Here is a 64,368-nt window from a genome sequence, read left to right as displayed (position 1 = left end):
CAACTGATAAAGGAAGATATCAACGTCTTGTAGGAAGGTTGATTTATCTTTCACATACAAGACCTGATATAGCTTATGCTGTGAGTGTTGTCAGTCAGTTTATGCATTGTCCTAGTGAAGAACATATGGATGCAGTTTTTCGGATTTTGAGGTATTTGAAGATGGCGCTAGGTAAAGGATTACTGTTTGAGAAAAAGGATGAACTGGAAGTTGGGGGATACACAGATGCAGATTGGGCTGGTGATAAAACTGACAGGCGTTCTACATCTGGGTACTTCACTTTTGTAGGAGGGAATCTTGTCACTTGGCGTAGCAAGAAACAGAAAGTTGTGGCCAGATCAAGTGCAGAAGCTGAATTTCGAGGTATGGCACATGGAGTCTGTGAAATGTTATGGATTCGTAATGTCCTGAAAGATCTAGGTTACAAGCTTAGACAACCTATGGATTTGCATTGTGATAATAAAGCTGCAATTGAGATTGCACATAATCCAGTTCAACATGATAGGACAAAGCATGTGGAGGTTGACCGTCATTTTATTAAAGAAAATCTTGACAGAAAGGTTATTCGTTTTCCATTTGTAAACTCAGAAGAACAGTTAGCTGATGTTCTTACTAAAGGAGTGTCCAGGAAGATATTTGACAGCTCAGTTGACAAGTTGGGCATGATAGATATCTATGCACCAACTTGAGGGGGAGTGTAGAATAGCTGTAAATCTTATGTAATTATGATTCTTATTTATTTAGGTTATCATGTAATTATAGGAATGCTTGTTTCCTATTAGGGTTAGACTACTCCTCTTGTCCTTGTATATATACCCCTTTGTGGGATGAATAGTATTATCATTGAAAACCCTAAAATCAAAGTATTCTTTTCTACTTGTTAAACAGCGACAGCGTGGCCCGTGGCCCACCATTGTACCGATACTGTCCCAACTTAACCACCCGATAGGTGTTGGGTTTTAATCACAAAAGGCCTCGGTACAATTGGGTGAGATCCACCCACTTATAAGTTATATTTTATTTGTCACTTTTCCAATGTGGGATCTTTCCTCTCCAACACGCCCCCTCACGTGCAACCTAACTCTAGGTTTGCACGTGAAATTAATTAATCCAATTTCCAGTGAAATTAATTAATCCAATTTCCACATTGGAAATTGGGACACAAGTCTCATATCGGAGACTTGGTAATTTCGATGGCAATACAGGGAACCCCAATTTGGGCTCATGATACGTGCCTACATGGAGACGCAATTGGAGAAGGACCCGCTCTGATACCATGTTAAACAGCGACAGGGTGGCCCGTGGCCCACCATTGTACCGATACTGTCCCAACTTAACCACCCGATAGATGTTGGGTTTTAATCACAAAAGGCCTCGGTACAATTGGGTGAGATCCACCCACTTATAAGTTATATTTTATTTGTCACTTTTCCAATGTGGGATCTTTCCTCTCCAACACAAAGTAGCAAACTAAGAACTATAAAAAACTTGCACACAATTGTGAAAACCAGGATGCTTTCATCTGGTTTCCGGTTTCCTTGATTTTGAGTTGATTTTCAATTTGTTGTTGTCTTTCCTATCCTTAGTTGACAGCATCACCTGTAGGTTTCTAATCTGGCTATAGGAAATTGATTACCATCATTATCCTGCTACCCCATGCACTCCCAACTTTGTAAACATTCCAAATGCATTCCCTCCCTGTTCTTAAATGGCACATGTTATTTCAAATGTTAAAATGTAATCCATCAATTGAAGGTGCCTTCGCATATCATCAAATTATCTTCAAGTCTTTTGCATTACCATATATTACTAATAGAGTAATAGGCAATCAACCACAAGTTCTGTAAACGAAACACAGAAAAAACACTATATTACATTCAGATAAGTGCCAGTGTCTTGCTTGCGCAATCTTCACCCATATCATTATGTTCTGTATCACAAGTTTCTAAAACGCATTTTTTCTTTTCAGAATCTTTACATCTCTAAATCAAATAAACGATTTATAAATAGTAGTTCAGCTAAAACACCCTTGGATATTTTGTTTTAGATCTTTTCATTGGTATGACCGTATGACAACTCCATAGTAACATGCGCAGGCGATTCAACCCTTCTAATCAAATTTGAAATGCAACGTACCATAAACAATTGATGGGAGATGGATTGTCAACTGGTAGCTCAGAAAATCACCGCACTTCAGATCTGATGTCTTCAAGCCAAGGACGACTTCCTAGACATCTCTAAACTATTGCACCTGCACGGCATGTGCCAGTAAAACAGATTTACTTCCCAACTGTATTGCACGTGCTGTTAATCCCCCAGTTGGATACCCACCTCAAGTGGTCAGCAGACATTCTGGAAGATGAAATCTAAATAAGCACAGAGAACGATATTAATGACAACATCCATAAAATCAGCAATATTACTCTATTTCAGCCAGGTCATTAAACAATATGAGATCAATATATGACAAGACATTATACCGGCAGTTTCATAATGCTGGACGGGCGAGGAGACATTGACCGAGGAGATGGATGCCTCAGACGATATTCTGCCAGCCTTCTTTCATTTCTTTCTTGACTTAGTTGGAAATGCAATGCAACCAACTCCTGTTCTAGTTCGGAAACTGTCACCTCCACTGCAGTAATAATGCTTAGGAGCTCTTGAGCCTGTACATATGTTTTATGTAACAGAAGATTAAAAAATAAATGATTTATATCAAACATTAAGTGGACAATGTCATATTGCTCGATCGCAAACTTCATATTAGTCCACTATGAATCCAAAGGTCCTAAAATTTACAAAATGTCGATTTTAGGACTTTTAGGACTTTCACTCGCTTGTTGAGCTGATGATTTAGGAAATGCTGAAATAGAGAGGATAAATTAAACAATGTTTAGAAAACATACATTGTAAGGAAGGCATGCTGGACTGGAGAATTTAGTAGCATTTTTCTCAATTGCATTTTCCAGAATAGCACGTAGCTCTATTTCTTCAAGCAGCTGCTGTTCCAATCTTTGTACCTATAGTAGAAGCACATCCATTGGTGACACTATGGCAAAGATGTCCTTAAATATATAACAGCTCTAATATACTGGAGGAGATTCGAACAATCAGACGCTCATTAGGTGGAATATGAGGAATTTCACGACAGTTCAAAGACAATACAGGATTGCTGAAAATGGGTCTAGCATACCAATAAGTACCGTATTGAATTTGAATCCTTCTAGTTGATGCAATTACACATCTGCCTCCTAACTAACACATCTTATTGAATTTAAAATAAATTCCTTTGTCATGTACTATTATTCCCAAACTTTCACATGAACCCCTTACAAATGCAAACAGAATAGTAGAAAAGAGACACATAATTTGCTTGTTGCTTCCAGGGAAAAAGCTCACATCTCACATCCTATTCAAGCTGGAACTCGTCGGGTATGAACTTTTATTGCAGGATCCAAGTCGTTCAATACCTTCATCAAGATTACTCACCCAAAAATCAAACAAAATACCAAATTTAGGAACTGTAGTTTGACCACTAAAGAAAAACCAAACAATGAATAAAGTTATATGTAGTTAGTATTTTGGACCAAGTTACGCATAATCCATAAGCAACAAAGATTTTGCTAGAACGTGCTACGACACACATGATTTCCTCAAATTCCAAAGATTTCAGCTCTACAAATTCTGAGCGGATTCGGAATGCAAATTCCTAGAAGAGAGAGTCCATGTCCTGAATTTACTAAACTAGCCTGGAAATATCTTTATTAAATAACAGTAGATTTCACTTGCAAATGAATAGAACAAATTCATTCATTTCCAGATCAATCGAATTCACGTGGTTCCCAACAGAACATTTTAGCAATTCGAAAGCATTTGCCTGGAAGATGTGCACCGGTACTTACCTTTGACAACGAGTCATCTTTCACAACCTCTGACTGAAATTCAAAATCACATGAGATGCTAGAATGAGAATATTTACAGAGAGAATCACTTCTGCAAAATGCAACCAAAGAACAAAGAAGAAATCATTACAAAGGAAAAGCTCAGAGATCCCCTGCATATATAACTAAAACAAGAAAGAGTAACTACAAAGAACAAGAATGCAGCCTTACTGGCTCAACTTAGTTTGCACAATCGTTGAGTCACACATCATCTTGCGATCATGGGGTTTGGCTTTAACCACATAAAGCAAATCCTCCAAATGCAGAAACAGCTTGGCTTCTGGTACTAGAAGACCAGAAGCTATACGCAGGTACAGACAAGCTTTCGCAAACCCTGCAAATCCACTTCAAAGGTAAAACATCTGGCTCTTTTGCATATAAAAATTTAGAAACTTCAAGATGCTTTGTGTCTGACTATCTTAGTATAAATTGGAGACACCCTTCATGGAATGCAGAACTAGAAAAAGGAATGTACACTTGTGAGGCCACATAAAGACAAGCAATCTCATGAATGCTTTATTAGAAAGTTTAGGCATTATGTCTAATTGATTGATACTGCATTGCAGAGGAGGGAAAAGAAGAGGCCAACGATACTGCTAATCAAATGTTAAGGTTAATCTTGTTATTTTAGGAACCAAGCACAAAATGTTTTCCAGCTTTACTGCTACTTCCATCAATAACAGTATGTTTTAGGCATCATCAAAATCATACTTCCTTAACAAATGACCCAAGACTGAAATAACTATCAGAAATACAATTGAGGACTAAGGATGAAGATTGAGTCCACATTTCTATCTATAGAAAGAATTCAAATGCTTCATGAACTTTTAGCACAACATATTTTACATTTGCTGGGAAGTTGCTCTCAGTTCAATAGTGCTAACAATTTCTTTGTTTGAAGCAATTTTATCTTAATAGTAGAGCAGCATTTCTCTTGAAAATGGTAAACAAGAAATGAAAAGTAAAGAGAAGATGGTACCAGAGCCATTTCCAAAAGCAACAGGATCATCGTTTCTTTCGATTTCGGCTTGACAGATAAATACAAAATAATGATCACAATGCACATAATGCAAACTAAACTTTACAAAAATTTGGTGATATTCTTACGTTGGTATTAACGGATCTGGATTTGCAGTCAGAAAATCAGCAATCCTGCAAAATATTCATATTCAATCTACTAGAAGATGACTAACATTATATAAAGAGAATCACCTCCATTTTTCTTACATGGCTAGAACAAACAAATTTGAAAGATATTCAATTCCAGTTCCTTTTACTCTAAAACTAGGTGCCTTCAAAAGGTAATTGAAAAACTAACATACTCTTTGCAGCATCGGGAAGCAGGTTGGAGGCATTCAACAGATTAATGAGCTTGTTGATTTTCCACAGAAGCTAAAAGGCGAAATCAAGAAAATTTCCAGTGAGATTATTATTGCATAATATTTCAAAATATCTTGTTTCCAATCTGAACATAGGTTTGTTTACTATTACTACTATTAATTTATGCAGCAGAAGAAAGCTACCACCTTAGCAATAGCAGGAATCTGGTTATAGATCTAAGAAGGAAGATTAAGAGGTATAAAAGTACACTTTTGGCAAGTAGCCTACATAGGCTTTTCCTCATTCATTTCAGTCCCTGATTGGGAACCTATAATTTGATAGTCCACTATGGAAAAAAAAAGGTGGCTTCCAGTAAATAATCATAGATCAAATTGAACACAAAGTCCATTCTGATGTATTGGTCAACAAAATATATCCATATTATTATTTGACCGGGTTAAACACAAAATATATCCATATTATTTATGGTGCAAAACAAAGTTAACTTCAGCTCTATAGCAGACCAAAATTTTCCAACAAGACAAACTGAAGAGAATCATTCACCGGATGAACCTCTAAGATTACTATGGAAGAGGGTCTGAAGCTTTCAAGTTTATTAGTCCATAAAAAGTAATTAGGACTAATCTCCTACGCTCTTTGGTTAAACTCTCAACTCCATCCTTAACTTTAAACTAACTGCTAAGCCAACATACGGTCTTAGCTATAAGAGCATCTCCAACAGAATACTTATTTCAAAAAAAATTTGAAATTTAACTAGTTTTAGGCTAAGTTTGATCTCCAGCAGACTAGCTAAACAAAAGCTAAATTTAGCTTTAGCTAAAAGACCTAGCTATATTTAGCTAGAGAGGAGACAGAATTTAACTAAAAGTTAAATTTAACTTGAGTTTTAGGTATTTGCTGGAGCATAACACAATATTCAACTAGCTATATTTCAATTTTAGCTACTTTTAGCTATCAGATAGCTATCACTATTGGAGATGCTCTAAGAACACTTGCTCAGTAATGGTCTTACAGTTCACAGAGATGGAAGTCCTACCTTTTCAGTTTGACATAATTAAGCTAATGAAATCAAATTCTACATAGTGTTGTTGCATACTAAATGTCGGTGAATTACTAGTATCATCTATATCTTGAAACGAGAAATCATAAGTAGGAGATCTGACAGTAACAAATCAAAACCATGAAGCAATTTAATTAGTTTCAATCCATAAACAAATTGGTTTTTACAATAGAACAATAAAAGTGAAGAATATTGGGGAAGAAGTCGGGTTGCTAAAAGTCCTTGTAACTTTGTCGAAAACATATAAACATTGCTTCCCTAATCAAGATCAGGGCCCATTAACACTAGCATAATGGAAAAGCAACTACTCTTTTCCTTCGCATGGGATCTCCAGATTCATAACTCCATCTCACACGGGTGAGGATTCCGATCCAACCAAAGGGTCAGCCGGTTACATAATTCAACGGTCATGATCACTTTATATCTCTATCTAACCCCTCTGATGCTATTTTAACGGATCTCGTGCGCGCCACGTGACCAACAGTGCTCTCGCCGCACGCTGCACGATAGAATTTTCGGAAAAAAAAAAAGGTACAACTATGTGTATGACTAATTTTGTACAATCATGTTCCACTTTGCTACTAGAGAATACTCCCAGAAACGACCTAGGAGGACAGCGCAGAAGGGAGACTCTTCAAAGTCTTTACTCATTGGATTTCTATCTAACCCACACTTGTAAATTGGGTTGATGTTGCATGACTTGGAATATTCTGGACAAATAAACCTAACCACGCAGTTCAACCTTAGAGTTGCTATAAATTCAACTTGTGCTCAGCATCCTATGCATCTGCAACGTACACGAAGTTAAAGGCCAGAAAATAATGGATATCTATGTTTACTTTAACCCGATCTCTCGCCTCATTCTTCACTTCTTGCTCTTGTTATTTTTGGCATCTTCGTGCCTAAACAATAGCAGTGTCGTGGTGGAATCATGCATGGAGGAAGAGAGGCGAGCACTTCTCAGCTTTAAACAAGACCTCAGTGATCCTTCTGGTAAGCTTTCTTCTTGGGCTGGTCACGAATGCTGCCAATGGACAGGGATTTCATGCAACAACCGCACTGGTCATGTTGCAACGGTTGACCTCCGTAATACATATCCATACACCACTGATGATGATCAGTGGAACATGGCGGAGTATGAAGAATCTTGTTTGGGGGGTAAGTTAATTAATCCTTCTTTGCTTGGCTTGAAACATTTGAGTTACTTAGACTTGAGCTCGAATGATTTTCAAGGGATTCACATTCCCAAGTTTATTGGGGAGCTTACAAGTCTGAGATATCTCAATATTTCAAGAATCCTGTTCCAGTTGAATTCAGTTGTGGGAGAGATTCCTTCTTCTCTTGGTAACCTCTCAAACTTGAACTATCTTGACCTCGGTTCTAGTTTTTCTTTTTCTTCCAAAAACTTGAATTGGCTTTCTCATCTCTCTTCCCTAAAATACCTCAATCTTGGAGGTGTGAACCTTAGCAGCACAGGAGTTAGTTGGCTACATGAGGTTAACATGCTTCCTTCACTCTTAGAGTTGCATTTGTCTAGTTGCGAAATTGGTGGAAACCAGCTTCCACTCTCCATGCCTACAATTAACTTCACATCACTTTTGGTCCTTGATATGTCAGGGAATAGTATTAATTTTTCATATCCTAATTGGATGTTTAATCTTACTAGCCTTACAAAAGTTGATCTGAGTGGGAATTCTTTCAGTGGCCCCTTTCTTGATGAATTTGTAAGACTCAAATCTCTAGAACACCTTGACTTACAGAATGTAGGACTCAAAGGTCAACTTGCCAAATTTAGTGGAAATTTGTGCAGGCTCAAGTCATTAAGTCTTGCATCGAATCAAATTGATGGGGGGATTGAAGAGTTTTTGAGTGGTTTCTCAAATTGTTCATTTAATAGAATGGAGTCACTAGATTTGGATGGCTGTGGGCTGGTAGGCAAATTGCCTAGTTCGTTGGGAATGCTGAGAAGCCTGCAGCATCTCTATCTCAGCTACAACTCTTTTTGGGGATCCATTCCAGAATTTATTATCAGCAATTTATCATCATCCCTGAATACACTTGATCTCAGGAATAATATTTTCAACTGTTCGATTCCTCAAAGTTTGGGAAAACTTTCTCAGCTAGTGAGCCTTTATCTATCTTATAATTCATGGGAAGGCAATTTAACCGAAGCCCATTTCATAAATCTCACAAAATTAGAGTCTTTTGCAGTTAGCACAGCCCAACCTGTGCCCATCATTTTCAATTTGATTGATTATGAATGGATTCCTCCTTTCAAGCTCCACCACATTGAAATGCACAACTGCCGAGTAGGCCCCGGCTTCCCTGTATGGCTTCAATCTCAAACTGAGCTCGTGTGGGTCTCACTTAAGAATGCTGGAATCTCGGGTCCAATACCAGAGGAATGGCTCTTTAAGATATCTCCCCAAATCTACTGGTTGGATTTATCTTCCAATCAAATAAGCGGAAAGCTTCCGTTCCGATTCAACTCTTTTCCGAATCTGGATTCCATAGTTTTGAGCCATAATCAATTTGATGGCACTATTCCATCATCTATTTGTAGCATTCAATCTCTACAGATCCTTGCTCTGAATAACAATCAGTTATCCGGAGAATTCCCTAAAGAATGGAGTTTGTGGAGCATACAATTTGTGGATGTCTCAAACAACAATATGTCTGGTAATATTTCAAGCTCAATGGGCATTCCAAGTTCTCTTAGAATACTAAAGACAGACAACAATCAATTTAGCGGAGAAATTCCTTCTGCCTTGCAAAATTGCTCACGTTTGCAGAGACTTTATCTTGGAGGCAACAGATTTACTGGAAGCATACCTTCTTCGATAGGATCAAAAGTATCCACATTCACAGTGCTGCAATTGCAATCAAACTCTTTAAGTGGACATATTCCTCATCATTTGTGCAGTCTTCCTTTCCTTCAGATCCTAGACCTTAGTCACAATAGATTTTCAGGGACTATTCCCAACTGTTTGAATAAATTGACTTCTTTAATCTCTAGTAGTTATGGGGGCTGGAATTACTTTGGTGATTTTGAGGTAATAACTGTGACTGTAAAAGGAAGAGCAAGTGAATACTTCTTACGCAACGAGGTGCTTCTAACCATTATTGATTTTTCGCATAATGATTTAGAAGGTGAAATTCCCGAAGAAATCAATTAAGTGGAAATATCCCCTCAAAAATTGGAAACTTGCACTTGCTTGAAACACTTGACCTCTCCCAGAACCAGCTTTCAGGACAGATTCCACAAAGTCTCGCTTCTCTGGCCTTCTTATCTCACTTGAACTTGTCTTGCAACAACTTGACCGAAAGAATTCCTTCGGGCAACCAACTTCAGACGCTCGATGATTCATCTATTTATGAGGGCAATCCTTCACTCTGTGGATTTCCTCTTTCAAATTGCACAGAAGATGGAGGCAACATGCATGAGCCTCATGAAGCTGATGATGAAAAGCTTGGTTTATATACCAGCGTGGTGCTTGGCTTTATCATAGGCTTTTGGAGTGTTTGTGGCACATTGATAATGAAGAAGTCATGGAGGTATGCTTATTTTCAATTTTTTGACCACATCAAAGAGAAAGTAGCACTAGCAATTGCATTGAAAGTAGCTCGTTTGAAAGCAAGGCAGTGATCGGAAACAAAACAAAAAGAAAGCAGTAGTTATATAATATGCTTTCTGATTTCTATCTATTCTATCTATGCAGTAATGTATGATGTACATTTCCTTATGAACCTTGTTTTTTGATTAGATGTTGCTGTTGTTATTTTGGTAATAGCAGCAATGATTTAGCTTCTATGCTTTTCTTTTTTCACTTGTATGGTCAGTCTGAGTGTCCGTATAATCAAGTTTGGCTTTTGTTTTTGGTAGAAAGTTGTGAAATTTCCTTGAAGAGGTAAGGTTCTATGTCCCCCTCTTGGTTTGTAAATTTTTATGTTTCATATGAATAAAATGGGGATTGGGGGGAGCGGGGGTCGCACTTCCAATGGCGGGGTCGCACTTCCAATGGCTAGACCTCCAGTACTAGTAAATAAAGAATAGAAAATGTCACATACAAGACCCATCATGATTATGTACAATTGTCACATACTAGATTATTGAGATTTCTCCTATATATACAGTAATGTCGAAAAAATGCTCCAATCTAGAGCTGATTCTCTATGAATGCCAGGATTGCCAAACCAGATGCCCAAACATCATATCATCCAGTACATGTTCTTCAGGGAAGTGACTTATGCCTCCTCGACAGCGGACAAAAAGCATACCCACCTGTTCATATTTTTGGAGACCAGAATTATACACCACAGGAAATAACAAAAACAGTAACATATGGTTTATGATTCATCTTGCAAATTAAAGATAACAAACCATAGTTAAATGAGACAGAGCCATTGTATCATGTCCTGCTCCACTCATTAATACAGGTACTTCATCCTGAACAGAACCTGTCATTCTCTTGAGCCCAAGATAAGCTGCTGACTTCAGCTTCGAAGTCAGCTCAGAATCGCAAATGACTGCATTTGCATCATGCTGAAAAGGTTCAAAGCATGTAAGGTTACTGTCTTACTTGTTAAGCTACCTGCAAATGATTGACTAGGACATGAAAAGTTCCACACCTTACGATCAATTGTGCACGAAGCTGAACGCCTATCACATATTTGATACAATCGGTTAGATAATTCACATACAACAGCTTCACGTCCCATGTCATCAATTGCACGTAAATCTACTGTGAATGTTACCTGAAAATCAAGAAGATCATTTTCATTACCCGATTTGGCATTTAATATCAAATTTAGCAATGTCAAGAGATAAACTTCTTGCCTGTCTTGGAATAACATTACTTGCACTTGGCCAAGTCGATATCTCACCAACGGTACAAACGAGTAAGTTGAAAGTGATTCTAATGAGTAACTTTTGCATTGACCATCAAAAGACAGAAAATCTTGAGGATGCTTACATAGGCTTTCTAACAATACAATGGCTTCCGCAGCAGCAGCCATAGGGTCATCACGCATGGACATTGGAACTGTTCCAGCATGCCCCTGGGAACCTCTCATTGTAACCTACAATGTTTATGTATATTGGACGGCTCAGCCGAAATAAAAGTATAATATAATGCCATTGTAGTTTACTATTTTATACATCAACATCTGTATGATGAAATACAATCTATAATAGGAGCTTTTGTATTCAACTTCTTGGTTCTCTCATGAAATTATACAGAAATTTTCCCTTATGAGACGTGTAGTTTCTCATAAAGATGTTGTTCCACTTTTTCCAGGACCTAAAAATCAATATTAGTCCCTTTTTGAATCCTCATGAGTTCCAGACATATATGTGTAGTTGCATAGTACAATTCTCAACTACGGAAATTTTTCTTGTTTGTATGATTAAATGAAACATAATTTAGACATGCACCTATGAAAAGCTGAAACACTTTTGATACCTTTAGTCTTGTCTGTCCAGCTATGCCTTTAACAACTCCTAGAGGAAAACCAACCCATTCCAGTACAGGCCCTTGTTCAATGTGAATCTACAACATGAAACAATCAGCAGAGTTTGCAGTCAGAGCACTAGAAGAACCTATAACATATATACTATCCCATTTAGCAGACAAGTACTATCCCAACTTCCCATTTACTACAATATATACTATAAGAAAATATTATTTGATAAGGGTGAAACTGAAACCAGTATCCATAAAATGATACAAGATTGTAAATGACCTAATACAGGAAAACCCAGAAATGACAATAGGATGAACTTTTGAAACGTGAATGTAAGAATCAAGAAAAGGAAGTATGTTTGAATTGAAAGAGAAAGAGGCTGTCATACCTTATTGTTTCAGATGTTACCTTTATTGCAAGCTTCTTCTGTTTCAACTTGTGTTTCAACATACTCTGTATTAATTGATTTGAATTGATTTGGGCCGGGCCTCTTCATTTGTGGGTCATATAAAGTCTCACCAGTTATTAACAACTCTCCAACATACTCTGTATCAATCAAACCAAAATAACCTTGTCATCTCATCTCTCTCAATTTTTGTTTCTTCAACAATGGCTGCCGCCTTCATCTCTCGCAGATTCAGCTCAAAGCTCGTAAGACCCTCTCACTCTTCTTCATCGTTCTCCACCATATCCTCCACCTACTTCATCACCCAAAAGCTCCTAAACCCTTCACTCACTCGTCCAATTCCACTTTTTCACAAACACCCTCAAACCCTTTCATATCTACTTCAAACCCCAACTCCATTTTCAAAGACTACAAAGGAACAGCACCAAATCTAAAACCCTTTGATGAAAAATCCACTAAAGGCTTGGCCTTTGATCCATCTTTGTCTTCTTCGATTCTTGATCCATTACCCAACAATTTCATTCTGGTTTTACCCAATTGAACACTCCCAGATTTAAATGGCCGTCGGGTAATAGACCCAGATTTCTTTCGACCTCCGGTTCATCTGAACCTGAGAAACCCCAAAACCCAAGTCAGTACCTAAGTCAAAACCCGAATTTCAAGCACCAAGAAATCGAAGGACCGACTGTGGAGCGAGACCTCTCTGATTTGGGCAATGAGACCCGAACAGTCCTTGAAGTGATGGCCAAGAACATGTATAGTCTGAGCAGGACTGTGGCTGTTCTGGGTTTGGTTCAGCTCGGCCTTGGAGCTTACATTTCATACATGACTCGGTCTTCGCCAATACCCGAAGTATCAATTCAGAGCTTTTTGGCATTCGGGTTTCCCTTCTCTTTGGCGTTCATGTTGAGGCAGTCTCTGAAGCCAATCTACTTCTTTAAGAAGATGGAGGAGCAAGGTAGGCTGCAGATTCTGACTCTTGCTCTTCAGGTTGCTAAGAATTTGAATGTTTTCTTCATTCGGGTTCGTGGGGTTTCTGTCTTGTGTATTGCTGGTTTGTCAGCTGGAGTTTTGTTCCAACTTGCTTACAAGTTGACTTGATTTTTGTATGAGATTGTTTTCATCACTTGTGATAGGATTATTATGAATCTATAAATCATGTGGAGATTGACATTGCATATTGTCTAGATGCTTTTGGCTACTTGGCATTTCAATTTTGATGTTTCTTCACTTTGCTAACAAATTTGGGACTCTGATGCCTTTGGAACTGGCAAAGCTATGGTGATTACTTTAGTAGGAGAAGCCTCACATATTTGGACTGTCTTATTAAGAACTGTTTAGGCAGAGTACCGCAAAACATAGTCCAAAAGGAATGCACAAAACACAGTTGAGAAGTGGATTGAATATATTTGAGAACATTGCAGAGCTGTTCCAGAACATATTTGAGATCAAGTTCTGTCCTTCACAAAAGCAGGCAATACATGAGCAAGAACAAAACGAAATGCAAGTAACTAACGATTATAACCCAAGAACTCAAGAAGTACGTCCGTCTTTATATAATAAATTATGGAATATTTTGATTCTCCAGTTAAAAGCATCACTTTGGATATGTCCAGAAAGGTACAATAAAAAAGACAGTAAAAAACATATGGTGTTTCTTATTTAAGTAATGAAAAACATATAACATTATGTTTATCATCCATATATACATCGGTCTCTCCTCCCCCTGGTTTTGTGAAACCGCAGAAGACTATCCAATATATCTTAGTTGCAATCATTGATCCACTATTTCCTTCAGCACTACCAAGCCAAGATAACAATAAGAAATTCAAGAGTTCACAAAAACAAATTGTATTTGATGAACTAGCAGCTTATGACCGATAACAGTTGGACCAGCATTTTTGGTACTTCCCCAAAAATTCCATCATAGCTCTATAAGCATGTGAAGGTAGAAACCATGTCAAACGCTAGTATGCAGGCTGCTTTCTAAAGACTCAACATTGCCCACTTCTCAAGTAAATAGCTTTCAAGTTGTACACAGAAATTCCTGCACAATCAAGGAGATGCCAGCATTTTCTGAATTGACATCTTGCAGAGCAACTCAATATATTCCACGGCAGTTTCGCCATCAGAAGGCTCCATTAGAAAGACAATTTCTCTTACATATATGCTGCTTTACTCCTTCAAGGGTCTACAATGAAAAGCTAAATACATCAAAACATTTTCAAACTAGCTTCAACGATATCAAGCCATATGCTGTTGAAACACTCTACTCTGGATCTAAGCAGATGATGCAGGAGAAAGTTCTAATTTTGTAGCAAAAATGCAAACAGCAATGAGAGATAGGAAAGAATTTATCCTCACTTGCCCTACATATCTTCTGTTTTTTGTCTTTTGGGAGTCTGAATCCTGATCGACTGCTGAGTCTCCTGAATCCTGACCCTTTATAACCCACAATCAGGTAGAAACAAATCAAATATTGACCTCCAAGCTGTTGTCTTTGTAAAATACTGCCCTAGTTTGCAGAACTCACGAAGGTAAAAAGGTTTTACTGCATTCATCAAAAATAAATTAATATAAAGTTTTACTAATGTAAATGCATTTGCCCTGATGGAACAGCTGTCACAATTCACAACATACAAAGAAGTTCAGCAAATGTAACTGATTAATATTGATTTCTGCAGCTACAATGGTAATGAAGTGCACCAAGCTCTGAAAACATGTCTGAAAATGGAGAAGATATAGTATCTATCAGGTAATATATAATAGCAAGGAACTTTCTTGTGTTGAATAATCTTGATTTCTCTAGAATTGGAATTACCTGCTGGAAGGGAATTTTACAATTTCAGATTCCAACTGTGTTTTCTCTTGTATCAGTTGTAATCACGGAGCTTGAATTCTCTTGTCTCCCAACCATATGTAAGGGATGTGGGCTATGGAGCGCCAATACTGACCTTTACCTGGTTTGCATCTCACTTCTAGCAGTGGACAGTGACGGATACTAAGTTGTGTCAGTGAAAGAAGCCTGCCTTCATCTGGAATGGACAGTAGTTTGGGGCAACTCCAGATAAAGAGTCTTTTAAGAGATGTGAGGGACTGAAACCCTTTGCTGGGTAGATACTTGAGATCCGGAAAGTCTTCGATTAAGCTTAATGAGAGATTTGGGAAGCACCATCTCTTTCTTGGGTGGAAAGGAAACCAGTTCCGGATCTTCACCACTGATCCACAACTCTCTAAGAGATGTGAGTCTGTGCAAGCCGCATTCGAAGAGTGGTTTACAACTCTTGAGATTCAGAACTTTAAGAGACTGAAGGTTAGGAGGCAACCCTTCTTCTAGGAAGGAAGTGAAACCTTCACAATAGGGGATCCTTAATATCTCAAGAGAGTTGAGGTTGTGCATGCCTTTGGGTAAGGCCTGCAATTTCTCACAACTGGTGATCTCAAACTCTCTCAAATTGGAAGGACTTCTTGGGAACCCTCCTGTCGGGAAGGAAACAAGACTTCTACAACTGTAAATACTCAACTTCTGAAGATTGGAGAAGTGGTAAAGACCATCTGGTAAGTATTAGAGATTTGAGCAATACCAGATGTGAATGTATTCGAGTGAAATGTTGTCATGTAATGCATCAGCTATTGACTCCAGTTGTCTGCAAGTATGTATCTGAAGGTGTTTAAGCGCCCTGGGTAGCTTGACTCTGGATGATAGAGATATCAAAGATGGACAGTTCCATATGCTCAAATACTCGAGACAGGACTCCTCATCCTGAATCAAACAAGGAGAAGAAGATGAAGAGCCCCCTATCGCCTCCTCATCCTCCACCAATGATTTCAAATTTTGGCATCTATTTATCTCTATTCTCCTTAGACTTGGCGGTATCTGATATCTTGCAAAATAAGTAATCGCAACCTCGAATCTTTATATCTTTAAGAGAAGGTGGCAAACTAGCCAATGGAAAAGAAACTAGGCTTGGCCACTTATCAATGTGAAGCTCTTGTAGTAAGCTGAGGTGATGCAATTGAACAAGATGTGAGTTACCTTCAATACTCAAATGACGAAGTGACATAAGGTTTTGCAGAAATCCATCCTCATTCGGCAATGAACATGTCAGCTCCTCACAGCTAGTTATCTCCAAATCAAATAACTGAAAGTCAACCACACTTCTGTATACAACCCCTTTGCAATAGAGGATGCAAAATACAGAAAGTTCTTTATAGTTGGCAATTGAAACTACCAGTTGGTCACATTCACGAACCACAAGCTCTACCACACCCTCCAGTTTGGGGCATGCATAAATGGAAAGCTTTTTCAGGCAAGGAAAATCTATAGTTATCGTTCAAGAGGAAAATCTATTTTGTAAAGTATGAATCATAGATATTTCATTATTATCGTTACGTATAAGGTACCTGCAAGCAATAAATAAATCGAGTGTAGGATGCCAACATTTAACCCTTATTGTTCTCTTTTCTCTCTGTTTCAGAAAGAGTGAGCTCATTTCTATATGATCCCCTCAATTCTTTTCCTAAATTACTAAGATGTTCTATCTAGTCATCTAGAGCTGAATCTCCATGAATGCTAGGATTTCCAAACCGCCGCCTCGACTCTGTTCAAATTTTTGGAGACCCTGAATTATACAAAAAAGACGAACAATAAGATGGATTTCAATATTCAGCTTGCAAAGTAAGCATAACAAATCTTAAAGATGAACCGAGCGTGAAATGCTGAATCAAATTGGTCGTGCGTTCGACTCTTGGAAGCCGCGGTTTGGTTTTAGTTTAAATTGGAAGTTTCTAATTGACAAAAATGCTTACTGGATGAATTTCAAAATCCGACAAATGTGAGGCCACTCTTTCGCCAATTATCTAAACTAGCCCAGACACTCAACTATGTTTTCCCACAATTTGCTCTATTAAAAAAAAACACAATTTGCTCTCCAATGTCCAATGTATAAAAAGAAAAAAAATACACAGTTTCAACCATATAATGAAAATATTTCTTTCACACAAACGTACCAATTGAAAAAGGTTAATAATAAGTATTCACTAGTGTGAGATTTTGTGTTTTCTTTTTCTTTTTCTTTTGAAAGAAAAAAAGAAACATATGAAATTTTATCTTTGTCATGGATATTGTCTTGGACATTATCTAGAATGTCTTGGTGAAGCTTTTAACACCAAATCTAAAACCTCTATTTATAGTAGTGGAGGTATATGCAGATTTTCAGTGTACATGAACAATGGTGTTAACGTTAGAGATTGAGCGGGATCTCTAGTTAGCTTTAGAGAGAGAGAGAGAGAGAGAGAGAACGACACAAGCGAAGTATAGTGGTTCGTTTCCCGCCTTAGCGGGAAACTACGTCCACTTGAAAGTTGTACTAGTACGTTGAGCCTTGCGGCCCAAGGGGATTACATGAGATGTAATGGGATTGGATTGAATGGTGTTTAAGTGGGAGGAGGCATTCCTTTTATAGGTGAAGGAATGCTTCTCCTTTACATTGTTTTCGATGTGGGACAAGCAACCACCATTTCTAGTCTAGAAAGCCTATTTGTGAGGGCAACTTGGCAAGGCCGGAAAGGTGGCTTCCCAGCGACGGATTTGCGACTTCCGGATACCGTAGCGTAGCTTGAACATAGGGCTACAAGATGCAAGTAGCGGTTGGATCCCATGAGGGTGTTGTTTATGCTTGGTGAGGTAGCAAACTAGCCTTGCTAGTAGAGATATCTACAAGTCCCCGAAGTCCCCGAGTAAGAGGAGCTTCTTGGTTGGGGAGTTATAATCATGAAGTCATCAAGCATAAACAATGTCCGAGAGGCGCCTAGCCCCTACAAGTCCCCGAGCTCCGTAAGCAAGAAGGGACTCTTTTAACCTACACAATGAAAAAAATGCGCATATGTAGAATGCTTGTTGTATTGGTTACCGCTCGTATTAATGGAATGCGAAAAGAATTCGTTTTGTTGCGAACAACAAATGGTAGAAGAACTCAATATTCCATTAATGTGTATGAACATGTAAAATATTGGTAGTTGTATATGTGGATCTTATGGCCATATAACATGCACAATAGATAGTGGCAAGTGTAATGGGTGTCCATATAAATTTGTGGGAGTAGTCCCGGTGACATCGTATGAAGCGTTTGTGAACTTGGGGCTTAAGTAAAGCATGTTGGACATGATCGAGCAAGTTGGGTTGTTCGAGCAAGTTGGGTGTAGTTGAGTGTGTAGGCGTTGTGCGAGCATGCGAGGCATGGCCCAAGCGCAAGTCGTGGCCATACTCGATACCCAAGCGAGTCGTAACCCGAACAAGTCGTTTATCCGAGCATGTTTAATTAGGTCATAAGTGTCACAAGCTTCTAGATGCATGTCACAAGTAATTGAATTTAAGCATGTATGTGTGTAGCATGTACTTGTAGTAAAGTTGCTAATAACATTTTATAGGCATGCTTAAGGGTCATGGAGACATGTATAGTCATGGCATCGGCGGTAGCTCAAATTGTAAGAGCGAAAAGATAAGAGGAAGGCACTTATCTTATGCCGATTTGAGGTTCATTGCTTGTGGCGGATAAAGTACTCCGATAATGTCCGTCAACTCGTAGTTGAGGTTGAATGCTTAATAGAAATAGTTGAATTTCCTTGAAACAAAATAGATGATTAATATGTAGATTTGTAAAGTCAACATAAATAATTTGCATATGTACTTTGATAAAATTGTAAGCAAAGTGTATAAGCAAATGTGGTGGTTGATGACAAATAACATGTATGTATATACATATATATATATATATATATCTATTTTGAATGTCGAATTCGCGGGCAACAAAACTCACTATGTGCAATGATAATTGGAACATAGCCGTGACGGCATCATTTACATGTAAATGCGTTAGTCAGATGGCACAAGTGAGATGATCCTTTTGATATACGTATGCTGCAACATGTGTATATGCCAAATGTCCAGATGGCATGAATTCAATTAATTGCATGCTTCTGATATGAATTTCAATTTGGTGATGTGCATGTTTGTTGTAATATGGATATGTACCCATACTTCTACATGCCTGGTAATAAGCGTGAGACTTACCTGGGCGGTGGGAGCTCATACACGTATCATGGATAGCTACGCACGTTTGTGTGTCAATGAGCCAATTACTTTGCGTGGCAAAGTAGTTGCCGACATTCAATTGGATGGACTAAGATGATTATGCACTGGGGCATCCATTTGAATATAATATATCTTTGTTCAATAAAGCAACATATATATATATATGTATACCATTTACCATGAATCACTTTAAACTCTCTGGCCTATCATATCAATGTATATATAAAGGGCCTGCTGTAGTGTAGTGAATAACCATACTTGTGTTGTATGTGTGCATGGCAGACAAGGATACATATGACACCCATCCGTGCAAGTAGTAGGCACGTGTGTACCAAAATAAAGAGAGAGAGAGAGAGAGAGAGAGAGAGAGAGAGAGAGAGAGAGCTTATCTTCGCTTGAGGCCTTGACAACCACAAAGACTCGGGGAGTTTGAAGCCATAATTGAAGGCCGGTGTTCGACGGAACAAAGAAGCAGCTGCTGGGCACAACGTCAGCGAAGGAGATTGCAGATTAATGATCTGATGAGACCGTCAGATGTAAGTGAGGGGTAGGTTTTCCGCTGATGGATGGCCTCACTGAACAGAGGTTGATGGATAACGATGGGGGCCAACGATGCAGCTGACGGATATCCTCGATGAGAGGATGGCCAGCGGGCGGTGCCGCTGAAATATGGTTAGCGGGTGCTGAAGGATGGTCAGCGGTGCGGTGCCGTCGAAGTATGGTTAGCGGGTGCTGAAGGATGGTCAGCGGTGCGGTGCCGTCGAAGTATGGTTAGCGGGTGCTGAAGGATGGTCAGCGGTGTGGTGCCGCCGAAGTATGGTCAGCGGTGCGGTGCCGCCGAAGTATGGTCAGCGGAGACGTGGAGCGTATTGGAGGTGGGCGGCGGAACTGAATGGAGCAGAGGTGCTCGACGCTAACAGTTTTGGCAGTTGGTTTTGCGGCTAGCGGAGGTTTTGCCGCCGACGTTTCCTAGCGGTGAATTTGTCCGGCGGTGAAGCTCAGTGATAATGCTCAGCGAGTCAGCGGAGAAGCTAGGCGGAGCTTGCCCGGCGGAGGCTGCCTAGCGGTAGAGCTCAGTGGTGAAGCTCAAGGGTGCAGCTCGGCGGAGCCTTGGCCAGTGGGTGGTGATATTTAGCGGAGTTTTGGGCATGGGTGGAGAAAGGTGAGCTAGAGTGGCTAGCGGTGGCTCAGCTAAGCTTTTGCCGACAGTTGTGGTTGGCGGATCTTTTGCCGGCAGGTGTGGCTGGCGGAGATTTGGCCGCTGATTATGCTTAGCGAAGGAAGCAGTTGCCGCTAACGGTGATGATGGTCAACGGTGGTGGACTCGGAGTTTGGCGGAGGAGTGCCTAGCGGCAGAAACTTCCCGCCGATGGTGCTTCGTTGAAGAATACATGGCGGTGTTGGCCGCTGATGAAGTTGATCGGAAGGGAGCCGGCGGTGAACAGTGCAGCGGTGGCTCCTGGCGAGGCAGCGGAGGCTCGTGTCGGCACTTTGCTGGCGAGGGTTGGCTAGCGGTTGCCGGTTGCCAGCGGTAACGGAGCTCTTGGCCAAAGGAGTTTCGGCCAGCGGAGTTGTCCAGCGGATAAGCAGAGCTGCTGCAATGCTTGATGTCCAGTGGAGTTTTGTTCCAGGTTTGTTGAATGGTGGTCGGCGGTGAGGCTTGGCTTGCAGTGGCAGCGAAGCTTGCTGGCAGAAGGTGCCAGTTTGGTGTTGCCGCTGAACCAGTGTGGCGGTGCCGCTGATGATGATTGAAGAGTGTTGGTGTCCACAGTAAATCTCTGGGTGTCCAGAGTGAGTTAGCGACAGATTTTTTTTTTTTTTTTTTGAGTAGTGCAGCGTTGATCACAGTTGCTGGGCGTTGACCACCCTGATCGGCGTTGACTTGGAAAATGGCACAAGTTGCCGTTAAGAATTATTCTGAGCCCAAAGAAAAATAATGATTTAAGATGACTTAACTCAATGGTAAGTGACGAAGCCTTTGTGCTGGCTTCCCACAGACGGCGCCAATGTTAACGTTAGAGATTGAGCGGGATCTCTAGTTAGCTTTAGAGAGAGAGAGAGAGAGAGAGAGAGAGAGAGAGAGAGAGAGAGAGAGAGAGAGAGAGAGAGAGAACGACACAAGCGAAGTATAGTGGTTCGTTTCCTGCCTTAGCGGGAAACTACGTCCACTTGAAAGTTGTACTAGTACGTTGAGCCTTGCGGCCCAAGGGGATTACATGAGATGTAATGGGATTGGATTGAATGGTGTTTAAGTGGGAGGAGACATTCCTTTTATAGGTGAAGGAATGCTTCTCCTTTACATTGTTTTCGATGTGGGACAAGCAACCACCATTTCTAGTCTAGAAAGCCTATTTGTGAGGGCAACTTGGCAAGGCCGGAAAGGTGGCTTCCCGGTGACTGATTTACGACTTCCGGATACCGTAGCGTAGCTTGAACATAGGGCTACAAGATGCAAGTAGCGGTTGGATCCCATGAGGGTGTTGTTTATGCTTGGTGAGGTAGCAAACTAGCCTTGCTAGTAGAGGTATCTACAAATGGTAACTCTGTTTGATTTACTTCAAATCCAGTAAAAAAATGAAATTAAATCTCCTTGAGCTCTATTTTTTTTTTTTTTGAATAGGATTTGATGTTATTAGATATCAAAGCCATGAAAACAGACCAGAGTCTAATAGAACTTACATAAGAAAATCGGGACAAAACCGGATAACCTATCTAAGCCACTCTAAACTCATTAAAATCTAAAGGGACGCTCGCTGAACAGCAAGCCTAAATTAAGCAAGAGTAGTCTCGCTCTCTAAGGAAGAAATATTCATCTAGTCTAATCTGTCAATCACGCAATTGTGGTACAAATATCAACTAGAAACGTCTTAGAATAGCCTATAGAAATTACCCCTACTTCAAAAGGCTTGAGTCCAGAATGTTTAAGAGCCGAGATAGCTTAAGAGAGCGCTAGTCCCTTCCCCTTAGGGTTGGAACCGACACCATCCTCAGCCTCCTCAGTAGCCAACAACCTCAAAAACAGGTTGCTCCTTGGGCTATTCTTGAAGGTCTATAGCCCTTCTCCAAAGTTGAGCCCCCACAAAGAGGCCTAGTCATCAGTAATGGCCCATTGAAAGCAGCCCCAAGAAACTTCGGCCCAGAAGCCCAAATCAGCTCGGTCAAAGTCAACCCAAGTTCAAAACTAGGGTTTGCCGCCGGTTTTTTCAGATCTTCCCCGCAGCTTGCCGCCGCAGTCACCAGCGCTGCCAGACCAGTCCCAGCCAACCTGCTCCCAGATCCGGCCACCGCCAACGCCATCATGGCCTTTCTACCACCGTAGCAGAGCGCTGGAAATCTGCAGCACCACAACCTGACTCGGGTGCATCCCCGCTCGACTCCAACACCAGCGTCTCCATTCACCTCGACCTGACCCTTAAGTGGTCAATCGAAGCCGGCCCAAGAGACAGAGCTTGAGAGCAGCAAAAGCTGCAACAGCTGATGACATGATTCAACAGCCCACGTCAAGAAACATCACCCTCAACCGAGAATCTCCTCAGCCGGAGTCTTTGAGAAACTTGATCGCGACCCCAGCGCCGGTGCAGAAGTGACCACGGTCTCTCCACACCCGGGCTGCCGCCATTTTGCTCCTGCATGGTCTGGAGAGCACGAGACTCCCCGCCGTCATCACGAAATCGGAATTTCGCCCTACCGGGTCTCTCCACAAGTTTCGGAGGCCCTCTCTCCATCTAGAGATCTTATTCTCCTTGAGCTCTATGCTTTGAAGTGTAAGGTTATTACTTGGGGGCTTGTTTTCGGTCTGTTGTTGGCTTCTTGTAATATTTACTTCAATGATCAATGAAAAGGTGTTTCACGTTTCTCTCTTCTTTTTTTTTAAAGGTATATATATATATATATATATATATATATATGTGTATATATATAGCAAGGATTTGAAGAGGACGTCCGCGAAGAAGGAAAAATGCGGACAAACACATGTCAGCCAGTCAATCAACTTCATTTCCATGTGGGTCTCTAACTCTAATCTAGTTTTCTAAGACTGAATCTTGCTCCTAATCTCGATCCTTCACTGTCTCTCCAATCTCCAAATCCAGAAACAAAAACATATTGAATAGAAAGTGTAAATCTTGAAATGGGCAGGGCCTCAATAATATACATCACCATAGCACTTTTTAGTGTTGCTACTCATCTCCCATTCCCCAAAGAAACCCGCCACCTCCACCGCCACAAGCTCCGCTCTAACTTCACTCTTTCCTTCCCTCCACCATTCTCACAATCCCATCCCCTTTGACCTTCTCATCCTCTCTAATCATCATCGTTGCCAGCGAAAACACCATGCCCAACAAAATTTTCTGCGTATCTTTTCAAAAATTGTGTTGCTGCATACCCCAATCCTCAACGCTATTCCATTCAAAATTTACACCATACAACATTCAACTAACAAAATCCGTAATCAAAGCCAGAATATTAACCTACTTATAATCCCATTAGCCATTATAACAAAGTGGTCAGGTACCCAGGTTAATTCTCCGACCCGTTTCGACAAGGTGACGGAATCAACGCGCGCCAGTGTTGGGTGTAGGTGAGGTGGCGGGGATGTGGCTTCGGTGCGCTTGAGAAGAGTCAGATGTGCCATTGATCATGATTGGTGGCTTCTGAGAATCAAAATGGCGTGATTTGTTTTTCCTCTTTCAAATGGTCAGAGTGATGAAAAAGATATACCAGAATCTCAAATGGTCTGAAACTTCTAGGTTTCCTTGATTGTGAATTTGTGATTCAATCCAAAAGAAAAAAGAAATCATGATAAAAGTTTTACATCAATATTAATAGACAATTGTTCAATTTCTGTGGATGGAAGAAGTCTAATGTCTAATGGCTGAGTTTCTTGGAAGATGATTAATTAGTGGGTGGGGGGACCCCATATCAGTTTTGCAAGTAAAACAACGAATGGTTGACACGTTGTTCCGTCCGCATTTTCCCCTCTTCACGGACGTCCTTCTGAAGTATTCAAACCCTGTACGTAAAGTATTCAACATGGCCTAGTAGACTTTGCTTCCATATAGAAGAACACTAAAAAGAGGACCCTGGATAGACAAAGACGGAGTGATTCCTTTGTATATATACATGCCAATCTTATTCAGGTAATAAGTACACACTTGGACTCAACTGTAAACATGTAAAATGGGTTGATTCCACAATGATTTTAGTTTTATGGCTGTAAGAGCATCTTTAGCAATGCTAGCTATTTTCGAGCTAAATTTTAACCAAAATAGATAAAATGACTTTTTAGCTAGCCACTTTAGAAATACGCATGTATCAGTGCTCTCTATTTTAGCTAATTTTGAATTTTAAATGAAGATTAAATAGTTTAAATGTATTAATAAATTACATAAAATAACTCAAACTGAATGTTTTAAATTATAGAGAGCCTCATGTCGGTCTCTATATTAAGGAGGGAGATAGCTAGAAGTTATGTTGGAGAGCCACTTAGGAGTCTGGTGTAGTTACTAAAATAGATAGAAAACTAAACATGCTCTTAAAAATAGCTAAAGAGTCAAAGAAAAGAGTGAGCTAGAGATGCTCTAAAAGACGAGCTTGAATTAACAATGAGAAGATAATTATGGAAGTCTACAATGATAAGTAGTGGACAAAAAAAATGGTACAAATTTACTATGTAAGTACAAAAGTTTGTATGTTTTATGTGTTGGCATTCCCATACAAAAGCAAGTGAAGCACCTTATCCCATTTCATCCTTAGAAGCTGGAAAAAGAAGCCTACAAAGTTCATCAAAACTGGTCTCGGAGAATTTCAGGTAATTGCATCTCATGCATAAGCACGGGATTGCAACATGTCACGAGTCAATACGAATCAGTCCTAGTCAACCCTATGTTTTTGGGAACCCGATTTTGGAAAGTATCTTTTGGTTTTTAGATGTTATATTATAAAGATATTTTCTGACTGTAAAAATCATGCAATCGTTTTAGGATTTGGGTATTTTAATTGGATATCTTTTTATTGATTATTGAAAGACATTTCCTATTAGGAGTCCAATTAGGGTAAATCTTGACAATTGAGGATTTGTTTTCTCCTCAATATATTCAGAAGAAAAAAGCGTTCATGTTTGGGGACTTAGACGCAAGAATTCATGTTCTGCTTGTTTGCTTAGAAAAAGCCGCATAGGTACTTTAAAACACTTGTTCCATGTAAAAGTGTCTCATTCATTATTCATATACACGCATTGATTCTCTCGAGATCAGTAGAGAAGATTGGTGTTGTAAGAGGAGCGATATTTGCAGATCGTTCAAGTGAAGAAGAATGTCAAGATTCAAGGCAAGCACCTCTTTAGTGAGTCTAGAGATTGTAGCTGCGTAGAGAGTTATATGTGTTTGTAAAGAATCATATCCTTCACTATTATTGGATTGATTTTATTTGGGTTCTCAAGAGTAAGAGGCTCGCAGTGTTTTTAATCTCAAAGTTGTGCTTTTTGAATGAATTTTTGATTTTTGCCCAGTAAGGATTGCAACGTGTCTATCAATCTCCGATTTCCAGAAAACACGTTCTGTTATTGTATTTTCATACTAGTTGCTATTTGTCCAAGAACTGTTCATCGGCTCGGCTTAGTAACAGTGCCGGCTCGGGGCATGGATGAAAAGTCAATTTTGCCCCTGCCTTCTGTTTCCTGCTCAGTCCGATCGTGTCTTCGCCCCACGCCTCCACAGAGAGGTGGAGAAAAGAGAGAGAGATAGCGAAGGAGGTGGTACGATTCGGATTCGATCTTCCCTGCGTAGATTGGCTGAACGCAGAAAGCCTTGGAGATTTCAGGTTGGGAAAGCTTTCGCAGTGTTCGTTTTGGGAGGCAGAAGGCCTCAACTAAGGCTATTCAGGGATTCGAGAGAAGGAGGAAGACCATAACAAAGACGTACTTCGTTGGCTGAGAATTTGCGGGTAATCAAAAATGGTGTAATTGCTGAGTTTAGCACTTATTTGTGAAAGATTGTTGGGTGTGTGTCTGATTTGGTGTTTTATGTGTTTTATCAATTCGAGTCTTTTATGTGTTTCAGTTGGATATAACTTTGTTTAGTATTGATTTCAAAACTGTCCGAGCTCATCTAGAAGACGGAGTTCAGGCTAGAGCAAGATGTTCACAGGTATGCTGGCACTTCGTTTTCCACTCACTTTTGATTATCCAAATCAATCAATGTAAAAGAGAAGCCTCAATATAATAAGCACTGATAGAATAGAATTAGCCCAATATAATAAGCACTGATAGAATTTTTTCTGGGTTGTATATTTGATTGGTCAATGATCGGATGCTTCAAAATTGAATACTTGGATTTCGATATTTTATGATTAGTTCGTTATAGTTTGAAAAAGAGTGAGAGGGTTTCTGAGTATTTGACTTCTCTGAATGAATTTTGGTTTATGGTGTTTAATTGAATCGATATGCAGAAAGTGCTGGATTATTCAGTTTTGTTTTCTGGTCAGGAAGCTGGATTTAGGTAAGCAGTTTTAAGATTTATTAATTAGAATTTAATTGATTATTGTTTTGGAGATAATAAGTTTTATACCAACACCAAGCATCAAATCCGCCTCCATGTACAAGAACAAAGTGGTTGGTCTCAAGATCATCAATCTTTACATCCTACCAAAACAAAAACAAAAATCCTTGGGAAACAGAATAGTACATATGAAAAAGACTCGAAGTTAGTTATAATCCATTGGGAAAAATAAGACGGTACTAGGAGTTGGTGAAAAAGTTAAAACCAAAAACAAGTATATTTATTTATGTAAAAGTGTAAAACCATGTTATCTGTCCTGCCGTTTATGTAAAATATATTTGTGTTCATATTGATTAGAGCCCTTCGCTTTCATAGATTGAGTTTTACAGATTAAAAATGAAAATTCCTGTGTTCGGATAATTTGGTTTATATTATGTGGTTGATGCCATTGGGGAAACATTGGTATATGGGAAGATCATTATCTGTTTTTTTTTCTTCATCATTGGTATTTTTTTTTTCTATTGTTTTGTCATCGATCTGTGGTCTACATAACCATATTGCCACTGATGATGTTTAAATCCTGGCACTGTTGGTAGTTTGTCTGGTTCTAAATATACGAAAGTTTGGTTTACTATTCATAGTGTTCATAAGCCATTTGTTGTATCGGCTATTGCCGACCTTTGAGTTTTTTGTGTGGTTATTCAACTGCGAATTGTTTATCTATTGCAGAAATGGATAGAAAGAAGGAATGAAAGAAAGAGAGAGGTCCGTTCGATCTTTTGTTGTTGGTTGCTGATCAAAGGATTGTTGATAGGGAGAGAATTTTCATCTGTTCCGTGTTTGTCGGGTTAAAAGGTAAATGCTCTGTGTGAATTTCATGGATTTGCTTTGTGATTTTGATTTCATGCTTCTGATTTTCAAGATTGTTATTATAGTGGCCTATTTGGGTATTTGGTGTCAGAATTTCCCTCTGATATTTTGATTGTTAATCTCTGTAAATATGGAACCATATATATTTACGTACTTGAGGGAATGATTACTGATCCCCTGAATATATTGTTCGACATGCATACAGATTATTCCCAACCACTATCTTGCTTCAAGTCATTTTCTTCAGTGAGTACCAGACCCAGCAAGGGTAACCAAAGCACCACAGCAAGTAAGTTTTCAAATGTTGCAGATATATATTCATCAGGGTAATTGATTCTGTCTTTGCTCAATTTCTGGTTTTCAAGTAAAGTCAGTTGCTTCTTCACAGCTAAAATGGGTTCCATTTATGCAATTTGGTGAATTTGAGGGATAGATTTTTTTTTTGTGGTTGCGTGTAATTTTGTAACATTTGTTCTTAGTTTTTGAGGGTGTACTTTGTTTAGTGATATACTGTTATACAGCTGCAATCAGGGATGTAGTGAAAGACATCAATTGAGATTGGTATAAGACGGTAGTGTATCTGTTTCATTTGATCGAGTGTGGTTTCTGCTTATTTTTAGTTGTTTGCTACTTTATTTTCTGCTATACCTGTTTCATTTGATCAACTGTGGTTTCTGCTTACTTTTAGTTGTTTACCATGTTTTTATTTGAACTGTCCATATTTGAAATTCATGGAGCACATGGGTACCTTAGAAACATGAACTGTACTACAGAAGATCATAGTAAATGAGAAGGAGAGGGAATTCATGATTATATGTAATGAAATCAAAATTGATCGCGAGATTATTGCTGGAACTGAGATAGAACATAATGAGTCTGGTATAACACCAAAATTGGTCATGTACTGTTAAAGGTGGAAGTAGTACATAGTAGCTTCCTTTAGCATGGTATATATTTGGTTAATGTGAGAGTTCACAGTTACTTGCATATACTCTTGCAAAGGAAAGGGTTGGTCTCCTACTTTGATATTCAACAGATGAAGTTTCTCATTCAGAGGAAATGAATTGCTATTAATTATTTCAGATTTCAGTTTAGCCTCTGTTCCACCTTCTCTTTTAAGTTTTGCATATAAATTCTATAGATTTTTCAGCACCACCAGTTCAGAAAAAACAGGAAATTAAATAGAATAGAAAACTATATAATGTTCCACAGTCAATACTCCAATTCTCAAAAGCAGCTCACTATAATTTGGCTTTGTTTGCCATGGACTGGGAACCACATAGTTTGAAGAGACAATTAATTGACATAAGGTCATTTGTTAGTCATTTGTGCTCTGCTTGGTGTCTAGGTTTGGATATCTGTTAGTCATTTGTTCTTTATGGCCCTGTTTGGTGTCTAGCTTTGGATTGTGGATCCAAGCTCACGTTTAGATTGAATGATTAATAATGGAAGAAACAGAGACTAACTTCCAACTTTGATCCAATTTAAGTAAAGAGTTTACATCCCACCATTTTGTGTTCATCAGGAGGAGTTTCCTCCCTGGAAACAATCCAACTTTCTTTGACTTGAAAATTTCCAATTGAAAATTTAAGTTCAATTCTGGCAGCTAGGTTATTCTTCCCCACTGTGTTCATATTGGTTGTTTATCACTCTCCCTTTTGAACATGAAATTGATGATCTCTGAAGTTGGTTTAGATTACAAGTAAACCATATTGTTCACAGTGAGATGAGTTTTGATAAAAGATGACATATAGGCATTTGATTGCTCATAGTGACATCAACTTGGCTTCACTTTATGATTCTATCTTGATATGATGTATACCAAGTTTCCTTTTGATTCAAGTCAACTTGAAAGTCAATGAATCCATAATTGTTATATAATTAGTTAATGAATGCATTGCTGGATCAACAACTTTTTAAGCTTAGTACATCTAAGTCTGACCAACTTTATCTCTTATCTGTTCATCTATATATCATAGTTGCATTTTTTCCCCCAGCTTCATCATGTACTCATCAAGTGTGCTTAATAGCTGGATGAAGATTCATAGTTGAAGGCTACAGACTTTGGCCTGTCAGATTTTGTGAAACCAGGTTGGTCAATTCTTCTTTTTATAATGCGCACAGCTACTTGATCTTTTAGTAGAGTTATTTGGTCAGTGTTTTGTTATGAGTGAATAATCTTCGCAGATGAAAAGTTTATCAAAATTGTTAGTGGTACATACTGTGTAGCCCCCAAAGTGTTACATATGGCTTATGGTACAGAGGCTGTTGTCTGGAGCGTAGGTGTGATTGCACACATTCTATTGTGTGGCAGCTGTCCATTTTGGCCTTGAACGAAGTTTGGCATTTTTCGGGCAGTTCTAAAAGTTGATCCAAGTTTCAATGAACCACCTTGGCCACATTCTCTACAGAGGCAAAAGTAATTTTGTCAAGCGCCTATTGAATCAAGACCCACGGAAAAGAATTACCACTGCACAAGCATGAAGTGAGTGCCTTATCCACTCTCAAAATGCTTAGTCATGAACTCATGATTAACTTCTGAAACTGTCACTCACTGCTTTCTCTTGCAGGTCATCCCTGCCTTGAACATCATAACACTGTTAAACTTCCTCTGGACATAATAATATTGAAGCTCATGAAGGTTTATATGCGCTTATCACCTCTCCGCAAAACTGCTTTAATGGTGGGTATATGATGCCACTTTCAACTGAAAATATATATTAGTATTGCTATTGTATCTATCGATGGTTATTATCCCTTCAAGTTTCTTATTGCAAACCCTTTTTTTGTATTAAATACCAATTTTTCACTATTTCCTCAAGTTTTTGGTAGACTTTAAGACCAAAATAGAGCACAGGGAAAAAGTAATGTTGTTTCTCATTCTTTTTCAGTTTTGTGCTGATGGTTAGGCGCTTAAATCCTAAACTAAAGGTTGTTAGCTGTTCTGTACTAAGTGAATAAACAATCTAATTTAACCATGATATGTTGCTTACTTTGAAACTTACTAACTTACAATGATACTATTTCAGGGAGTTTTTTGCTCAGCTTTCCAGGTTGGTGTATCAACATGGTGTCTTAACATGACAGGGCCGATTTTTGTATCTCTGTTCAAGCCTTTGGGGATCGTAGTTGCAGTTGCCACTGGTTTTGGAGTGTAGCATACTCTTTACTCTCTGGGTTCAGAAAATCTAGAAAGAAAGCACGGGCTAGCTAGCTTAATTTTGAGTTTAACTACCAAAAGACTAATTGACTGAAAACACGTATCAATAACAAAGAAACCCGCCGCAAAGCGCGGGCTATCTATCTAGTTAATATAGAAGCAGTCACGTGGAGTGATACAACCATGTCTATGACTAATTTTGTACAATCAGGTTCCACGTTGCTACTAGAGAATACTCCCAGAAACGACCTAGGCGGACAGCGGAGATGGGAGACTCTTCAAAGTCTTTACTGATTGGATTTCTAATCTAAAACGCACCTCCATCACTCACTCATCCATCATCACTTAAAAGTTTCCTAAACTTGTAAATTGGGTTGATGTTGCATGACGACTTGGAATATTCTGGACAAATAAACCTAACCACGCGGTTCAACCTTAGAGTTGCTATAAATTCAACTTGTGCTCAGCATCCCATGCATCTGCAACTTACACGAAGTTAAAGGCCTGAAAATAATGGATATCTATGTTTACTTTAACCCTATCTCTCGCCCCATTCTTGACTTCTTGATCTTGTTATTTTTGGCATCTTCGTGCCTAAACAATAGCAGTGTCGTGGTGGAATCATGCATGGAGGAAGAGAGGCGAGCACTTCTCAGCTTTAAACAAGATCTCAGTGATCCTTCTGGTAAGCTTTCTTCTTGGGCTGGTCACGAATGCTGCCAATGGACAGGGATTTCATGCAACAACCGCACTGGTCATGTTGCAATGGTTGACCTCCGTAATACATATCCATACACCACTGGTGATTATCAGTGGAACACCACGGAGTATCTTCAATCTTTTTTGGGGGGTAAGTTAATTAATCCTTCTTTGCTTGGCTTGAAACATTTGAGTTACTTAGACTTGAGCTCGAATGATTTTCAAGGGATTCACATTCCCAAGTTTATTGGGGAGCTTACAAGTCTGAGATATCTCAATTTTTCAAGTACCCAGTCTTTGAATTCAGTTGTGGGAGAGATTCCTTCTTCTCTTGGTAACCTCTCAAACTTGAACTATCTTGACCTCAGTCTTTATAATTATTCTCTTTCTTCCAAAAACTTGAATTGGCTTTCTCATCTCTCTTCCCTAAAATACCTCAATCTTAGAGGTGTGAACCTTAGCAGCACAGGAGTTAGTTGGCTACATGAGGTTAACATGCTTCCTTCACTCTTAGAGTTGCATTTGTCTAGTTGCAAAATTGGTGGAAACCAGCTTCCACTCTCCATGCCTACAATTAACTTCACATCACTTTTGGTCCTTGATATGTCAGGGAATAGTATTAATTTTTCATATCCTAAATGGATGTTTAATCTTACTAGCCTTACAAAAGTTGATCTGAGTGGGAATTCTTTCAGTGGCCCCTTTCTTGATGAATTTGTAAGACTCAAATCTCTAGAACACCTTGACTTACAGAGTGTAGGACTCAAAGGTCAATTTCCCAAATTTAGTGGAAATTTGTGCAGGCTCAAGTCATTAAGTCTTGCGTCGAATCAAATTGATGGGGGGATTGAAGAGTTTTTGAGTGGTTTCTCAAATTGTTCATTTAATAGAATGGAGTCACTAGATTTGGATGGCTGTGGGCTGGTAGGCAAATTGCCTAGTTCCTTGGGAATGCTGAGAAGCCTACAGCATCTCCAACTCAGCAACAACTCTTTTTGGGGATCCATTCCAGAATTTATTATCAGCAATTTATCATCATCCCTGAAGACACTTGATCTCTATGATAATATTTTCAACGGTTCCATTCCTCAAAGTTTGGGAAAACTTTCTCAACTACTGAGACTTGATCTATCTTATAATTCATGGGAAGGCAATTTAACCGAAGCCCATTTCATAAATCTCACAAAATTAGAGTCTTTTGCAGTTAGCACAACCCAACATGTGCCCATCATTTTCAATTTGATTGATTATGAATGGATTCCTCCTTTCAAGCTCCACCGCATTGTAATGCACAACTGCCGAGTAGGCCCCGGCTTCCCTATATGGCTTCAATCTCAAACTAAGCTCGTGTTGGTCTCACTTGAGAATACTGGACTCTCGGGTGCAATACCAGAGGAATGGCTCTTTAAGATATCTTCCCATATCCTATGGTTGGATTTATCTTCCAATCAAATAAGCGGAAAGCTTCCGTTCCGATTCAACTCTTTTCAGAATCTAAGGTCCATAATTCTGAGCCATAATCAATTTGATGGCACTATTCCATCATCTATTTGTAGCATTCAATCTCTATATGAACTTATTCTGAATAACAATCAGTTATCCGGAGAATTCCCTAAAGAATGGAGTTTGTGGAGCCGCATAGCCATTGTGGATGTCTCAAACAACAATATGTCTGGTAATATTCCAAGCTCAATGGGCATTCCAAGTTCTCTTTATATGCTAAAGACAGACAACAATCATTTTAGCGGAGAAATTCCTTCTGCCTTGCAAAATTGCTCATTTTTGGAGAGACTTTATCTTGGAGGCAACAAATTTACTGGAAGCATACCTTCTTGGATAGGATCAAAAGTATCCACAATCACAGTGCTGCAATTGCAATCAAACTCTTTAAGTGGACATATTCCTCATCATTTGTGCAGTCTTCCTTTCCTTCACATCCTAGACCTTAGTCACAATAGATTTTCAGGGACCATTCCCAACTGTTTGAATAAATTGACTTCTTTAATCCATAGTAGTTATTGGCACTTGATCGGCTTCATTGATATTGAGGTAACAACTGTGACTGTAAAAGGAAGAGTAAGTGAATACTTAGAGAAAAATGTGTGGTTTCTAACCATTATTGATTTTTCGCATAATGATTTAGAAGGTGAAATTCCTGAAGAAATCAGCAGTCTCGTTGGATTAGCTACATTAAACTTGTCCATTAATCAATTAAGTGGAAATATCCCCTCAAGAATTGGAAACTTGCGCTTGCTTGAAACATTTGACCTCTCCCAAAACCAGCTTTCAGGACAGATTCCACAAAGTCTCGCTTCTCTGACCTTCTTATCTCACTTGAACTTGTCTTGCAACAAGTTGACCGGAAGAATTCCTTCGGGCAACCAACTTCAGACGCTCGATGATTCATCTATTTATGAGGGCAATCCTTCACTCTGTGGATTTCCTCTCTCAAAATGCCCAGAGGATGGAGACCACATGCATGAACCTCATGAAGATGAAGCTGATGATGAAAAGCTTGGTTTATATACCAGCGCAGTGCTTGGCTTTATCATAGGCTTTTGGAGTGTTTGTGGCACATTGATATTGAAGAAGTCATGGAGGTATGCTTATTTTCAATTTTTTTACCACATCAAAGAGAAAGTAGCACTAGCAATTGCATTGAAAGTAGCTCGTTTGGAAGCAAGGCAGTGATCGGAAACAAAACAAAAAGAAAGCAATAGTTATATAATATACTTTCTGATTTTTTTCTATTCTATCTAGGCAGTAATGTACGATGTACATTTCCTTATGAACCTTGTTGTTTGATTAGATGTTGCTGTTGTTATTTTGGTAATAGCAGCAATGATTTAGCTGCTATGCTTTTCTTTTTTCACTTGTATGGTCAGAGTATTATCAAGTTTGGCTTTTGTTTTTGGTAGAAAGTTGTGAAATTTCCTTGAAGAGGTAAGGTTCTATGTCCCCCTCTTGGTTTGTAAATTTTTCTGTTTCATATGAATAAAATGGGGGGATTGGGGGGAGCGGGGGTCGCACTTCCAATGGCTAGACCTCCAGTACTAGTAAATAAAGAATAGAAAATGTCACAGTACAAGTAAAATGAGAAACATTATGCAGGGGCTTCACAAACCAGATGCCCAAACATCATCATCCAATACATGTTCTTCAGGGAAGTGACTTATGCCTCCTCGACAGCGGACAAAAAGCATACCCACTTGTTCATATTTTTGGAGACCAGAATTATACACCACAGGAAATAACACAAACAGTAACATATGGTTCATGATTCATCTTGCAAATTAAAGATAACAAACCTTAGTTAAATGAGATAGAGCCATTGCATCATGTCCTGCTCCACTCATTAATACAGGTACTTCATCCTGAACAGAACCTGTCATTCTCTTGAGCCCAAGATAAGCTGCTGACTTCAGCTTCGAAGTCAGCTCAGAATCGCAAATGACTGCATTTGCATCATGTTGAAAAGGTTCAAAGCAAGTAAGGTTACTCTCTTACTTGTTAAGCTACCTGCAAATGATTGACTAGGACATGAAAGTTCCACACCTTACGATCAATTGTGCACGAAACTGAACGCCTATCACATATTTGATACAATCGGTTAGATAATTCACATACAACAGCTTCACGTCCCATGTCATCAATTCCACGTAAATCTACTGTGAATGTTACCTGAAATCAAGAAGATCATTTTCATTACCCGATTTAGCATTTAATATCAAATTTAGCAATGTCAAGAGATAAACTTCTTGCCTGTCCTGGAATAACATTACTTGCACTTGGCCAAGTCAATATCTCACCAACAGTACAAACGAGTGAAGTTGAAAGTGATTCTAATGAGTAACTTTTGCATTGACCATCAAAAGACAGAAAATCTTGAGGATGCTTACATAGGCTTTCTAACAATACAATGGCTTCCGCAGCAGCAGTCATAGGGTCATGACGCATGGACATTGGAACTGTTCCAGCATGCCCCTGGGAACCTCTCATTGTAACCTACAATGTTTATGTATATTGGACGGCTCAGCCGAAATAAAGTATAATATAATGTCATTGTAGTTTACTACTTTATACATCAACATCTGTATGATGAAATACAATCTATAATAGGAGCTTTTGAATTCAACTTCTTGGTTCTCTCATGAAATTATACAGAAATTTTCCCTTATGAGACGTGTAGTTTCTCATAAAGATATTGTTCTACTTTTTCCAGGACCTAAAAATCAATATTAGTCCCTTTTTTAATCCTCATGAGTTTCAGACATATATATGTAGTTGCATAGTACAATTCTCAACTACGGAAATTTTTCTTGTTTGTATGATTAAATGAAACATAATTTAGACATGCACCTATGAAAAGCTGAAACACTTTTGATACCTTTAGTCTTGTCTGTCCAGCTATGCCTTTAACAACTCCTAGAGGAAAACCAACCCATTCCAGTACAGGCCCTTGTTCAATGTGAATCTGCAACATGAAACAATCAGCAGAGTTTGCAGTCAGAGCACTAGAAGAACCTATAACATGCATCCATTTTATTGCTGTTTCCACAGAGAATATTCTAATACAGGTTATCAACATAACCAGCGTAGGGCATTATATACCTCAACATAACCCCAAACTAACTTTAGGTCATATCTGAGCTGCTGCAAGTGCTCCTCTGTAACTTCAATGGAGTTTTTCTTAAGAGCATCTTGAATTGTCACACCACTGAACAAGGATTATAATCATAAATTAATTGATAAAGAATAGTGTTACAAGTAGATATAAATTAGGATTTATTCGAGGAAACCTTTTATCAGTTATTTGCAGTGCTGAAACTGGTAAAATTCCAGCTATAGCAGCACTTCCTATGAATGTAGACTGAAACCTTACTCGTTCTTCATCACTAAATGCTATTACCTACAGATGTTGAGCAAAAGCAACATGATATTAGTAGTTAGAATTCTAGCAGAGCCACCAAACAGTAATTTCTGCATACAGTAGAAGAGATTTAGTGAAATGTTTCTTGTGAAGTAGTCAATGATATTTTTCAATGAGCCAATAATATGTTTCTGCAAAACCTCAATTTTACACTGACCTCAACCGGCCGCTTTAGTTCTCCCAATTTTCCATCGATACTCAAAACCTTCAATGCAGATACCACATAAATGATGCCTAAAGACCCATCAAATATCCCGGCATCAACAACAGTATCCTGTTATAACAAATAGATTAAGGGGATGGAACTGTTCATTACTCCTGCTATTTGTAGTACCCAGAGTACAAATTCAGTTAGGAAATTTAGGGGAAAAGAACAGTACCAATTGAGAAAAGGCAATATGAGAAAAAAATTATTTTATTTATTAAATTATTATTGGGGATTTGGGGCGGGTTTGGAGGTTTAGTCCCCAATGGGGATGGGGACGGGGAATCCCCAATATATTTTTATTGGTGATTAGGGTGGGGATGGGGGTAGAAAATGACCCCGGGGATGGGGATGGTATTGTGATCCCCATCCCCAACCCGCCCCATTGCCATCCCTACCTATGATTCAGGAGTCAGTGCTGTCTGTCATACGTGAGATAAAAGAAGAAGCATTCAATTGGGAAAGATGGAGCAAAGATAGAATGGTCTATTTGCCTCTTCGAATTTTATTTTGATTTTCTAATTTCTCTAAAACTCTTTTGCTTCTACTTTTGATTTTTCAAAATTAAATTAGAAATATAAATACTTTAATCATCAATATACATTCAACTGGCACATGATTTCAGATAACATTTCATATATATATATATATATATATATATATATTTACATCAAATTTTTTATGTTATCGGGACACTCCTAGACCTACAAAATATTCCTCCATTTTAGTTTATATGCACAGATTCATCATATAATAAGTGAATCCATGGATAATAAAGTAATAAACAATACAACATAAGATGGCTGGGTATAGAAAAAGTTCCATGCAATTGCTACATCGTAAAATACTATACATGTTGAACTATAAACATGCTTCCTTGGTTCCTTTAACAACTGCATGAGAACCGTAGGCTCGAAGCGCGCAGAAGATGTAAGAAATGAATGGAATTCAAATCATGTATTATAATTTTGTGTTTTGCTTTTTGTATACTCATCGTGTGATAATCATCGGAGACAGAGATAGAAAACAATATTTTTGGGTGAGCTAAAATTCTAACTTAAATTTTGTAAAACAAATCTTTATTGTATATTACCTCTATGTGTACAAAAATAGGGTTATTAAGCATTAATTTGTTGACCGAGTGGATCGAAATCACAACTATGATGGAATTGTCCGAATTTTGATACCGAAGCCTAAAATAATGTACTTGTCACATCTAAAGGTCGGTCTCTCAAGGGTACGCTCCAATGATGCCATTATCCTTTGAAGCGTGTGATGAACAAAAATAGGGGTTATTAAGCATTAATCGGTTGACTGAGTTGATCAAAGTCATAACTACGACTGAGTTTTTCAAAATTTGAATCTGAAGCCTAAAATAATGTCCTTGGCATATCTAATGATCGGTGTCTCAGGTTTACGATCCGATGAAGCTCTTCCCCTTTGAAGCTTGTAGTGAACAAAAATAGGGTTATTAAACCCTAATCATTTGACCGACCAATCGACATCATAAAGATGATGGATTATTCCGAATTTTGGACGCGCAAACTAAAATAATGTACTTGGCACATCTAACGGAAAGTTTCTGAAGTGTACCATTTGATTATGATGTTGCCCTTTGAAGCTTGTAGTGAACAAAAATAGGGTTAATGAGCCTTAATTATTTGACCGAGCTGATCGACATCATAATGATGACTGATTTTTCCTAATTTTGGATCCGAAACCTAAAATAATGTAGTCGGCACATCTAACAAAAAGTTTCTCAAGTGTATGATCCGATGATGCTCTTGCTCTTTGAAGCTTGTAGTGCACAAAAATAGGGTTATTAAGCTTGAATCAATTGACCAAGCCGATCGATATCATAATGATGACGGATTTTTCAAAATTTTGGATCTGAAGCCTAAAATAATGTAGTTGGCATATCTAACGGAAGGTATCTTGAGTGTAAGTTCCGATGATGCCCATGCAAAAATCTGTTAACCCCTGAGACAGTAAAGGATTGATGCCCATGCAAATTGACAAAGAGACATGAAAAGAAGTGCTTCAGTCCCTTTTGTGATCGAGGTGTGGGTTTATACTTGGAGGTGTTACCTAATATTGAAATCCCAAATTTAATTTATCTGGGATTTCAGCTAAGTGCAACCCGAGTACATTTAGAAGTGTCATCTAACTCTGCAATTTCTCAGCTGAATATTACAGACGAGATACCTTGTTTTTTTTTATCCTTCTCAAGCAGGCTATAATATTGTGTTGCCTGGACTCAAACCTTTTCGTGGCCTCAAATGCATATGGCCTTGGAGGTTTTTTTGTATCCTTGTTGTTTCCCTATTGTCTTGATGGGTCAAGCAAGTAGAAATGGGAAGATCTTTGATTGATTTTAATTTGCCGTCCACCATTGAAATTTGTTTTTCGCTATGCTCAAGGTGGATTGCTTCTACACTATTGCTTAGGCTCTCTAGTCATTTATAGTTAAAAGATGGCAAATTCTTAATGGACCAACTTACAAACTACCCAAAGAAGAGAAAAAGAATAACCCAGAACAAAGTCCTCTTTGACCAAAAAAAAGAACAAAGTCCTCTTTGACAAAAAAAAAAGAACAAAGTCCTCAACATACATAATTTCCATACAGGGCACTGGGGCAGTTGCCTACAAAAGAGTTCCACCTGAAAATAAATGCAATCTATGACTTTAAGAAATCTATAAATACCGGCTCAATAAAGTCAGCAAGAATGCAAATATGTCACCATGAATCACAAAGGTGTACACCGAGTCTATGTATCCACCAATGCATGCAAGCTGGACAAATATTTTTAGGCTCAAATTGTGCACTCTACAGATCAGGTACCCATCTCTGTGCAGTCCAAAATGCTGAATGGCTTTTTCAGTACATATGTTAAACGCTGTCTTTCTTAGGCTACAGTTTAAGTGAAGTTCTCCCTTGGATCGTCGTCTGCTAAGAAGCGGGCGAAACTCGCTTTGATACCAACTGACGCGGGCGTAAGTAACCCTAGGTTTACAAGCAATAAACCTAAAACAAAGATTCTGGAGTCCACCAGAGATAAAAGAGAAAACTCTCAATTTTGATTGATAATATGATAAAAGATAGTTCTGCAGCCATTTAAGGTTGCTTATATATGAGAAAGAAACCCTAGGGCGACTAACAATGAAACCCTAAAGCCCACGGATTAAAACAAAACAAATCCAAAATAAACTAGAAAACCTAAAATAAAAAGAATGTAAAACTAGCCTAAAAATATGAAATCACGAATCGGATAATTAAGACGATACATTTTGGCCTAAATCTGATAGGGCTCACTAAAGTGAGTCTTGAAGATCTCGTCGTTCCCATTCTGGAAAGCTATCATGCGTCTCAAACGGACATTCTGGCCAAAAGTTAGTCAAATCTGATTCAAAATCAAAATCCGACTTTTTGTACGAGTAACTCGAAAGGTCCAAAACCAAATCTTCTTGAATATTCCAGCGGCTAATAATCTCATTACGCGTGAGTTACCTATTTTCCAATCACTCTTCTTGATTCTACGCCGCTTCTTTGCTTTTATGGTTTTCTGGCTAAACTGGGCACATTCTCGTCCTACATCACAGTTGCATGGGGATAAGCAAATGTGCACAGAAAACATCACCAGCTTTCATATCTCACTAACTAAACAGATAAAATGTCTATGAGACAAAGTAGCAAACTAGGAACTATAAAAAAACTCAGACACAATTGTGAAAACCGGGATGCTTTATGCTTTCATCTGGTTTCCGGTTTCCTTGATTTTGAGTTGATTTTCAATTTGTTGTTGTCTTTCCTATCCTTAGTTGACAGCATCACCTGTAGGTTTCTAATCAGGCTATAGGAAATTGGTTATCATCATTATCCTGCTACCCCACCCCGCATACTTATTCAACATGCACTCCCAACTTTGTAAACATTCCAAATGCATTCCCTCCCTGTTCTTAAATGGCACATGTTATTTCAAATGTTAAAATGTAATCCATCAATTGAAAGTGCCTTCGCATATCATCAAATTATCTTCAAGTCTTTTGCATTACCATATATTACTAATAGAGTAATAGGCAATCAACCACAAGTTCTGTAAACGAAACACAGAAAAAACACTATATTACATTCAGATAAGTGCCAGTGTCTTGCTTGCGCAATCTTCACCCATATCATTATGTTCTGTATCACAAGTTTCTAAAACGCATTTTTTCTTTTCAGAATCTTTACATCTCTAAATCAAATAAACGATTTATAAATAGTAGTTCAGCCAAAACACCCTTGGATATTTTTGTTTTAGATCTTTTCATTGGTATGAAAACTCCATAGTATCATGCGCGGGAGATTCAACCCTTCTAATCAAATTTGAAATGCTCAGAAAATCACCACACTTCAGATCTGATGTCTTCAAGCCAAGGACGACTTCCCAGATATCTAAACGATTGCATGTGCCAGTAAAACAGATTTACTTCCCAAGTGTATTGCACGTGCTGTTAATCCCCCAGTTGGATACCCACCTCGGGTGGTCAGCAGACACTCTGGAAGATGAAATCTAAATAAGCACAGAGAACGATATCAATGACAACATCCATCAAATGAGCAATATTACTCTATTTCAGCCAGGTCATTAAACAATATGAGATCAATATATGACAAGACATTATACCGGCAGTTTCATAATGCTGGACGGGCGAGGAGACATAGACGATTAATTAAGCCAACAAGGCTTACGGTTATCAGTATTAATTAAGCCAACAAGGCTTACGGTTAAATTTTCAAAAAACTCTGTAATTTACCCTTCTTTAATTAAGCCAACAAGGCTTACGGTTAAATTTTCAAAAAACCCTGCAATTTACCCTTCTTTAATTATAGTCTAAAAATCTATAATTTAACACATGAAGGCTAAAATAGTAAATATAACAGTAAACTGAATTGAAGAAATTACAAAAAAAAAAAAAAGGATCTTAGACGTTTTGTTAACTACAATGGTGTTGTAGAGAAACTGAATTGGAGAGAAATTTGCTGTGTATTCTCATTGATAATAGGGGCCTCTTTATATAGAGGATTACAATGCATAGAATCTCAATCATACAAGGAAAGTAATTCTACATTGATTAGGATTCTAGATCCTTCTAATTAAATCCTATTACCACTAGGTCAAGTAACCTAGAATTTGGGCTAAACACAAATTAGGTTTTCCTTGAACACTCCCCCTTGTGTTGCCCAAACGCGGTGCTTCTCTCGTTGCCTCGTTAAAAACCTTGCCGAGTAACAAAAACCCAGTGGGACAAAAATAACCTCGGTCGAAGGGGAAAAAGAGCACAACACACCCTTCACGATTCGAGACGAACATGTAGACATCTCCCCCTGATGTCTGCGCCTCCCCCTGATAACTACGATCATGGGAGTTCAGATAATTTCCGCAAGTCAATTCTTGCCACATGTTTCTCGAACGTGGATTTGAGCAATGACTTAGTAAACAAGTCTGCCACATTGTCCTCAGATCGAACCTAATTCACTTTGATCTCGAGGAGAGCCTGTTGTTGCTGATCAAGCTTGGTTTTGTCGCTTTTGATGTAGCCTTGCCTCATTTGTTCAAAACAAGTAGCATTATCCTAAATGCTCCTAGGCTCATCTGTGGTAGACTTCAAACCACAATTGTTCGAACATGCGTAATTATGGATCCAATCCATATATATTCACGAACCATTTCGTGAAGAGCAATGATCTCTGCATTGTTCGAAGATATAGCGACTAGGGTCAATTCTGTAGACCTCCAAGATGTCATGGTCTTTTCCCATGGTGAACACTTAACCGGATTGGGAATGACCATTGTGTGGGTCAAAGAGATACCCAACATCAGCAAAACCTTCCAAAACACATGTCGTTTTGGGATGGGGATAATGGACGCAAGCCAGGGTTGGCGGCGTACCTGTTGTGTGATGGGTCCGAATCCATCATCTCTCTATAGGGATAGAACAAGCCCATATCATTCATACATCTCAATTATCGAAAGATATCTTTTACACCAATCCAATGGCGTCGCGTTGGCGCAGAGCTATATCTAGCTAACAAGTTTACAACATATGAGATGTCCGGCCTTGTGCATTGAACTAAGTACAATAATGCGCTTATTGTACTCTAGTAAGACACTTCTGCCTCTAGCACATCTTCGCCATCATCCTTCAGACGAAGAGGATCCTTTTCAGGATCAAGACTACGGATGATCATGGGGGTGCTTGAAGGCTTGACCTTGTCAAAATGCCTAAACATCTATCGACACGATGCTCAAGTTCCAAACCGAGACATAATCGTGTTCTCCCAAAATCCTTCATCTCAAACTCAGATTTCAAGTGTTCAGCGGTTTCCCTTAACTCTTTAAGGGCTTCTAATGAAGATCATGTCCAACATGAACCGCGATAGAATCTGAAACTTGTCATAGAAACGCGTGGGCATATCCCTTCCCAATCAAGTAGTCACTTTAGTGAGCATTTCAACCTTATTGTAAATGCGCTCCATGGTCTAGAGCCACTTGACTTGGGTAAATGAAGTTCACCATGAACCTTCATGTATATTCCGTATCTAGATCCCTATAGAGATACACAGTGACCACATTTGTAGGCTGCATGTTCAGTTATTCGGAAACTACCAAACTGACAAGGTAGTGGAGTGCAATGACATCCATTACGAGAGAATATGCCTCATCGTAGTCGATTCCAGGGCGTTTGGTGAGAAGCCTTGCGCCATAAGGCGAGATTACCATCTCTTTTTCTCATTACGCTTTCTAACGAAGACCCATTAGTCAACAGGTTTTATGTTAGGAGGTGTTGGCATCTCTAGCTCGAAAACCTTCCTCTTCGTTAGAGAATCCCTCTTAACCTGGATCGCATCTTTCCATTTAGGCCAAAAACTCTCTACGTTGGCATTCATTCATCAACGGAGCGTGGTTCGATATCATTTAACTCAAAAACTCATGCGTAACAAAATACGCAACTACATCATCAATTATGATGGAGTTTCTATCCCACGTCTCATGTACACTAGTGTAAGTTTCATAGAGCTCTATATTCTCAGGAATAGGGTTTGACGTTGAGGCGTCCCCCAACTATAACCATAACCCGGAAGATACTCATGAGACGGATTTTGAGTCTTGATGATTAAAGGATTGGAATGTGCCAAATTATCCTTCGAACCCACGGGCCTCCCACGCATCCTAGCTGGGGCCAGGGCCTGTAACGCCAGAGTGCCACTCTCTTTGGCGTTGGCGCCATGCCTACCTCCGTGTAGGGTGGCGCTACGTCCTCTCGTAGGGACGTCCTTCCTTGCAGGCCTGTTTGCAGCATATTTGTGTGATCTCGTCACTTTAATAGGGATCAAGATGAGACATAGTGGGGACAGACTACGACAATTCCTGTCGTTCCTGTTGAACATCCTTGTTCTTATCTCCCCCTAACGACGGGAAGACTGTCTCATCAAAGTGACATCCGCAAATCTAGCGGTAAGGAGATCGCCTAGCAAGGGCATTTAAGTGGCGGACGATTGTTGGAAGTACAAATCCAACGTAGTTGCCCATTCGTCTGTAAGGACCCATCATAGAGCGCTGTGGCGGCGCAATTGGCACATAAATGGCTCACTCAAATGTGCGGAAGTACAAAAGATGTGTACCCAGTCACTAGCTGTAACGCAGAGGTACATTGAGTGGCGGTAGGTCGTAGACGAATTAGCATGGCTGCATGCGATATTGCATCACCCCAAGCGGATGTAAGAAGATTGGTGCGCATTACCAATGTTCGGACTACCATCGTAGTCGTTTCCGCGAGACCAATTGGGTGTGTACATGGGAATGTGATGTCCAACATCAAGCCCATTGCAATATCCATCGAAAGTCTTCGATGTAAACTCACTAGCATAGTCAAATCCAATTGACTGAATAGGATGATTCGGGGAGTGAGCCCGTTGTTGTATGATATGTGCTAGGAGTGTAGCATAAGCAGCATTACAAGTGGACAATGGCACAACACGTGACCAGTGTGTTTGCGTGTCAACCAACATCATGAGATATTTAAACGTCCGCAAGTTGGTTGAATCAATCCACAAAATCCCTACGGATTCTTTGTAAGAACAGAATGAGTAATGTCATATCCTTTGCATAGGACGGTCTCAATCCTAATTTCCCTAAGGAACAGGCTTAGTAAACGATGTCCGTGTGAAGTCTTTTTGTAGACGGATCATCATATCATGACCAGGATGACCTATCCTGTCGTGACAAAGCCAATATGTGTCTAAGTCCAAGAGATCTTCTCTCATAACTTTATTGGATTTAATAGCTCGAATAGTGACATAAAGTCCACTAGAGCGACACATAAACTTCTCTAAGATGCGTCTTTGTTCGCAATCATTAGAGGTAATGCAAAGGAACTCATTTCCGTTCTCTACACGCATTTTCGCATGGAATTCGTTGGCTATTCATAGGGTAATATTTGCCCTAAGAGCGTAGAGAGTTTCTGTGACAACTGTAATCAAGGTGCCATTTGGCAAGTGGAACTTGGGCTATTCCATGTCCTTGAATTAATATTGATGGCCTAGCCATCGTAGTCACAAAGTAATATGCTCAGAATCAAAATTGAGTCATAATGAAAAGAACTCGAAATTTTATTCATAAGCCAACGGAATACATCATTGTTTCTATGATTAAAGAAAAGCTAATCCAAAAAAAAGTAATATGGCAATTGCCTACATCTCTTGGAAAATAAAAAGACTTAATCAAAATCGCCAATTTCTTGGTCTTGATCCTTGTAGTCTTCCACCCTTAGATCTAGATCGCCATCTTGATCTTCTTGTGCCATGTAATTCGCTTCCCTTGCTTCACGATACGTCTTGTATGCGTTTGCAACATTCTGGGGTGCGGTACATGTTTTGGCCCAATGTTCAGTTGATCCACATCGAAAACAAACATCATTATGGTCAGGCTCCCTTGATCGAGGCGCCATTGGGGCGCGATTTGGACGACCTATCCTCTTGGTGGCGTTACCACCATGGTCGGAGGCTCTGCCTCTCTCTCTCTTCACACGTTGACCTCCACGGTTCCGTGCACGCCTCTCTTGGCGATTTCCTTCCTCTTTAGGGCGAACATATGGACCAGAACGTCCAGAATTGTCCCTATCTTTAGGGTTTCGCTCCTTGCGTCCTCCATTGGGGGCGCGACTATAGTTAGACTCCGGAATAGGCTTAGTTCCCACGGGTCTAGCATTATAGTTCTTCACAAGGATATTATCGTGCTTTTCAGCTACGTTCATGGCGCCAATGAGCTCATGAAACCTTGTGATACGTCCTGCATTTACATCAATCCGATAATTCTTTGAAATCATCAGTGCAGAGACGGGGAAGGTAGAGAGAGTCTTCTCGATCAACATCGTATCAGTTATGGCTTGGCCACAATACTCCATCAGAGACTTGATACGAAGAGCTTCCGAGTTATAATCAAGCACAGACTTGAAATCACAAAAGCGGAGGCTATGCCATCGCACTTCTAAATCAGGAAGCAGGGAGTCACGAACGTTGCCAAATCGCTGCTCTAGTTCTACCCATAGCTTTCTTGGGTCTTCCTCATTGAGGTATTCATTTTGGAGCGCGTCATTCATGTGTCTTATCATGAGAATTATGGCTTTAGCTTGTTTTGCTTCAAAAGCAGTAGCTTGCTCAATGGAGAGCACGTTCTGACTAGGCTCTTGGATGGTTTCCAGAATTCCATCAGCCTTAAGATGTTGGCGCACATCTCGGACCCACCTATGGTATCCAGCGCCAGTTGTCTCGAGTGGAACAAAGTTCAACTTGTTCAGGTAACTCATCCTGAAAAACAACACAAGATTAGGGTTAGTTTCGGAGCGAAAAAGGCTACCACGAAAAACTATTAAATTTCTGAGCGTAGTCGCTTCCAAGAAATTAGGAATTTTCTGAGCGTAGTCGCTTCCAAGAAAATCCGATTCCAAGAGGGGTTTTGGATTAGATCGAAACGACGATGTACATGGTCAATCGTTTTCTTCTCAACAAACTCTAAGTTTGGAGGACTCTACAAGCTCTAAGCTTGGAGTAAGCACGAACCCCCACAGTTCGGCTATTGGTCTCCCCTATGTAGAGAAAGGGGGGTAGAAGAAGGGATGTTGGAAGTCCCCGAGAAAAGAAGAAGAAATTGAAAGAAAAACTTCAAAAACGGGAACTTTTAGAAAAGTTTACCTTAAAAGATGGCCTGGGAAAAATGTCACCGAAAAGTACTGTAGCAGCCGAAGTACTGTAGCTGACCGAAAAGGAAAAGTTGTTCAGAAAAGTCGCCGGAAGTACTGTAGCAGCGGAGTACTGTACCAGCCGGGAGTACTGTAGCACGTTACTGTAGCTGACCGAAAAGTTGTCCAGGAAAGTCCCCCGAAGTCGGCCGGAAAAGTTGCCGGAGTACTGTAGCAGCGGTACTGTAGCAGCCGGAAGTACTGTAGCACTTTACTGTAGCCGACCGAAAAGTTGTCCAGAAAAGTCCCCCGAAGTCGGCCGGAAAGCGGTCGGAAAAGTTGCCGGAAGTACTGTAGCAGCCGGGGGTACTGTAGCAGCCGGAAGTACTGTAGCTGCAGAGGTTTCTGGGATTTGAAGGCTACGATTATAGGGTTTCAGGGTTAGGGCTCGTGCTGATAACGTGTTGTAGAGAAACTGAATTGGAGAGAAATTTGCTGTGTATTCTCATTGATAATAGGGGCCTCTTTATATAGAGGATTACAATGCATAGAATCTCAATCATACAAGGAAAGTAATTCTACATTGATTAGGATTCTAGATCCTTCTAATTAAATCCTATTACCACTAGGTCAAGTAACCTAGAATTTGGGCTAAACACAAATTAGGTTTTTCTTGAACAAATGGCAGTTTAATTTTTTTTTTGGAGTTGGCAGTTTAAATAAAAAAATTGCTTATTAAACAAAAAGTTATTCTTTTTTTTTTTTTAAGAAAAAAAAAGTTATTCATAATTTCATAAAAAATAAACATTTTTTAGATAAATTACGAAAACAAACTATTTTTTTAGAAATATTAATAAAAACTCAAACAAAATAATATAGACACAAATAAAGTATATAAAAAAAAAACCAATTGACACACGCGTGAGAGGCTAGTTGAATTTAAAATAAATTCCTTTGTCATGTACTATTATTCCTAAACTTTCAAGTGAACCCCTTACAAATGCAAACAGAATAGTAGAAAAGAGACATAATTTGCTTGTTGCTTCCGGGGAAAAAGCTTACATCCTATTCAAGCTGGAAATTGTCGGGTATGAACTTTTATTGCAGGATCCAAGTCGTTCAATACCTTCATCAAGATTACTCACCTAAAAATCAAACAAAATACCAAATTTAGGAACTGTAGTTTGACCACTAAAGAAAAACCAAACATACTACAAACAATAAGAATAAAGTTATATGCAGTTAGTATTTTGGACCAAGTTACGCATAATCCATAAGCAACAAAGATTTTGCTAGAACGTGCTACGACCCACATGATTTCCTCAAATTCCAAAGATTTCAGCTCTAAAAATTCTGAGCGGATTAGGAATGCAAATTCCCAGAAGAGAGAGTCCATGTCCTAAATTTACTAAACTAGCCTGGAAATATCTTTATTAAATACAGTAGACTTCACTTGCAAATGAATAGAACAAATTCATTCGTTTCCAGATCAATCGAATTCACGTGGTTCCCAACAGAACATTTTAGCAATTCGAAAGCATTTGCCTGGAAGATGTGCACCGGTACTTACCTTTGACAACGAGTCATCTTTCACAACCTCTGACTGAAATTCAGAATCACATGAGATGCTAGAATGAGAATATTTACAGAGAGAATCACTTCTGCAAAATGCAACCAAAGGACAAAGAAGAAATCATTACAATGGAAAAGCTCAGAGATCCCCTGCATATATAACTAAAACAAGAAAGAGTAACTACAAAGAACAAGAATGCAGCCTTACTGGCTCAACTTAGTTTGCACAATCAGTGAGTCACACATCATGGGGTTTGGCTTTAACCACATAAAGCAAATCCTCCAAATGCAGAAACAGCTTGGCTTCTGGTACTAGAAGACCACAAGCTATACGCAGGTACAAACAAGCTTTCGCAAGTCCTGCAAATCCACTTCAAAGGTAAAACATCTGGCTCTTTTGCATATAAAAATTTAGAAACTTCAACTCTTCAAGATGCTTTGTGTCTGACTATCTTAGTATAAATTGGAGACACCCCTCATGGAATGCAGAACTAGAAAAAGGAATGTACACTTGTGAGGCCACATAAAGACAAGCAATCTCATGAATGCTTTATTAGAAAGTTTAGGCATTATGTCTAATTGTGATTGATACTGCATTACAAAGGAGGGTAAAGAAGAGGCCAACGATACTGCTAATCAAATGTTAAGGTTAATCTTGTTATTTTAGGAACCAAGCACAAAATTTTTTCTAGCTTTACTGCTACTTCCATCAATAACAGTAAGTTTTAGGCATCATCAAAATCATACTTCCTTAACAAATGACCCAAGACTGAAATAACTATCACAAATACAATTGAGGACGAAGGATGAAGATTGAGTCCACATTTCTATCTATAGAAAGAATTCAAATGCTTCATGAACTTTTAGCAGAACATATTTTACTTTTGCTGGGAAGTTGTTCTCAGTTCAATAGTGCTAACAATTTCTTTGTTTGAAGCAATTTTATCTTAATAGTAGAGCAGCATTTCTCTTGAAAATAGTAAACAAGAAATGAAAAGTAAAGAGAAGATGGTACCAGAGCCATTTCCAAAAGCAACAGGATCGTCGTTTCTTTCGATTTCTGCTTGACAGATAAATACAAAATAATGATCACAATGCACATAATGCAAACTAAACTTTACCAAAAATTTGGTGATATTCTTACGTTGGTATTAACGGATCTGGATTCGCAGTCCCAAAATCAGCAATCCTGCAAAATATTTATATTCAATCTACTAGAAGATGACTAACATTATATAAAGAGAATCACCTCATTTTTCTTACATGGCTAGAACAAACAAATTTGAAAGATATTCAATTCCAGTTCCTTTTACTCTAAAACTAGGTGCCTTCAAAAGGTAATTGAAAAACTAACATACTCTTTGCAGCATCGGGAAGCAGGTTGGAGATATTCAACAGATTTTAGTTCCTCCTGCCCAAGCGAAAAAGATTAATGAGCTTGTTAACTTTCCACAGAAGCTAAGAGGCGAAATCAAGAAAATTTCCAGTAATATTTCAAAATATCTTGTTTCCAATCTGAACATAGGTTTGTTTACTATTACTACTATTAATTTATGCAGCAGAAGAAAGCTACCACCTTAGCAATAGCAGGAATCTGGTTATAGATCTAAGAAGGAAGATTAAGAGGTATAAAAGTACACTTTTGGCAAGTAGTCTACATAGGCTTTTCCTCATTCATTTCAGTCCCTGATTGGGAACCTATAATTTGATAGTCCACTATGGAAAAAAAAGGTGGCTTCCAGTAAATAATCATAGATCAAATTGAACACAAAGACCATTCTGATGTATTGGTCAACAAAATATATCCATATTATTATTTGACCGGGTTAAACACAATTGGAGGTATCAATGAAGTCAATCAAAACCTGACACACACGTTGAGTGTACCCATTGACTGGAGAACAGATACCAGCCACAATGAAACAGAACACAATCATGCACTTGGCCTACATTTTTATAATTCAATATGGCCAAATTTAAACCAGAACAAGAAGCAATAATTCAGAGAGCTCACTCTCCATGTTGCAAAACAAAGTTAATTTTAGCAGACCAAAATTTTCCAACAAGACAAACTGAAGAGAATCATTCACCGGATGAACCTCTAAGATTACTATCGAAGAGGGTCTAAAGCTTTCAAGTTTATTAGTCCATAAAAAGTAATTATGACTAATCCCCTACGCTCTTTGGTTAAACTCTCAACCAAGGGTCAGCCGGTTACATAATTCAACGGTCATGATCATTTTATATCTCTATCTAACCCCTCTCTGATGCTATTTTTACGGATCTCGTGCGCGCCACGTGACCAACAATGCTCTCGCCGCACGCTGCACAAATTAAAAGGTACAAATTAATATAAAAGCAGCCGAGAATACTCCACGTCAGAAACCACGAGTACATGTGCCCCTCTTGGTTTCCTTGAAGAGGTACGGTTCTATGTCCCCCTCTTGGTTTGTAAATTTTTCTGTTTCATATGAATAGAATGGGGGGATTGGGGGCAGCGGGGGTCGCGCTTCCAATGGCTAGACCTCCAATACTAATAAATAAAGAACAGAAAATGTCACAGTACTAGTAAAATGAGAAACATTATGCAGGGGCTTCACATTGCAGAGTAAATATGATCCCTTAATTTTTGGTTTGTACTTGATAAAAGAATTGTCACATACAAGACCCATCATGATTATGTACAATTGTCACATACTAGATTATTGAGATTTCTCCTATATATACAGTAATGTCGAAAAAATGCTCCAATCTAGAGCTGAGTCTCTATGAATGCCAGGATTGCCAAACCAGATGCCCAAACATCATATCATCCAGTACATGTTCTTCAGGGAAGTGACTTATGCCTCCTCGACAGCGGACAAAAAGCATACCCACCTGTTCATATTTTTGGAGACCAGAATTATACACCACAGGAAATAACAAAAACATTAACATATGGTTCATGATTCATCTTGCAAATTAAAGATAACAAACCTTAGTTAAATGAGACAGAGCCATTGTATCATGTCCTGCTCCACTCATTAATACAGGTACTTCATCCTGAACAGAACCTGTCATTCTCTTGAGCCCAAGATAAGCTGCTGACTTCAGCTTCGAAGTCAGCTCAGAATCGCAAATGACTGCATTTGCATCATGCTGAAAAGGTTCAAAGCATGTAAGGTTACTGTCTTACTTGTTAAGCTACCTGCAAATGATTGACTAGGACATGAAAAGTTCCACACCTTATGATCAATTGTGCACGAAGCTGAACGCCTATCACATATTTGATACAATCGGTTAGATAATTCACATACAACAGCTTCACGTCCCATGTCATCAATTGCACGTAAATCTACTGTGAATGTTACCTGAAAATCAAGAAGATCATTTTCATTACCCGATTTGGCATTTAATATCAAATTTAGCAATGTCAAGAGATAAACTTCTTGCCTGTCCTGGAATAACATTACTTGCACTTGGCCAAGTCGATATCTCACCAACGGTACAAACGAGTGAAGTTGAAAGTGATTCTAATGAGTAACTTTTGCATTGACCATCAAAAGACAGAAAATCTTGAGGATGCTTACATAGGCTTTCTAACAATACAATGGCTTCCGCAGCAGCAGCCATAGGGTCATGACGCATCATTGAAACAGTTCCAGCATGCCCCTGGGAACCTCTCATTGTAACCTACAATGTTTATGTATATTGGACGGCTCAGCCGAAATAAAGTATAATATAATGCCATTGTAGTTTACTACTTTATACATCAACATCTGTATGATGAAATACAATCTATAATAGGAGCTTTTGAATTCAATTTCTTGGTTCTCTCATGAAATTTTCCCTTATGAGACGTGTAGTTTCTCATAAAGATATTGTTCCACTTTTTCCAAGACCTAAAAATCAATATTAGTCCCTTTTTCAATCCTCATGAATTCCAGACATATATGTGTAGTTGCATAGTACAATTCTCAACTACAGAAATTTTTCTTGTTTGTATGATTAGATGAAACATAATTTAGGCATGCACCTATGAAAAGCTGAAACACTTTTGATACCTTTAGTCTTGTCTGTCCAGCTATGCCTTTAACAACTCCTAGAGGAAAACCAACCCATTCCAGTACAGGCCCTTGTTCAATGTGAATCTACAACATGAAACAATCAGCAGAGTTTGTAGTCAGAGCACTAGAAGAACCTGTAATATGCATCCATTTTATTGCTGTTTCCACAGAGAATATTCTAATACAGGTTATGAACATAACCAACGTAGGGCATTATACCTCAATATAACCCCAAACTGACTTTGGGTCATATCTGAGCTGCTCTTCAATGGAGTTTTTCTTAAGAGCATCTTGAATTGTCACAGCACTGAACAAGGACTATAATCATAAATTAATTGATAAAGAATAGTGTTACAAATAGAGATAAATTAGGATTTATTCAAGGAAACCTTTTATCAGTTATTTGCAGTGCTGAAACTGGTAAAATTCCAGCTATAGCAGCACTTCCTATGAATGTAGACTGAAACCTTACTCCTTCTTCATCACTAAATGCTATTACCTACAGATGTTGAGCAAAAGCAACATGATATTAGTAGTTAGAATTCTAGCAGAGCCACCAAACAGTAATTTCTGCGTATAGTGGAAGAGATTTAGTGAAATGTTTCTTGTGAAGTAGTTAATGACATTTTTCAATGAGCCAATGATATGTTTCCACAAAACCTCAATTTTACACTGACCTCAACCGGCCCGCTTTAGTTCTCCTAATTTTCCATCGATACTCAAAACCTTCAATGCAGATACCATAGAAATGATGCCTAAAGACCCATCAAATATCCCGGCATCAACAACAATATCCTGTTATAACAAATAGGTAAAGGGATGGAACTGTTCATTACTCCTGTTGTTTGTAGTACCAGAGTACACATTCAGTTAGGAAATTTAGGGGAAAAGAACAGTACCAAATGAGAAACAAGTATTAGAACCTCATCACTAGCATTTGTGCCCTCAACTCGACCATGTACATGTCCCAAGCAATGAACCCACCTGGAAATCAAGACCAACATGAGCCAAGAATTCCTCAAACACTCCTGTTTGGATGCAAACAAACTAGGATTGAAGCTCACGTTCGCAAACCAGCATCCTCCATCCATTCGCAGATAAGATTTCCAGCCCTCACAGCTGCTGGGCTCATGAATATCCTCTCAAGATAACCATCACCATCAATTACCTATTGATTCAGACACCAAGCAAAATTCAAGAACAATAACAACAACATATAATGTAACGAGTTAATTCAGTATTAACTTGAATTCTAGTTAGACTAGAAGAGCTCTCTAGAAATTAATCCTTTGACTGGTCTGTATAGATGACTATATTTCTAACCAAATGTTCACCAATTCAGAAATCGGATTCAGCCTTGCAGATTGGAAATAAATTACTTTTTTTAAATGAGCCACCGATGATTGCTGATACAGAAAATAGACAACAGCTGCAATATTATATACAGAAATAACAAATGGGACCTTTCCAAGCTGATGAAGTCTTGCCACACGCTCCTCCTCTATTTCTCTCATCTGCTTCTCCAACACCTATTCACATCATCATCAACAACAAATCAATGCCATGTAAAGATTGAACCTTTATTTACTCAGACCAAAAAACAAGCTTCCTTAGTTCCTTTAACTACTGCATGAGAACCGTAGGCTCGAAGCAGAAGATGTAAGAAATGAATGGAATTCAAATCATGTATTATAATTTTGTGTTTTGCTTTTTGTATACTTATCGTGTGATAATCATCGGAGACAGAGATAGAAAAAATATTTTTGGGTGAGCTAAAATTCTAACTTAAATTTTGTAAAACAAATCTTTATTGTATATTACCTCTATGTGTAGGGGCACATTTCTTCCATTTGGATGAAAAATGTTTGAATTAACAAAGCGGGTGTAAATTGGTCATTTTTGCCAAATTTAAGAGGTTAATTTTCGCAGTTGATAATTTGAGGTGTAAATTGACAATTATATCCAAATTTAGAATGTTTTTTGACAATTAAATGTATAAAATATGTATGTGTTCAAGTATATCAGAATTGTGTGTCTGGCCCAAACTCTAATTAATTCTTAAAGATATTCTCGGAGATATCGTAGTTAATGTATGATACAGTTACCTTGTAAGACTCATATTCTCTTGTTGTAATCCTCTATATAAGAGGCTCATATTATCAATGAAATACACATATTATTCTCTCCCAATTCAATTTTTCTAACCAAATGTTCACCAATTTGACTATATTTCTAACCAAATGTTCACCAATTTGAAATCCAATACTTGGTACTTTTCAGAAATCGGATTCAGCCTTGCAGATTGGAAATAAATTACTTTTTTTAAATGAGCCACTGAGGATTGCTGATACAGAAAATAGACAACAGCTGCAATATTATATACAAAAATAACAAATGGGACCTTTCCAAGCTGATGAAGTCTTGCCACAAGCTCCTCCTCTATTTCTCTCATCTGCTTCTCCAACACCTATTCACATCATCATCAACAACAAATCAATGCCATGTAAAGATTGAACCTTTATTTACTCAGACCAAAAAAAGATCAAACCTTTACAAAATCAACATGCCATAGCCATTGATTAATTACCAGAAAATCCAAGACAGGGCAAGCCAGAGCCAAAACGATGGTGGGACTAATGGCGGAATGGGTTCTCTGGGAGACACGTGTAACAACTGTCATGGCTACCACACGCAACTGAAACTCGGGGCTAGACCTCATCATATGGCCCTTGGGCCCTAAGCCCGCCCTAAGCCCGCCCGGCCCGGCCCTTCCATTAGGGCGGGCCGGCCCGACCCTTTTTTATTTAGGGTAGGGTATGGGTCACACAAATAAAGCCCGGCCCTACCCTACGGCCCGGCCCGATTGAGCCCGTAAGGGCTAGGCCCGGCCCGGCCCTTAAAGCCCGGCCCTAAAATTTATATTTTATTTTTGTTATTTTCTATTACATGTGTTATATGTATAAAAGTAATAAAACTATGGAAGTGTAGAAAATTATTTCAATCTACCATATTAGGAAATGAGTCTTTTAAATTGAGCCATATTTTGAGAAGAAAAAAATATTTTTTTTTAAAGAATTAACCGTTAATTCGGCAAAAACGCCGCCGTTTTAATATAATCTTATGGGTATTTTAATATTTACCAATAATTACTGTTAACTAATTAACTGTAATAATTACAAAGCTATTATTTCAAATTGGACAATATATTCATGTAATACCAATTTTGAAATAAATCAAGTAATCAACATAACTAAAAATAATCAATTGGTCGAGTTGAAACCTTTTTACCAATGTAATGTTAACTTCTTAATGAGCAAAATGGGGGACGAAATGGAATTTTTTAAAATGAACCGCTGGATGTTGTTTGCATATGAATATATGTTAGTGGTAGAAATTTCAACAATTTCCGCATTCGGTTGGACCTCGATCTACCCGGTCAACTCAATACCCTAAATAGAACATAAAACAAATATGTTCTTAACCAGTCCTTGGCAATTCACTTTTTTCGATCTTTCAGCTCCCACACTCTCATGGGTAGGGGGTCTACTTATGGATGTCAAAATTCCGCAACGTTTGTCCGCGCATGGTGTCGCTCCCCTTAGGGAAGTTTGCTTGTGCAAAGCGTTGACCGCTCCATTAGGTGCCTTATTCACGGCGGATTGGCCTAATTTCTTTACACAAGACCTATCAATGTTGTATAAACATATAAGAATTTTCAGATTGATCGATTTTCATTTCAAAATTTTTGGATCGCACATAATCCTTATATGTCTTGTAATGTAGTATAACTAGTTTATTAGGCTTGTTACCCTCCATGAGCAAAATGAGGGACGAAATGGAATTTTTTAAAATGAACCGTTGGATGTTGTTTTCATATGAATATATGTTAGTGGTAGAAATTTCAACAATTTCCGCATTCGGTTGGACCTCGATCTACCCGGTCAACTCAATACCCTAAATAGAACATAAAACAAATATGCTCTTAACCGGTCCTTGGCAATTCACTTTTTTCGATCTTTCAGCTCCCACACTCTCATGGGTAGGGGGTCCATTTATGGATGTCAAAATTCCGCAACGTTTGTCCGCGCATGGTGCCGCTCCCCTTAGGGAAGTTTGCTTGTGCAAAGCGTTGACCGCTACGTTGGACGCCTTATTCACGGCGGATCGGCCTAATTTCTTTACACAATACCTATCAATGTTGTATAAACATATGAGAATTTTCAGATTGGTCGATTTTCATTTCAAAATTTTTGGATCTCACATAATCCTTATATGCCTTGTAATGTAGTATAACTAGTTTATTAGGCTTGTTACCCTCCATGAGCAAAATGGGGGACGAAATGGAATTTTTTAAAATGAACCGCTGGATGTTGTTTTCATATGAATATATGTTAGTGGTAGAAATTTCAACAATTTCCGCATTCGGTTGGATCTCGATCTACCCGGTCAACTCAATACCCTTAATAGAACATAAAACAAATATGCTCTTAACCGGTCCTTGGCAATTCACTTTTTTCGATCTTTCAGCTCCCACACTCTCATGGGTAGGGGGTCCATTTATGGATGTCAAAATTCCGCAACGTTTGTCCGCGCATCGTGCCGCTCCCCTTAGGGAAGTTTGCTTGTGCAAAGCGTTGACCGCTACGTTGGACGCCTTATTCACGGCGGATTGGCCTAATTTCTTTACACAATACCTATCAATGTTGTATAAACATATGAGAATTTTCAGATTGGTCGATTTTCATTTCAAAATTTTTGGATCTCACATAATCCTTATATGCCTTGTAATGTAGTATAACTAGTTTATTAGGCTTGTTACCCTCCATTAGCAAAATGGGGGACGAAATGGAATTTTTTAAAATGAACCGCTGGATGTTGTTTTCATATGAATATGTGTTAGTGGTAGAAATTTCAGCAATTTCCGCCTTCGGTTGGACCTCGATCTACCCGGTCAACTCAATACCCTAAATAGAACATAAAACAAATATGCTCTTAATCGGTCCTTGGCAATTCATTTTTTTCGATCTTTCAGCTCCCACACTCTCATGGGTAGGGGGTCTACTTACGGATGTCAAAATTCCGCAACGTTTGTCCGCGCATGGTGCCTCTCCCCTTAGGGAAGTTTGCTTGTGCAAAGCGTTGACCACTACTTTGGACGCCTTATTCACGGCGGATCGGTCTAATTTCTTTACACAATACCTATCACTATTGTATAAACATATAAGAATTTTCAGATTGGTCGATTTTCATTTTAAAATTTTTGGATCACACATAATCCTTATATGCCTTGTAATGTAGTATAACTAGTTTATTAGGCTTGTTACCCTCCATGAGCATTGTCAGATTGATCAATTTCCATTTCGAAATTTTTGGCCCGCCCGAATAAGCCATATTTTTTTTTCTATTTTTTAATTACGTTTCTCTTTTTTCTATAATATGCAATTTATCTCTTTCTTTGTAATTGATTTCATAAGTTTTGTTTTCTTTAATTTCAATTTTCTTTGTTAGACAACAATTAATATTGGGAGATTTATATAAATAGTTAATTGAATATAACCACCTTAAGTAATATTAATAAATGTTATAAGTTACAAGTATTATATTAATATAAAATATGTTCAATAAAAAACAATGAGTCTTATATCACCAATATATACCATTAAGCCATATTTTGAGATGAAAAAAATAATGTTTTTTTTTTGTTAAACAAAATAAGGCCCTTTTTGGCCCATTTCAGCCCTATTAGGCCCTATTTGAGGGCCGGCCCGACCCGGCCCTTTCGGCCCTAACGGATCGGGCTTTTCGGGCGGGTAAAGGTTAGCATATTTAAGCCCTGGCCCGACCCTACCCGGCCCTAAATTTTGTTGACTTTGACTAGGCCCGGCCCGGCCCGACCCTAAGCCCTAAAATTTAGGGTAGGGCCGGCCCTAGCCCGGCCCATGATGACCCCTACTCGGGGCTTTGTGCTCCTTTTTTTTTTTTTGACGATACTTTGTGCTCCTTTATAAGTGCTGTCATACGTGGGATAAAAGAAGAAGCATTCAATTGGGAAAGATGGATCAAAGATAGAATGGTCTATTTGCCTCTTCGAATTTTATTTTGATTTTCTAATTTCTCTAAAACTCTTTTGCTTCTACTTTTGATTTTTCAAAATTAAATTAGAAATATAAATACTTTAATCATCAATATACATTCAACTGTCACATGATTTCAGATAACATTTCATATATTTATTTACATCAAATTTTTTATGTTATCAGACACTCCTGGATCTACAAAATATTCCTCCAGTTTAGTTTATATGCACAGATTCATCATATAATAAGTGAATCCATAAATAATAAAGTAATAAACAATACAACATAAGATGGCTGGGTATAGAAAAAGTTCCATGCAATTGCTACATCGTAAAATACTATACATGTTGAACTATAAACATGCTTCCTTAGTTCCTTTAACAACTGCATGAGAACCGTAGGCTCGAAGCAGAAGATGTAAGAAATGAATGAAATTCAAATCATGTATTATAATTTTGTGTTTTGCTTTTTGTATACTCATCGTGTGATAATCATCGGAGATAGAGATAGAAAACAATATTTTTGGGGAGCTAAAATTCTAACTTAAATTTTGTAAAACAAATCTTTATTGTATATTACCTCTATGTGCAGGGGCACATTTCTTCCATTTGGATGAAAAATGTTTGAATTAACAAAGCAGGTGTAACTTGGTAATTTTTGCCAAATTTAAGAGGTTAATTTTCGCAATTGCTAATTTGAGGTGTAAATTGATAATTATATCCAAATTTAGAATTTTTTTGACAGTTAAATGTATAAAATATGTATGTGTTCAAGTATATCTGAATTGTGTGTCTGGCCCAAACTCTAGTTAAGTCTTAAAGATATTCTCAGAGATATCTTAGTCAATGTATGATACTGTTACCTTGTAAGACTCATATTCTCTGGTTGTAATCCTCTATATAAAGAGGCTCATATTATCAATGAAATACACATATTATTCTCTCCCAATTCAGTTTTTCTAAAACACGTTATCATCAGCACGAATCCTTAACACTGAAACCCTAAAATCATAGCCTTCATTGATAACAATTGTGAACTGTCCTTGTTTGATTTTTGAAATAATGACCTAGATATATAATAGCTCCTGAAAATACTCGCCACCCACATCTTCCATTTGTCTACTTTGTTTTGGATGCAGTATCAAACCCTTTGCCATCCATAGAAGGATCAACTGCTTCTCACTGAATTCATAGTCATTTGGAAGTATTGAGCAATAAGCAATGCATCTTTTTAGGTTCGAAGGGAGAGAGTGATAGCTTAGTTTCAATACTGGGAGAATACAACTCTTATCTGATAGACTCCATAATTTGTTGTCCAATATTTCTTCCCATTCACCAATTTCTTTGCACCGTAGAAGTCTACCAAGCGTCCTTGCAGCCAACGGCAATCCATTGCATTTCACAATAATATTGTCCTGAAGCAACTAGAAATTTTGTGGTCTGCTGTTGCTAATGTTCAAGAATGAATGTTGTTCAAATACCTGCCAATAATCATCACTTGATATACACTTCAAATTATAAATGGCTCCCATCATTCTTGTAACTGATTCATGGCGCGTTCTCACTAGTATCCTACTTCCTAGTGCTCCAACACGGAAGGGGGATTGCAATTTGGTCCACATATCGTAGTCACATGTATTCCAATCGTCATCTAAAACAATGAGAAACTTTTTTCCCGTCAACTCCTTACTGAGATTATCCTGGACTTTACTGAACTCCTTCAACTTACAGTGCTCCGATGTAATTGATTCGAGAATTGCCTTTGTCACTCTCACAATATTGAAGTCATCAGACACATATACCCACACCTTAAGGTCAAAGTGTTGCATGGCAGCATCATCGTCGTTGAATACATGTCCTGCAAGTGTTGTCTTTCCGACTCTTGCCATGCCAAGAATGGCTACAACATGAAAATTGATGGCACTAGGCTCGGCTCCGGACAAAAATCCAACAATCTGGCTTTTATCCCAGTCCCTTCAGATCACAGGTCCATCTGGTCGACACGAACTCGGTGGCATTTTCCATGCCCTATAATGATTACTAGACATCCCAATATCGTTCAAATGAAGCCCTTCTTTTCATTCATATGTGTCTAGGAGTCTATCAGTGATCTCCTTGATTTTAGAGTTCATATGGAAGTTGAATTTAGCTTGGGGAATTAGGCTCTGTACCTTACTTATGGTAGCAGCTCCTTGTTGCTCCTTGACTCTGCGTCGTAATACCTCGATGGAAAACTTGTCTAAGATGTCTTCAACATCATAAGCCAAGTATTTGAGATCATCCAGCCACAGTTTGACAGCCTCGCTCATAAGTTGCTTCTCCTCCGCATCATAAAGCACATCTCCTATTGCATATAGCGTTGAACTCCATTTCATGAGCTTCTTGTCCACATTCACACCACGTAGGCTTGCAAAGTTGACGATGATCCGAGGGCTCAACCTGTCAAGCAGCACTAGAAGGAATGCCCCGAGAAAGACCTCTCCCAACACCATAGTTTGTTAGAGTGAACGGATTTTGTTGAATTGAAATGGAACAACACAACTAAAACTATTAAAGGTAAGATTAATGAAGACAGAAGTCAATCCAAAGTTTTACTTTCTTCTATCTTTAGCTACATGTTCACGTTCTCAGTTCAATTCTCTCTCTCTCTCTTTTTTCTTCCCGGTCTGGCGTCCATGACTCATTGATGTGCCAACTCCCAGGTCAACTACCAGGCAGGGTGGGTGGAAGTGGTAATCCAATCATTTGATTATTTGAGGCTATGAAGCTGCCATACAACTTCGGCTACTTTTTAAGCATAAAGTAATTTTTTTTTGTCGAAGTCATTAGAGTTCACCCGTTATGCCACTAGATCAGGTCACTTTATTTTTGGGTCTGTTCACTGCTTTTTTTATGTTTCTTTCCATCCGTTAGGTCTAGGTCACTAGGTCAGTTTCCAAACTGACTTGGGTCACCACAAACTGACTCAAAAAGTGACTCAAAATTACCCAAGTCAGTTCTAAATTGACCAAGTGACCCAGATCTAACGGGTGGAAACAAACATGAAAAAAACAGTTAACAAAATCTGAGCCGGTAACCCAACGGATGAATTTGCTCTAAGTGCTAGTGCCCTCTCTTTTAATCTGATGAATTAGATTTGGGTCGTTTTAGACTTTTAGTGACTTCTCGTTCTAGTCTCCTCTTTTCTCCACAAATAAAAAATTCGACAAAACAAACATGATTTTACTCAAAGGTCTTATAAGCTCGAGTAGTAACATCAGAATTGGAAAAGAAGTACACTAGTGTGCTTGCCACCTCCTCAGTCCTGACCTGTACATTAGGCTATCACGAGACATCTCTAACTCAAATAATATCAATTCTGCTGATGCAGATAGAGGCAACTTATCTTTACTTTTTTCCCTTTTTATCTTTTTTTTTTCAATGAGAATACAAAACTTACTAAACAAATTAAAAGATAATATTACGGACTAAATACTGTTTAGTCCTTGAGTTTTTGACCATAAAACACTTCAGTCCCTGATTTTTTAATTTCACACGTTTAGTCCTTCTACTTCAAAATTTCGGACCAATAGGTCCTCTCTGTTTAAAACCTCCGTTAAGTAGCTGATGTGGCAATTTTTTTACACCAAAATGTCTATTATGCCCTCAGTTCTTTTTTTTTTTAAATAATTTTTTTTTCTGTTCTTTTTTTTTCCTTCCTTTTTATTTCTATCTTCTTCCTTCTTCGTGCTCCACGAAACCCACCTCTGTTCTTCATATGAGAAGAAGCTCGAGCTCACCCACTTCAGCATCCAATCTCTCCTCCTCCTCCAACAGCAGCGGCGACAACACCACCACGCCCAAAAACAAGATTAAATCTTGTCCTGCAATATCTACTTCTTCCCAGATACTTCCTCGGCAAGATAAAATTATAAATACCAAACTCTCCAAGCACCAGAAACCAAACTAAACGCACACACCTACTCATCACTCGCCTACCTATAACCTATTCCCCATTAATTTTCTCACAACTCACAACCACATACTGTAGCCATTAACCAATCCATAATTCCCATTTCCCACATACACAAAAGACTAAGTCTATTAGCCTCACCTCCCTTTACAAACATGCCCAGCAACACCAGAATCTTGGAAGCTCTAAATGTCCAGGTAACCGGGTCGGGCGAGCAGTACCTGGTCTTGGCCCTTGGCTGCAACACTGACCAGTCCGCCTGGGGTCACATTCTTCCTTACTCAAAGCATCATTCTATATGACCTCATTTGCTCCGGAAGCGTCAACCCTGATTACTTCGATTTCAACTGCTACACTAACCTAGACGCCTTCATCGATGACTTGCTCAACATTCTCGACGCTGTGGGAGTCAAAAAGTGCACTTACGTCGGCACTGACCAGTCCGCGCAAAACCCAGCTCCCCCAAAACAAGATCAAATCTTGTCCCTCCATCGCCGCAATTGTCACCGACCCACCCTCCATTCACTGACCCACCCTCGGGAATTTGAGGTGAGTTTCTGGGTTTTGAATCGAGAGATGAGTTTAATTGTTTGAGGCTTTGAGTCACCCAACTCCACCAAATCGACTCAACCCACCAAATTGACTCACCCCAATTTAGCCTCATCCCTAAAATGAATTGGGCTTTCGCCGCTTTGGCTTAATTTTGAGGGAAATTTCGAGATCGGGGATTAAGACTTCTTAGCCGTGTTGGGTTGGAAGATGGAGAAGGGAAGCCGCTTTTCCCATTTCTGAGAACCAGGAAGAGAGAGAGAGAGAGAGAGAGAGAGAGAGAGGGATCTGAGGAAGGAGGAATTGAATAGATGAAGAAAAATTAGAAAGAAAGAAAGGAAAACTGAAGAACATCGGTGGGTTTCGAAGTGGGTGACCTCGGGCTTCTTCTCATATGAAGAACAGAGGTGGGTTTCGTGGAGCTGGAAGAAGGAAGAAGAAAGAGATAAAAAGGAAGAAAAAAAAAAGAACACAAAAAAAATTGAGGGCATAATAGACATTTTTGTGTCGAAAAATTGCCACGTTAGCTACTTAACGGAGGTTTTAGAGGAGAGGACTTATTGGTCCGAAATTTTGAAGTACAAGAACTAAACGTTTGAAATTAGAAGGTCAGAGACTGAAGTGTTTTATGGTCAAAAGCTCAATGAGTAAACAGTATTTAGTCATATTATTATCCATCCATCAAAAAGAAATCATCCACTGTCCGCCCGCCCTATACAGATTTGTCCTAAACAGTAAGCTAGACAATGAATTTGGAGAATCTAATCGTTAGATTGGAAGATTGAGATATTTTATAGTGGTTGTTAAATATTCAGCCGATTCGGTATTCGTTTCGACCTTGATCCGCTCGGTCAACCATAATTTTCTTTATAACTATATATTTATATATCCAATTCCTCAAAGGGCGACCCCATCGGATCTATTGAAAATGAGGACATCGACCGTTAGATGAGATTATAAGAATATTTTATGCATGTAAATAAAAATTTAGCAAATTTCATAATAGTTTCAAGTTCGATCCACTTAGTCAACCATAGTAGCATTTATATCATCTTAGTTGACCGATGACATAACGACCGTGAACCGTGCCTATTTTTTCACACGACATCTATAAATACGTGGTGGATACATGTGAATGGTCAAAAATTAAATTTTTCGAATTCTATTTCATGGACAGTAAGAAAGACAAATGTGCCTGCTAATGTTGTATAACTTTTACATTGCATTTGAAGTCATGAAAACAATAAGGTGGACAATGAATTTGGAGAAACTGACCGTTAGATGGCAA

At 38.7% G+C, this 64,368-nt stretch overlaps 3 protein-coding genes, 2 long non-coding RNA genes and 2 pseudogenes across 5 annotated transcripts; 3 read left to right on the top strand and 4 right to left on the bottom strand.

Annotated features, from left to right (window-relative positions):
* Positions 1-7,141: 7,141 nt before the first annotated feature.
* LOC121052732 (leucine-rich repeat receptor-like serine/threonine-protein kinase SKM1) lies at positions 7,142-9,518 on the top strand. Its single transcript, XM_040518436.1, has 3 exons — positions 7,142-7,452; positions 7,492-7,500; positions 8,554-9,518. The coding sequence occupies exons 1-3, from the start codon at positions 7,164-7,166 to the stop codon at positions 9,516-9,518; spliced, it is 1,263 nt and encodes a 420-aa protein (XP_040374370.1). The 5' UTR covers positions 7,142-7,163.
* A 981-nt stretch (positions 9,519-10,499) lies between these two features.
* Positions 10,500-37,056, bottom strand: LOC112182030 (allantoate deiminase). The gene is given in 10 exon segments (XM_040518435.1): positions 10,500-10,553; positions 10,556-10,624; positions 10,724-10,885; positions 10,972-11,097; positions 35,292-35,534; positions 35,917-36,003; positions 36,141-36,246; positions 36,329-36,438; positions 36,617-36,733; positions 37,042-37,056. Coding segments are annotated over 10 exon segments (1,089 nt in total).
* Positions 12,713-13,389, top strand: LOC112190484 (the record flags this gene model as incomplete). The annotated part of the gene is made up of 1 exon (XM_024329918.2): positions 12,713-13,389. A coding segment is annotated over one exon (600 nt), but the record flags the coding sequence as incomplete, so codon positions are not given.
* Positions 25,983-29,641, top strand: LOC112178171. Its single transcript, XR_002927408.2, has 5 exons — positions 25,983-26,246; positions 26,363-26,449; positions 26,751-26,800; positions 27,530-27,655; positions 27,876-29,641. It is a non-coding gene; the product is annotated as an uncharacterized LOC112178171 (long non-coding RNA).
* Positions 37,057-47,821: 10,765 nt separating the features above from the next.
* Positions 47,822-50,426, bottom strand: LOC121051935. The gene is made up of 7 exons (XR_005807542.1): positions 50,034-50,426; positions 49,816-49,868; positions 49,602-49,646; positions 49,473-49,517; positions 48,666-48,817; positions 48,456-48,546; positions 47,822-48,030 (listed from the first exon to the last, which is right to left on the bottom strand). It is a non-coding gene; the product is annotated as an uncharacterized LOC121051935 (long non-coding RNA).
* A 768-nt stretch (positions 50,427-51,194) lies between these two features.
* LOC121048943 lies at positions 51,195-54,147 on the bottom strand (annotated as a pseudogene).
* Positions 54,148-59,646: 5,499 nt separating this feature from the next.
* On the bottom strand, positions 59,647-60,544 carry LOC112198213 (annotated as a pseudogene).
* Between the last annotated feature and the right edge of the window lie 3,824 nt (positions 60,545-64,368).

The sequence above is a fragment of the Rosa chinensis genome, chromosome 1, assembly GCF_002994745.2.
Source record: "Rosa chinensis cultivar Old Blush chromosome 1, RchiOBHm-V2, whole genome shotgun sequence".
NCBI lineage: Eukaryota > Viridiplantae > Streptophyta > Magnoliopsida > Rosales > Rosaceae > Rosa > Rosa chinensis.
The sequence above is the reverse complement of the archived record's forward strand: the minus strand, read 5'-3'. Positions and strand labels throughout refer to the sequence as shown.

What these genes read in the sequence shown, in the direction of transcription:
- LOC121052732 (XM_040518436.1), top strand. Translation starts at nt 7,164, where the DNA reads ATGGATATCTATGTTTACTTTAACCCGATCTCTCGCCTCATTCTTCAC.